The sequence below is a fragment of the Tachypleus tridentatus genome, chromosome 1, assembly GCF_004210375.1.
Source record: "Tachypleus tridentatus isolate NWPU-2018 chromosome 1, ASM421037v1, whole genome shotgun sequence".
NCBI classification, from domain to species: domain Eukaryota; kingdom Metazoa; phylum Arthropoda; class Merostomata; order Xiphosura; family Limulidae; genus Tachypleus; species Tachypleus tridentatus.
This window is the reverse complement of record NC_134825.1, coordinates 92856339-92928427: the sequence shown is the minus strand read 5'-3', so window position 1 is coordinate 92928427 and position 72089 is coordinate 92856339. Positions and strand designations below refer to the sequence as shown.

At 35.0% G+C, this 72089-nt stretch overlaps 1 protein-coding gene and 1 pseudogene across 1 annotated transcript; both read left to right on the top strand.

The window, feature by feature from the left end:
- The first annotated feature begins 23108 nt into the window (after nucleotides 1-23108).
- LOC143232731 (amine sulfotransferase-like) lies at nucleotides 23109-42678 on the top strand (annotated as a pseudogene).
- A 15945-nt stretch (nucleotides 42679-58623) lies between these two features.
- LOC143255560 (sulfotransferase 1C2-like) lies at nucleotides 58624-66351 on the top strand. The gene is made up of 2 exons (XM_076511399.1): nucleotides 58624-58752; nucleotides 65267-66351. Exon 2 carries the CDS (start codon nucleotides 65305-65307, stop codon nucleotides 66268-66270), a length of 966 nt encoding a protein of 321 aa, XP_076367514.1. The 5' UTR covers nucleotides 58624-58752; nucleotides 65267-65304; the 3' UTR covers nucleotides 66271-66351.
- Nucleotides 66352-72089: the final 5738 nt, after the last annotated feature.

Genomic DNA, 72089 nt, shown 5'->3' with positions numbered 1-72089 from the left:
CTAGTTCATTCTATTCACAAAACCCTGACAATGAACCTTTATCAACTCTCAATCATGCTTCATGATATTGTAAACTGTACCAAGAGGTATACCCCTTTGTATTGCAATAACTATTTTGGAGATATTTTTTTCTTAAACTTTGTGATTTATAGCCTCTTACAGCAATAGGTTTCAAAACAATGCACTAAATTAATTATTCAAGACGCTAAGAACTTCGGTGATAATCAAATATATAAGTCTTAAATAAGTTTGCCCACGGTAACATGGCTTGTACTTGCTGCGTCACGTCATTTTATTAGCATATACCACTTTTTTTTGTAAAATGCAAATAACCCTTTATATAGTTCTCGCGTAAAATGAGCAAGTAAGATGAGAAAAATATAGGAGTAACCCTTATGTTGAACAACAGTTGTATTCCAGAATATTTTATTAATAAATTAAGAACGTTGATATTGGAGTGTTGTTTATAGGAAACCTTTGCGGATTTGTTATAATATTTTTGACCCAAAGAAAACTTTTTAACATCAGGAGTGTTAAAACTAACATTGACTAAAAACTAAAAATAACAGTTGAATGTAACAGGTTTTCAGCCCAACACGTCAATATCATGGAACTGACACGATAAAACTAAAAAAAAAAAACAAGAAGGATAGTTATCATTCTGAACGTGGACTGTGGCCAGAAGTGCGCTGGTTGACTGCATCAAGAGAGGGGAGAAGAATAATGTCGTCAAAGATGACGATATCACAGTTTCAAAAGTACGTCGTTAAGAACGCGTTGCTAGGCCGCCATTGGTGTGACACGGACCATCTCTAGGATGGTCAAAAGGAACGGATGTAAAATCGTCGTTTCAAAAGTTGTAAACAGAGGTACGTCGTCAATGACGCGTTGCTAAGCCGCCATGATATTTAAAGTTGTCATCAGAGGGCATATCGTAAGAAATACTTGTTTAGATACTCCTTAACAGATGGCCATAACGGATAATTACGTCACGTGTTTATAGTTCTCCAGGACAGGCGACTATGACTCGTATCTGTATCATCATGTCGAAAATTATTAATTAAGTCGTCATAAAAAGAATGTTTAACTTAATTAATTATAATTAGTTAATTAAATCTTTTAAAATTAAAACACCTTAAAAAGTACGAAAATTGATTAGTTAATCCTAAAAAGGAGAGTAAACACTAATTAATTAATTAATTCATAATTAAATCATCCTACTAGAAAGTAGAGGACTTGTTTCTAGGCAACTGTGACTCTCTCAGTACATGTCTCAACAAGAATATAATTAATCACTAATTCAATAGCTAATTAAATAATTTATAAATAAATCACCCTAAAGACGGTGGTTAATAACAATTCATTTATAAAAAAATATGCTTAACGGTAAATCAATTACAAACAATTTTTCCTAGAAAGAACGTTTCATATTAATTCATCAGTAAATTAAATTTCCTGTTCTAAGAGTACTATATCTTATTCAAATCATTAAAGATTTTCAGAAATATAATAAATTATCAAAAACAATATTTAACATAACATAATTATACACGTTTTTACGACGCACACAATACATGTCTGTATGTTTAAATAGCCCTAAAAAGCATTATCATGCAATAATTAAAACTTATATTTTATAGAACAGTTTACTTCGTCAATAAAATGGTTATTATACAATAACACTATTGTATAATTACTAATTCGTGACAAAATAATTTCCACGTTTTACAAAAGGCGCAGTTTCACATATACTTATTTTATATTATAACGATAGGATTTTAACAAATACACAGCGACAATATGAGACGTCAACGTATATATTTCATTATATTAAAATCATTATTTGTAATAAAATTAATAAATTACCTCCAAATGTATATAAAACTTGTGAAAGTATGGAATACATTTCTGAACTGTTCATAACTTCTTTCAATGTTCTGTAAAACACACAAATCATACATAACCAATAATCATCCCTACAAATAAATGAAAGAGTTACTGATTACAAATATATAACACCACAGCTTTCAGACTATATATAACGAAACACAAACATCAGAATTTCTATACGTCGTTTCTAAGTTCATAAAACTAACGAACCCATATCTGATGTTTACGATATACATAGTTATTTGTGACAAAACGTGATTAAAGGTAAAGCTTGGAGATATTAACCTCACCTACAGGCACACAGGTTATCAAGGCTATTATTTAGAATTTCCAAATTATCTAAAGTTAAGGTAATAATAGCAAATAGCGTGCATACAATTTGGAAACAGAAGTTTAAGAATTGCAGAGGCCTTCTAGAATCAGTCTGGACAATGATGTCAAGACATCAATCGATGACCTTTGCTCATTAGTCTCTTTGAAAAGAACATTACGTGTTTCTTTCTACATCTTTTAGAACTTTATATACATTCACACATTTCTAGACTAACACTATATAAGTACTGTATTGCAATGTAGCAGTAGAGCAGAGATCTTCGAAATAAAGCGTGATAGTCCAAAGTGCCACAACTCATATTGGTTTAGGAAATATATAAAATTACCAAGTATATTTCTCAAAGACTGACTGTTTAGTAATTATAATAATTAATGTTCACTTTTACAAATTGCTAAATATAACCATTATACTGTAATTAAAAAAATACATATATTTAATAATAAACTTAATAATAAATTTAATAATAAAATTAAAGTTCTGTGAAAACGTACGACATTTGTATTTTTCAGTGAATCACATTAAACATTGATTATAACATACTGTTGCTCTCTATGTATTTGCGCTAAACATGCTCGCCCTTTCAGCCGTGGGAGCATTATAATGTGACGGTCAATCCCACTATTCGTTGGTAAAAGAGTAGCCCAAGAGTTGGCGGTGGGTGGTGATGACTAGCTGCCTTTCCTCTAGTCTTACACAGCTAAATTACGGACGACTAGCAAAGATAGCCCTCGAGTAGCTTTGTTAGAAATTAAAAAAAACCAATCAAGATTAATTACCTCTTTGCTGACGTTGTTTATAGATGCAGTTTGGAATTCGGTAGTGAATGTTGTAAATGTGGACAGACGAATTTTAAGCGCTTCAGCAATCGGCTGTCCCGTTCTGTGAGCTTGTGTGGCCTACCGCTTCGTGGCGACGTTTCTACTATACAATAACAGCACTTACAATTGAATGGGACAGCTCTAGAAGGGCAGACATTTGACGAGTTAACTTGTTAGAAAGGTAGCATCCTATGACAGTGCCACGTTGAAAGTCACTGAGCTCGTCAGCACGACCCATTTTCGAATGTTCAGTAATGTCCGAATACACACTAGTATTTTTGAAAACCATATATTGTTAATTCATGCTCTCGAGAATAGTTTACAAATTTAGAGATCAAGTGGGACTTGCGCAATACACACCCGATAATAAATGTCTCACGAATTAAACTGAAACAGACGCAGATATCAAAATAAACGTAAAACAGTGAGTCTATTACAGTCTTGGTTTTGTTGCACTCATGTTCCAAGTTATCATTTATAGTCGCGATATACACTACATGGCCAAAGAATATGAATATGGATATCACAAAAGTGATATTTGTTCTATAAACATCATTCTGAACGGGTATTACGACCAGAAATGATTCCTGTTTTATACACCCCATTCTGAACGGGAACTATGACCTTGATGAGCATTTGTTAGTATTATTATGACACGGCTTGTTTTGATAAATAAAATTCCGCCCTTTGTGAACGTCTCTTATTTTAAATTAAACTTCAATTCTTTAAATTAAAATAAATTCTTTACTGATGACCTCTTATCCTCGTTCTTCCAGTATAATATTTTACTAAAAGAAAGAGGACTTAACTAAATTGCACGAAATGGCCTAAGTAACGATAATTTATTACAAAGAGCACAGCTATACTTTGGTCTATAATAAATTATAGGTAAAAAATTAATGTACGTTTTTCCATTCTCAATGATTATTAGGTGCAGATGGGAGTGGGGATTTAAGAACAAAGTTTTAGGCTTGCAGTATAGATGGACGAATATTTAATAAATTATAAATGAATTTATAAAACAAAGTTTTAGGCTTGCAGTATAGATGGACGAATATTTAATAAATTATAAATGAATATAATTTGCATAGCATGGATAACAATGAAATCTTTATCTATTACATAGAATAACTCTCTCTTTGCGAAGGCAAACCATTAGTCTCTAGAATATACAAAAAAATGTGTGTTACATGAGAGGAACACATTATAATACAGACACTGATAAATGTGCCCAAAACAAGTGTTATTGTGAAAACAATTTTTGTCTGTTGTTTTGTTTATAGGACGTAAATTATTTATAACAATCACTGTTTATTTTGTTCTCGTATCTCAGTCGCGCCAAACATGCTTGCCCTTTTAGCTGTGGGGTGTTTTAATCCCAGTATTCGTTGGTAAAAGAGTAGTCCAAGAGTTGGCGGTGGGTGGTGATGACTAGTTGCCTTCCCTCTAGTCTCACACTGCTAAATTAGGGACGGCTAGCGCAGATAGCCCTGGAGTAGCTTTGCGCGAAATTCAAAACAAACAAACAAACAATATTTTGTTCTAAAACGTGTTTCTTATTTTATTTAGTTCTCATGTTATGTTAAAGTTATTGTGACAAAAAAAATCACCGTGACTTGGTCAGTTGAATATTGTGATGTTATAGTGTTCAACGCAGAGAATCGAATTCAGGTTATAGTGTTTTAAGTTCATAAATTTACTACTGCCTCACCTATGAACATTGATATTGTGAAAATCATATTGTCGATATGTTAAATATTACGCAAGAAATCAAAACGTTGTACTATTTTAAATTTCATTTTTAATGTCTTGTTTAATGCATAGTCATGAAAATGTTAAAAAGACCCGCAGTATATATTTTTATTGTGCATTTCAACTGAGATTTAAATCTTACTCTAGTACTTCTGTAAAAATAAACTACAGAAAAATGTTTATTTATGCAATTACATTAAAAAAAATATGACTTTTAAACCTCATTTTACCTAATAAGTTTAAATCTTCTGGAAATATGCTTGGGAGGCTTTTCGAAAGACGATATGAGTATTTTTACAGAACAGTGGAGCAGCTATTTAAGTATTTGTAAGGAAAATCCCTTGACTAAGGTTTTCTGCGTCAATAATTCCTACTTTAATCCGAGATGACGAGAAATCCCACTTGTAGAGAAAATTATATGTTTAAAAACGGCTGGTATGAGTAGAGAAAACACTAGTAGAGGAGAGAAGAATGTCGAAACGTTGTTCGCTCCTCTACGATGTGCTTTCGCCATCCATACCAGCCGTTTTTAAATATATAATTCTTACTTGAGTCAGATTCTTCGGCTTGAAGAAATAGAAATTTCGTACAGTTGATTTTAACAAATGAGACCACTTAATTCATAATATGTATGTACGTACGTACCGTAGAGGAAATATTGTTTCGTTTATGACTGTACAAAAATGAAGAAATTCGTAGATATTTTAAACCAAATATTATCTATTAACGAAGTATTAGTTTTGAAATACTTTATATGCAATAAATGAAATAAATATCTGGTAAACTTATTCAGACAGAGTCTGGTGCTTGCAGGTTGATACAAGTAACAAAACTGTGAACCTCATGAATATGTTTTCAAAAACTCGCTCTTTGCAGCAGTAGCCCATGAGGTTGATATACCATAAGAGACATGACGAAGTTCAGAGTAACTCAAGAGTTGACGTTGGATGCTATTTACTGAATGCTTTCCCTGGAGTTTATCAAATAATAATGCTTGAGTATTTTCGCTCAAAATTCTCAAGCAAACAATCAACGTATTTAAATATGATTATTTTCGAGTTTATGGTAGTATCAAACAAACCAAAGTGGAATGTATTCTACAGTCAGACAACAATATTTATAAAGCCTTTATAACATATACAAACAACAACAAAAACTACCTATAAATACCATACCTTCATTGAAATCACTACATCTGAAAACTAAAAGTAGAAACTCCTTCATGGTTTGTACCTTTTATAACAGATAAAGTATTTGGGTATTTTCAATATCGCTAGGTCAAAAGATTAGAGCCAAAATGTTTATTAACAATGCCAGTACGACATGACATCTGAATTTGTCTTATTAAATAGGGCCCGGCACGGCCAGGTGAGTTAAGGCGTTCGACTCGTAATCCGATGGTCGCGGGTTCGAATCCCGGTCACACCAAATGTGACCACCCTTTCAGCATTGGAAGCGTTATAATGTTACAGTCAATCCCACTATTCGTTGGTAAAAGAGTAGCCCAAGAATGGGTGGTGATGATCAGTTGCCTTCTCTCTAGTCTTACACTGCTAAATTAGGGATGGCTAGCGTAGATAGACCTTGAGTCGCTTTGCGCGAAATTTAAAAAACAAACAAACAGACTTATTAAATGGTTATTAACAATGTCAGTACGGTGTGATACATGACTTTGTCTTATTAAATGGTTACACTGCACAACAATTTTTTTGAAAAGTTTTGCTTCCTGAGAAGTTTTTGGTAATTGTGACAGGTATTTGTGGGTATACACAAATATAGTTTTGGTTTTGCTTCATCAATTATGAACTCTGAGAAATAGACAGTAAACTGTTTACTGGCAACAACGTATTTAATTGCATTTATGTTTCTGATACGCTATTAAGTTCAACGTAATTAAAAGTGTTTTGTTCCTGATTTTCGTTTGTATTCAATGTCCGGTGCATCATGTTGCAGTGTCCAACAGTAGTCAGCAAGCATTGACAGATTCCAGTTGCACTGATATCGTTTTCCCATCGTAGCAATGTCTTGGTAAAACTGAATATTTCGATGAAACGGTACGTGATGGGCAAATTTGGATGTGATTTTCGTGATCAGCAGCCATAAATCTATAAGAAACACCCAACAGTGTTCAAGAAGCAAAAACTTTGTTGTGGAGTGTTATTAAGAATGCCAGTACGTTGTGACACCTGACTTTGTCTACTGTATTTTGTACATCTGATTCTACTCCAAATATCGTTTCAAAATTTAAATAAAAGTTTTTGATTAAGATATATATTACTATTTAAATATTATTGTTTGGATTTTTTGTTCTAGCTTACAAAGTAAACCATATCTTGTATAAGCTTTAATAGCGAAAGTAATTACCTGTTGAATGTTAATTTCATGGCTTTAAAACAATTCATGTGAGTGGTAAGAAAATGTATGGCGATTAGGGGCGAGTCAGGAGTAGAGGGGATGCACTTCGAATACGTTTCTGAACTATTACTGTCCGCCTGAAATAAGAGGAAACAGCGAATAAAGTAATATTTCCAAGGTTATGACTAACATATTTTAAAAATGCCTTTATGTTTCGAAATGGGTGTGGTATGGGAATAAATCACAGGTTTCTATCTTTCCAATATTAATGTTAATTCCAAATTTATTATTTAATTCTGAATATGTATGTATATATGACACATAATACACGATTCAGAAAAAAATGTTAATGCTTTCTTTGAATCTGTCTGACGTCTCTTTACCAGGTTGAGTGCCACCATCTTGGATAGGGATGAAAACGTTAACGATCCTTTCGCTTATCCATTGGTTAAAACCTGACGAATATGGAGAAAGGGTATTTACGTATGTGTTTTCTTCTAACAAACTCACACCGAGATATCTGCTGTGTCGATCGAGGGGTATCAAACCCTTGATTTTAGCGTTGTAAATTCTAAGATCTATCGCTGTCCCAGGCAGGGACGTCAAGAGAGAGAAAGAGTGCCCAGTCAAGTGATAACGACACAGGGAAAAGGAAAGCGATGTTTCCTTTCAGATAAGAGGGTACTTTTATAACATTTCTTGTTGAACTCTCGAATCGAACAGTTTAACAGTATTCTATTTATTTTTATAGCTAACATCATTTGTAAAGATTCTTGTTCTTTTGTATCTACATTTAATGAATTTCTTGTAATTGTACATTACATACTGTGTCCAGTTTGTCAGTCATTTTCTTGACTCAAACTTAGTTTTTACTGATCCAGTATTGTTCTATAATAATAGCATCTTGAATAACGTGCTATTATGAACAGACTTCTTAGTTGGCAAGGGTGTAGGGTTCTTCATGAATTATGGAAACATTTGAGTAGTCAAACCATCTTACACATGCGTGCATAGCTTGTGATCGTACAGTTGAAAACTCTGTCTGTCTTCTTGGAAATTTAGTTAAAATGTGAAGATCTGAAAGTGCAAACAGCTTTTAAAATTATTACTTCTGAGAGAATTACATTACATACCCAGTGTTAAAAATAAAATAAAATAACTATGTTGTGTTGTTAATTTCTACCCTAAAATACGATTAGAAAACGCTTAAATAATAATAATAAAAAATACAATTAATTTGCTTTATCCGGTTCACGACATAACAACTGTTCATGGCAATTGCTGATATGCACCGTTAATATGATTGTCGTATCCAAGTCAACATGATGAACTCTGGTATTAGGCTAAAGTTTTCGACGGTGCTGAATATAGAAATTGTACTATGGTTGATATATGAAAAAATAGTAATGAAAACATTATGATAGCAATGTAAAAAATAACAGAAACAGGTAGGTAAAAATACACAAAAACCATTCAAACGCTACTACATAAGTAGAGAAATCTTTTCAGGAATAACTTTTATTATCTACAACAAATTACCCAATTCGTGAATTCAGTTTTGAATAAAAGCATTTAAACAGAATATTAGTATACAGTTTTAGAGTGACTAATAACCATTGTCACACTGACACAGTACTTATTAGTTACTTATGTAGTGATATGTGTATGATTTGTCTATTCATTCTTGCCTTTTCTATGCACTTTTAGGAATCGCCATTCTTACATCAAAATTAATTTTTGAAAATATGTTTTACTAATTTTTCTTCTTTTTTTAAACAATTTCACTATAGTCGTTTGATAAGTTACCATTTCTTATTTATATGCAAAAACGGCTCGTTTGGGTTGAGAAAACATTTTACATAGAAGAGCGAACAACGTTTCGACCTTCTTCGGTCATCGTCAGGTTCACAAAGAAAGAAGTAACTGACCGGAAGCTGACCACATGTTTGAAAGGGGTTGTGTATCTGTGTGTCGAAATGTAGAGGGCGGTATTAGATGTTTGAATATATAATTTTATTTTTTTTTATTATATTAATATAGGTATAAAGGCGTTCCTTTATATTGGTTTATTTTGGGTCTAAGTTGTTGTATAAGTAAGGCTTCTTTGATTTTGCGTTTGTTTATGTTTGTTTCTTTATTTAGTATTTGAGTGTTTTCTATAGTTATGTTGTGTTTATTTGACTTGCAGTGTTCGAAAATAATAATATATAATATTATATAATATTTTTTTTATATAATTATATAATTTTTTATTATATAATAAAAAAAATTAAAATAAAATTATATATTCAAAAATCTAATACCGCCCTCTACATTTCGACACACAGTTACACAACACCTTTCAAACATGTGGTCAGCTTCCGGTCAGTTACCTCTTTCTTTGTGAACCTGACGATGACCGAAGAAGGTCGAAACGTTGTTCGCTCTTCTATGTAAAATGTTTTCTCAACCCAAACGAGCCGTTTTTGCATATAAATTTCTCAACAAGTGGGTTTCTCGACATCACTGATTACCATTTCTTATGTTTTTATAATACATATTGTCAATTCATACCAGTCTTGTCAGTTTCTCTAATTATGGGGCCAGTAAAGTTGGAATGATTGCTCCATGGTGGTAAAAGTATCTCCGAGCGCTAGACCGACGTTAAGATCGTCCTTACACCAACAGATGGCACTAATGTATGAATATGTTATATAGCAAATATATATATAAAGGAGGAGCCTATGTATAGTACAATCATTTTCGTATTGATAAATTCTCAAATGACATGTGTGTGGGTATTTCTTCCAATTAGAATTCCTACGTTGTTAGGAATTTTTCTTAAAAGTTGGTAAAGGTAATATTCTACACGGTGATGTCGAGAAAACCCACTTGTAGAGAAATACATATGCAAAAACGGCTCGTTTGGGTTGAGAAAATATTTTACATAAAAGAGCGAACAACGTTTCGACCTTCTTCGGTCATCGTCAGGTTCACCTGTGAAATAAGCACAAAACTACACAATAGGCTATCTGTGTTCTGCCCACCACGGGTATCGAAAACCGGTTTTTAGCGGCGTAAGTCCGAAGACATACCGCTGAACCACTGGGGGGCATTCTGCACGGAAACATATAACTAGTAACAGTAAAAACGGTTTGCTGCAAGTAAACAGTTTGGTTCTTTTGTTTTAATTGTGCGCAAAGGTACTTGAGGACTATCTACGCTTGTCGTACCTAATTTAGCAGCGTAAGACTGGAGGGAAGGCAGCTCGTTATCACCACCCACCGCCGATTCTTGGGATACTCTTTTACCAACGAAAAGTGGGATTGACTGAAACGTTATAACGCCCCTACGGCTAAAAGGGAGATCCTCCGTGTTGTGACGGGGATTCGAACCAGCGACCCTTGAATTACTAATCGAGCGCTTTAACCGCCATACCCCCTCACCGAATAATACAATATTTCCAGACCTTCTTATACATATACAAAACTCTTCAGAAAAATATAAAATATAATATGAATGAAAGATATTGCCTAGTAAGTCATCACAAACACAGGTTGTTGCGTTATAATACAGAAAACAAAGCATTGAATCAAAGCTCCTTTTTAGCAGAGTTTATGTGTGCCACTCACTAAATTCATGGTTCACGTAAAATTGAAATAACCAGATTCATATGTATATACATATAATGAGCAAATTATCACCACTAAGACTGAGTGCTAATTGGAAATGTCCCATTATCTACAAAGTCTGGTCTAGTAACCTGAGCAAAGTTACAGCTACATTGTCCAATTAATAGATATTGGCAACCTACACGATTATAGATAAACGGAAGAAAAATATCAATTACCAAGAACCATATAAAACTGCACTTCTTGAGAACTAATAAAACTTGGCAAATAACAAAAAATTACAATTACATAAAACGTAACGAAAATTCTAAGACTTATTTATTACTATGATTTCAAAATGCAAGAAGATTCATAACTACACGATAAGCTGTCTTATAAAACCACTTGTCTAGTTTTCACAAATATTTGTGTTAGTAAAACACTATAATACAGTGTGTTTGTGTTTTTCTTTTAGCAAAGCCACAAAGGGCTATCTGCTCAGCCCACCGAGGGGAATCGAACCCCTGATTTTAGCGTTGTAAATCCGGAGACATACCGCTGTACTAGCGGGGGGCCTATAATACAGTAAATATGAACTGAGAAACAAACAACTTATCTGTGTTACATAAACTGTGTAAATTCAATTTATAAAACCTGGAACTTTAATACAGCTAATCAATGTTGTACTTGTGTTTGTGTGATGATTTCATTAGTAATAATTTTTGGAAAATAAATAACATTTATGAACTAAAGATAAAGAAATTTAAAATTATCAAAACGTGTAAAACAATTACACATAAAAGGTTTTATGATTATGTGTAAAAAAATCAAAACTTTGCATTTATAGTTCACAATACGTCGGAATTTGAAATAAATTTTGAATTTTTATAGTAAAATTAAAAAACAGGTGGTTTACAAGACGTCAGAAGAGACAGAATATTATTTGTCAGCCACATTCAGTATACTATAAGCCTCAAAACTATAACTGTGATAAACGATTATGAATCGGAAAACTACAGATATTCGACCAGGGACATGTGTAGATTTTGAACATCGCATACAGTTCAACTTAAGTGCAATACCTTCTGACATTAGTATGATAGAGTAAAGTCAACTTGTAAACAGCGTGAAGCTAGCCATTAAGCAAAGTGTAACAATATCAATATATAATTCGCTCCTCACAAACCGCCGATAAAATATTAAATTACCGACAAGATAGAAGACTAAGTATAGTTTGTATGTTTGTAAAACTTTTGTATATAACTTATTATTCTAATAACCGTTATTATAAGTCGTATTGTTATTTGTGTACGTGTGTTAAGAAAGAAAATTTCAAGTATCAGTTCTGTTGGCAATTATCATAAATTTGATATATATTGGCATTCATTTGACTTCTATAATAAAATTAAAATTTCCGGCTATATAAAACTGCGCGATATAACGAACATAACATAATAAATCACAGACATGTGCGAGATAAATTATAATACGAAACAACTATCAGGAGGACAATTATTCACAAAAACGCTGTTGGATCAAAAACATGTCTGAGACAAATTTATAATATCGTCCTTTGTAAAACTGTCTATAGTTTGTTTGTGGCTTAATCCCTTACCCTGAGCTCAAGCCATAGCACACGAGGGAAATACGCCTGGATTCTCCTCAACAATAACATTATTCTTAAATGACACATTGATCAGCTCGCTAACTGTCTTGGATTCGGTAACAACTTTTCTCACAGTCAAATCGTTTCCTTGCAATAATGATTCACCCTCTACTGGCACAGCAGGGTTTACTTTAATCACAACTGGTCCTGAAACTAGGTCTGATCTTAACTACATATTATATAGAGGACTGTTAAAAAAACACCCTCAATACCCTGAATAATAACAGACACTCATCAGTGGCACCACTCGAGTCTAAAGGCAATATACCGTCCAAAAACAATGATTGAGTCGCCATTGTATGACGTAAGATACGTATAGCTATGGGTTAAGCTGTGGTTTTATCTGTAATAATCGGAAATAGCAGTCGCTTCCTGTACTGTTTCAACTTCCTTTTCAACCACGTAAGTTTTTTGTGTCGTCACTTGTAGAGCTTTTACACTTTTCGATTAGACGTAAATGTCTAAATTTGGGGAAACTGTTGCTAATATGCACAGAATAACACAATCGATCAAAATAAACCTCTTTCTCGTTGGCGAATTCAAATTTCAGACACGACCCTCCAATTTATTATGTTACGTGTTAAAATTTATCTCGGACGAGTCTCTGATTTATTTTGCTATGTACGTTACGCATTACGATTTTAAATAACCGAAATTTTTAATTCATAAATCAATTAAATACAAAATATAATTTATAATAACGGTTATTACAAATATTGGTTTATATACAAGGATTTCACCAACTTACAAACTACACTGAGTCTTATACCTGGTTTGGAATAGAATAAACCACATTTTATTCTGATCGTAATAAAATTACAATTACATAAAACGTAACGAAAATTCTAAGACTTATTTATTACTATGATTTCAAAATGTAAGAATTTTCATAACTACACGATAAGCTGTCTTATAAAACCACTTGTCTGGTTTTTACAAGTAGAAAACTTGTGTTGGAGCATAAAATCAACAAATTAATGTTGCACTATTAAATCTCAATAGTCTCAATCCTGCTTCATTATCGATGAAGATATTTAGTATCATCGAAGAAATACTGACGTCCGAAGTTAATTCACTGCAGTTAGTAATTTTCGAAATCTATAAACTACCCTGGTCAAATATCTGCACTTTACCTATTAGTTAGAGTTTATCACACAGTTATTGCTTCCGAAGCTTATCGTATGCTGATTGTAGGAACCAGATATATTCTATTCTGTTTACTACGTCGATATATAAATTTTAAGGAAAAATTTTCGAATGTTCAGTAATGTCCGAATACACACTAGTATTTTTGAAAACCATATATTGTTAATTCATGCTCTCGAGAATAGTTTACAAATTTAAAGATCAAGTGGAACTTGCGCAATACACATCCGATAATAAATGTCTCACGAATTAAACTGAAACAGACGCAGATATCAAAATAAACGTAAAACAGTGAGTCTATTACAGTCTTAGTTTTGTTGCACTCATGTTCCAAGTTATCATTTATAGTCGCGATATAGACTACATGGCCAAAGAATATGGACACCCCTTTTAGTTAGTGTGTTTGGCTATTTCAGCCACACCCAGTGCTAACAGATGCATAAAATCAAGCATTCAGCAGTGCAATCTCCGTGGATAAACATTAGCAGTAGAATGGGTCGTGCTGACGAGCTCAGTGACTTTCAACGTGGCACTGTCATAGGATGCTACCTTTCTAACAAGTTAACTCGTCAAATGTCTGCCCTTCTAGAGCTGTCCCATTCAACTGTAAGTGCTGTTATTGTATAGTAGAAACGTCGCCACGAAGCGGTAGGCCATACAAGCTCACAGAACGCGACAGCCGAGTGCTGAAGCGCGTAAAAATCGTCTGTCCACAGTTACAACATTCACTACCGAGTTGCAAACTGCATCTATAAACAACGTCAGTAAAAGAACTGCTCGTCGAGAGCTTCATTAAATGGGTTTCCATGGCCAAGAAGCTGCACACAATGCCAAGCGTCGACTGGAGTGGTGTAAAGCACAACACCATTCGACTCTGGAGCAGTGGAAACGTGTTTTCTGGAGTGAGGAATCATGCTTCATTATATGAGTCTCAAAGATAAATCTGGTTTTGGCAGAAGCCTGACAAACTCTACCTGCTTTAATGCAGAGTGCCAACTTCAAAGTTTAGTGGAGCAGGAACAACGGTCTTGGGCTGTTTTTCATGGTTTGGGCTAGGCTCTTTAGCTCCAGTGAAATGAGATCTTAATATTGTGGCATACAAGAACGTTCTAGGGAATTGTGTGCTTTCAACTTTGTGGCAACAGTTTGTTTTAGCATGTCAATGCCCCCGTACACAAAACGAGGCCCATAAAGACATGATTTGCCGAGGTTGGTGGGAAAGAACTTGACTGACCTCCACAGTTCCATGACCTCATCTCAACCCATCCGAGTTCTTTGATATCAATTGGAACATCGACTGCGAGCCAGGACTTCTCGCCTAAATCAGTGCCGGACCTCCCAAATGCTCTTGTGGCTGAATAGGCGCGAATCTCCAAAGTCATGTTCCAAAATGTAGTATGAAGCCTTCTCAGAAGAGTAGAGACTGTATAACAGCAAAGTGGGGACCAACTCCATTCTAATAACTATGGTTTTGGAATGATATGTTCCACAAGCACAAATGGGTGTGATGATAGGGTGTCCACATAGTTTTGGCCATGTATTGTATATATATATATTCCCGTCAATAGAAGTGTGCTTGTGTATCAACAAAGAATTAATTCACTCATTCTGAACCGTTTATAAGATATTCAATATATTTGTGTTAAGAAAGACAATTGTGTGTATCAATTTTATTAACAAAATGCATAGAGTTCATACATATCGACATTTAATTATCTTCTACATTCAAACGTGACATAACAGACTGGAGACCCACCTATTCATTAAAGATGTAGAAAATTCTTGAGTGTCAATTAACAATGCACTATGTGTGTTTGTGAACGTTAGTAACCATGATTATTTTTGTGCCTCATGCTTATAAAATTAAAAAACACAAAGTGACAAAAAATATTATATATTATTGGTTTACTACAGCTGGTATTATTTAAATCTCGAAATCTATAACTGTAATGAAACCTTATTTATCGGGAAACTGTAGATATTTGATCAGGAACGTTTATGAATTACGAACAGTACAAATCGTTTAATTTTAGCCGATTAACTTTAAAACGTCAGTACTATTACAATGACATCATATAACTTCTGCTGTGAATTACACGCATGTGTTCAGCGAAGAACTCGCTGGCTCGTCGTTAAATGAATTGTACCTAGGTGACCTCGAAATTAATTCGTTCATCGTGAACCCTTGATAGGATATTAAGAAAGTTTCTGATTCAATAGAAAGCTCAATATTGTTTGTTAGTTTTTAATAACTATTTATAATAGCCATTATTATAAGTTGTATTATTGTTTGTATCATAAAATAAATTTGTATCAATAAAGAAAACAGCGTGTTTCATTCTTGTTGATATCATAAATTAGGTAAACATATCAACATTTAATGAACTTCTAAATCTTAATTACAATATAACTCAGTTTTGAAAACGTCGTCGAAATGAAGACAGACCCTTGGAAGAAACGAAGCTTAACAAGAAGGGTTCTTAACCGGAATTTATCCTTAGATTTTAATTTCTTTTCGTTTAAATTTACATTGTAGTTCTCGTAAACTAAATTTAGTTTGAAAGTATTCGATAAGTACTCTTACTAACCTATTAAAAGACATTAATTTTAAAAAAGCCTACGACAGATTGTTCGTATTTCAGTGTATAATTATATTTGACACTAATTTTCAATAATATTGGTTAGATTTACTTAGGAGTTTAATCTAGTTTTAGATTATTTAAAAGTTAAGCCGTTATATATAACACACTCATATATGTTTCTATGTTTGTATGTTTTTCATTTATTTAGTGATAAAGTTCTGTTGATATTTATTTAGCTGTATAATTTCACTATGCTCATAGTTCATTAACGACTATATTTGAAGATGTTTAGAAGTAAATATTTAACCTGCTTAAATTAAATGTATAAGCTAATTTTAAAAGTGATCATTTCTAACTTACTAATGAAAACACACCACCATTTGAAATTTTTCTGAATAAATTAAACATTTTTAAAAATCACATAAAAAACTATTTTATATACAAATCTAAGAATTACACAGTTTCCAGTCTCAAAATTATAATAAAGTAACTTACTGTGCAGGATTAAAATCAGCAAAAACCTGATGAGACGAGAAAACAGTCGGATACACTACAGATGTTTCGATGTGAATGAAAGTCATCTTCAGGACCTTAATATATTGCGAGAATAACCCTCCTTTATACAATTATTACATAACCAATTTACATATTAAAGAAACTCAACTCACGCTATCTACTGACAAGATTTCCATAAGATCCATCATCCATATTCAATAATTTAAAGTTATTTTTCTTCATTCAGTTATCTCAATAGATTTACGTATATTCATAGAAATAAGATTCAGAGGTTGTGCTAAAAAAGTTCTTCCTATTGAGCTTAATGCTTAGTTTCATTGAAATATCTTTTTGAACATGAATCAGTAATATTTTTGCATTTAAAATTACTATTATATTCATTGATTCTGAAATTTAAATTTCTTCTAATTTTTCCTATGTAAGCTAGTTTACGGTCACATGATTTTATATATATAAAATTCTTCCTTTAAATAAATTTTATCTTTAAGTCTGTTAAGAATTTGGCTATCTTTAGTTCTCGCAAAAAACATTTATTTGTTTTTTAATGTTTTTCAATACAGGATTATTTTCCTTGTTTACTTGTTTTAACAACTCTTTAAAACAGAAAAATTAAAACCTTTTTAAACTACTTTGTGTTTAAATAATAATGACTCATTGTTAATATTGTCCTGTTTACATCATTTTAGCATCCTATCCACATAAAAATAAAAACACAAGTTTTTGAGATTAGGTATAACAATATTTTCGATGTAATATAAAGATAACAGTGAAAGGTTTAAATAGCTTTCAATTTATCCACACTTTACTCACTAAAATATCTAAAATGGTAAACAACCATTTGTCTCAATTTCATAATTAAATCTTGTAGAATTATCAATGCTATTAAGGTAATTAGCAAAATTAACTAATTTGTCTTTACCATACCGCCATACCTCGGTGTGTGTACCTGTACTTGTTGAGGGGACCCCCAGGGAAGGTTCCGTTCTTCCAGTTTACCTCCTTTGTGATCTAAACATCAATCCACGTATTTGCCATGCGTGGTAATCCATGAAGGGGAAGAGAATGTCCTAGTGTTTGAGGGGATCAGCCCTAACACACCGCTTTGGCCTTGAATTCCTGATGATGGGTGGCCTTGGAGTGGCCCCCTTGGGTCATTTGGTTATTCCACTTGGGCTAGAGTCAACAAAGTACCAGTATTGGATCTTCTCAACAGGTGTTTTGGTTATTGTATCTGATGCTGGTGTTTGGGTATGGTGCTCACAAAATACTGGCTTTGCTGCTGTGTATTCGTTTGGCACTGTAGTGCCTCCCCTCGAAGGGAACCATGGTTGGCGTGGTCAGTGGCACTGAAATGTAGCTTCTTTGTTATAGATATTCCTCTTTCAAACAAAATAAATAAAAATAAAAGAAATTTGAAAAACGACCACGCACAGACGACTCTGTTGTACAGTCAATATTACAGCCAGATTGTACGCCTCGATTTCTGATTCTCCATTTCTTATCTGGAAATCATTGGGGCAGATGTCTCCATTTCTCATTCAGTAGGGATTAAAGAGACTTGCTGGCTACCCAAAGTCCGTAAAGATGTTGCGCTCTGGAGACCACAACGTAGCAATCTCCTCTTCAAATCAAAAGCCATTAAGGCTATATCCATTGAGGTCACTCACCATGCGACTTTGAATTATTCCAGAAAAGTTATAGTTGAAAGGGATTTAAAGAACATTCCCGAGTCAGAAATCCACGCTGGTGTCTCCAGCTGAGGCGTTACTACGGTAAGCCGAATATTCATCCGTAAAGACTGTATTATGGACCCTACTAATGTTCTGATATTAACCTTTAAATCACCTCATTCTCCTGCTACTGTCAAATCAGGTTAACTGAACTGGAAGGTAAACAACCATTTGTCTCAATTTCACAATTAAATCTAATAAAATTATCAATGCTATTAAAATAATTAAGAAAATTAACTGGTTTGTCTTTCTTATACCGTCAGCCCTCTCAGATGCTTCAAGTGCCAGCAGTATGGTCGTTGAAAAAAGTCATGTTGTTGTTCTGTGGTATCTGCTCGTTCTATTGGTAAAGGCCACAACGCTTACAAGTGCAACCTAGAATCACGCTGTTCTTCCTATTTAGGGCAAGAAATGGGTGCAACCCTTAAAGACTGTTAATAATATCACCTAATTAGAGGCTCGGAAATTATTGTCCCCAGCTCTGTCTTGGATATATGCTGCTGCACTCCATTCCACTACCACAGTGGGAGTACAAACAGATCTTTCCGTGACTCCAACAGAGTTGTTTGCAAAACATGTTAAGAATCTTGTGCCCTCCATAATTCAAAAAGTTGACGCATCTATGTCTGTTTCCATCTCTGTCTGTTTTACTCCTTCCAGTGACTACTCAGTTTTACTTCCTTAAGGTTGAAATGTTTCCTCGAGTCAATTCTCTTCTATAGCCCCGAAATGTAAATCAACCATTTGTTAACGCCTTCAGTCATTAGAATCTTTGTCCACAAATCCTCGATTCATGGAGATTGATAGATCTTCGTCCAATAACGAAAAAAAACGTGGTCGCAAACAGTTTCCCCGCCTCATTCTTCTCCACATAAATAGCACTTGCCACTCTGATCCAATGGATTTGTCGAAGTTTTTGATCAAATTTCGATGACATTAAGAATATCATAAATTCTTACCATCCAGTGTGCCTCTTCTTACAGTTACCTTCAGCAAATTTCTTTGTATACCGACGACAGGTCATGTGATGGACGAGTGCATGGTGTGGTGACATTGTTCGTTGATCAGAGTGTGCCCACTCTGCCCTTGTCACTTGATACACCCTTGAAGGCTGTAGCCATCCATGTGTCGTACCACCACTATTTGCTCTCTCTATCTGCATCCAGAAGAGATCTAGAATCAGTCAGACTTCATGCCCTCATTGAGCAGTCACTATTCCCCTTTTTACTACTGGGGATATTAATTACCATAATCCACTTTGGGTAGAGTTAATATTAATGGGATGAGCCATGCTCTTGAATCATAACCTGTCTCTCTTTAGTACTGGTTCTTATACTTATTTTCAAGCACCTATTCTGTCTTTTACTGCTATAGATCTTTCTATCTCTTCCCATTCAGTTTTTCACTTACTTTTCTTGGAGAGTCGACGGTAAACCACAAGGCAGTAATCATTTTCTAATCATATTGAGAGAGACTGGCTGTGTTCGATGCCATCCGACCCGTGTGGTTCGATGGAAATTGGACCAGGTTTACACTAGTCTTTCACTACTACCTTAGGACTTGATTCTGCCACGGTGTATAAGCCATCGAGAGATGAATGTCTGGCAGCAGTAACTGACTATATACTCAGCGTATTCCTAAAACCTCGACATATTTCCAACAGTATCCTCGTCTTTGGTGGAATTCTGCCAGCCACATGACAAGAAAAAAAACGGGCTTGGGATACTTTTTGTTGATATCCCACACTTTTAAACCGCATCGCATTTCAGCAGAACCGTGTACATGCTTGGCAAGTCAGACGTGAAAGCCAGAAAGAATCTTGGATTAAATACACCTGTAGCATTTCTTATACCACCAGTTCTAAAGTCATAGAGGAAAAATTTGAAAAGGTAGTGGCCTGTATTTTTCTGCCTCCCTTTAAATCTTGTTCTTTGATGGGCAGGTAGTTGCTCACACCCAGAGCATGGCCATTAGTCTCGGCGAAATATTTTCTCAGACATCTAGCACTTCTGCTTCATACCCCATCTTCTTTGCCATCAAAATATGGGCAGAACAATCGCCTCTTTCATTTCAGCTAATCGTCTCTATGACTATAATCATCCGTTACACTGATGGAATTTAATCTTGCTCTTCATTGGTCTGGTGATATTCATTATGAGCTGGTGCACTACCTTTCTCCTGCCTCTCTTGATATTTTTCAGATAGTTTTTAACCATCTCTAGCAGGTGAATGTTTTCCCAATTCTTGGCGCCATGCTATTGTACTTCCTTTTGCAATCCTGGAAAGTCTAATTGACTTCACGAGCTGTCTTTGTAACATCTTAGAGGGGTGATTAATGCTCGTCTTGTTTGGTCCCTCGAATCAAACAACCTCCTCTCACCCACTCAGTGTGGGTTTCGAAGAGAGTGTTCCACCATGGACAACCTGATTCAACTTGAAATATCAATCAGTGAAACCTTTCTCAAATGAAAACATCTTTCTGTATTTTTTACCTTGAGAAAACTTATGATACAACGTAGAGGAATGGTATCTTGCAAGACCTCCACTCGTATGGGTTGTGTGGGAATTTACCGCTTTTTATTAAACATTTTTTAATGAATCGCAATTGCAGGACGTGTGGGTTCGAAATTTTCCCATTCTTTCCCTCAGTAATTTGGAGTCCTTCCGGGCTGTGTCTTGAGTTTTACACCTTTCGATGTAAAGATTAATGGTGTGATTGAACAACTAAACCTACAGTTGCAAATGGATACATTGCCGATGACTTCCACATCACATGTCAGTCGTCAAATAGGAGGTATATTGAGCGGCAGGTACAGACTGTTCTCCATCATTTATTGGCGTTGACTAGAGCAAATTGTTTCAACCTTTCTCTCTCCAAAATTATTTGCATGAACTTTTGCAGTCAACGTGGTATTCACCATGATCCTGAACTCCGTATTGGTGAAGCTATTCTTCTCGTGGTCCCTGCGGTAAAGTTCTCGGGGCTTATATTTGACCGTAAGTTTATATTTATCCTACACATCACGCAGCTACATGTCAAATGTTCAAGCGCAGTAAACATCCTCCGTGTCCTCTCTTCCACCTCTTCAGGGGCGGATCGATGTTTCGTGCTAGAAATGTATGGTACCCTTATTGGATCAAAACTAGACTATGAATCTCTGGTCTATGGGTCTACCAAGTCTTCAGTTGAAAGTGTTTAACCCTGTTCAACATCGGGGCTTCGGCTCTGCACAGGAGCCTTCCACATTTCTTCTGCCAGAGTTTGTACACAGAGTTCTATGAACTCTCTCTTCACCTTTGTAGTGTGCAACTGTTTTTAATGTATGCTTCAAAACTTCGATCTTCACCACAGCATCTCACATAGGGTTGTTTTCCTTCCATAGTGGGCCACATTTGCACATGATATAGAGTTTGTCACTCTTCCTTTTAGTCTTCATCTCCGGGTGTATTTGGATGAATTTGGTCTATCTTTGGATGACATAGCGGTATCCACAGATCAGCTTATCCAACCAAGACGTATCACCTTCTATTTGCCGAACATCTTTCGAATCATCTGCATAAATGGGAATGGAAGGATGGTTCTGTTGCCTCTGCCATTGTTTGCAGTGATTCGGTTGTTGCACACAGAATCCCTCTAAAGTTTCTGTGTTAACTGCCGAATTTTACACCATTTCTCTTGCTCTGAATCCCGTAGAAGCTATGTAGTACATGAACTGTACTATTTATACCGATACACTTAGCTGTCTGTTTAGCACTGGAATCGCTTTATGTCAGTTCTCACCTTATTCTTGCTGATATTCAAAACCGATTTGCCCATTTCACTTTAACATTTACTTCTATCCAGTTCTTCTGAATACCAAGCCATATTGGTATTCTTAGGAAAGAGCTCGTCAACACTGTAGCTATTTCTATTTGCAGTTATGGTTCTGTATTCAAGGCTCGGCTCCGTGTTAGTTGGCAGTCGACTTGGAGCGAGCAACGTGAAATCAAGCTCTTTCAAATAAAACCCTGTATTGGACTCTGGGCGTCTTGTTTCCATAAGAATCGGATAAAGGAAGTTCTCATAACAAGACTACGCATTGGTCACAATTTTTAACTCAGACATTTCAGACATGTTTTGTCCCAAAGCCTACTCATAACGTTGGACAGTGTTTTCGGCGATGGTGACAAAACACACCTTACAAATGTTTTTAGTTTTGTAAAGGCAATTGACCATTTAAACACCATTTAAGTTTTTAATTTATAAATTAGAACTTTTTTATGATTCCTTTTTGAGGTACAACTAGTTTGACATTAAACTAGAAAATGGCCATAATTCTAAAAAATATCCCAACTTTCAATGTCATGCATTCTAAAAGTTTCAATATATATCAATGCGTCACCTTCACGAATGTGATGTTTTGCAAAAATAACCGTTGTTTATACAATTAAAAATTGACTAATAAGCACATTAAAGAATTTATGTCATTTACCGGTAATATTTCCGTCAGGCCAACACTCTCATTTAAATTTATTTTTTTATATTAAATGATCTCAATATGTTCGTGGTTGTAATGAATGGCTTATTTGTAAAACGTACAATAATTTTGATTTTCCTCAATCTGTAATAAGGAGTTTGATCAAAGTTCCGACAGTGTTTAGTGTCAATTATAAAATAATATATTAAAAAAAAATGCCAAACACAAAGCTGAATAACTATATATATATTGTTTTGCAATCTTTCAGCTAACAACATTGTTCAAAATTTTACAACACAAGAAAGTATGACTCCCAGCTATCAACTTGTCGTTGGCTTCAGGATTGCTAAAGCTTTTTCACCAGACACATTTCGTAAAGCCCTTTCTCATAAACCGCGTAACGATGATATATTCATCGTAACCTTTCCTAAGTGTGGAACAACATGAACACAGCATATCGTATTGAACATTCTTAAAAAGGGAATCCCACCAGAAACTTTTGAAGAATTTCAAAAGCTTAGTCCTTTCCTTGAAATTACAGGGCCTGGTTTTGTAGAAACCATAACTCGTCCCGGAGCAATTAAAATTCACCTGCGTTTCAGTCTTCAACCTTACTCTCCCCAGGCCAGGTACATCTTCGTGGCCAGAAATCCCTTTGATTGTTGTGTATCTTTTTATCATCACACCAAGGAGTTTCCGCTCTACCAGTTTTCGGATTGGACATTTGATGAATATTTTGAGATTTTTATAAACGGCCTAACGGATTTTGGGGATTATTTTGACCATCTTCTGTCTTGGTATGAGCACCGAAAATATACAAACGTATAAATTAGGAGTACAATCGCATGTTACTTGAGGATGACAATCTAACGGAGAGAATTATCCGTCAGACTATTGTGAAGAACATGAAAAGCTCTGTTAATAAACATTTTGGAATTTTTTTCGGATTGAATCCCAACGACGATCAAATAAAAGATCCGAATCTTCCTGAAGGATTAAAATACATCTTAAAATTTATGGAAAACCTTGAATTTAATCCAAAGTCAGAAATCAAAATAGTAAGGAAAGGTATTGTCGGTGACTGGAAAGAACACTTTTATCCATCACAATCACAACGACTCATGGCAAAGTTTTGCCAAAACATTCAAGAAACTGACATTGATCAGTTGTGGCCAGAGTCTTTTCTTGCGAAAGATCAGATTTGACGATACAATGTACGGAATGAATGTCAAAATTAAGTTGTACTTAGCTTAAATTAGGGTAAAAACAAATACTTGAAAGCTTAACCTTGTGTTATTTTTTACTGGTTTTTTGATTTTTTTTGTGACAGTAGCAACTTAAATTTGTAAATGAAATAAAGAAAAATTTCTTGAAACTGCTTTGAAACGTTTTTATTTTTAGATATCATGTTTTAAGTAACAGAAAAATAAAGATCAAATATAAAAAAAAAATTCAAACTAAGATAATTTTATACACCTAAAATGTCTTATCGTTTCACGTTTTATTTATATTGTATTTTATCCTGTAGGAATAGCTGTCTCGGTTATTTGATATTATTAAATATTTTGCAAAATTGTTTTAATATATTATGTAAAGTTAATCATTCAATCTTTTCTTATGATATTTCGCATGTAACTGTTCATAAGACAGGGTTCATAAGACAAGCTGCAATATGACAGACATGGTAATCTAAGTACTAAAGAATTTACTAGTTGGTTAAGAAGAAAACTGTAGATCAACTAAATTAGAACAACTTACAATCAGTAATGCTACACTCTAACAATTTTACTAACACAAAACTTACTGATGAGTTTAATCAAAGAGTATTTTGACATAATAATTAGTTAAATGAAATTCAACAACAACAAATGATTCCAACTACAAGAAACTAAGATATGGTTACTCCTGTAAATTGTAGTTTGAATTTACATTATGTTGAAAACGATTTTCTCTTTTGACATGGAACAAACGTCATTCAGCATGAGTGGAACGTATTGAAAACAAAATCGTTTCACCTTATATTGCTCCTTAGTAGATTATTATTTTTAACTATCTAAACTTTCAACAAATTTTGTTTATAGGCGATTTCGAAACGTGATGCAATAAACATAAAATTGATTGAGAAATGTAAAAATGTATTGTCGTAATTTTAACTGTTTCGGACAGTAAATATTGGAACCTTATTCGTGGTCTAAAACTACTAAATATTAAACACACATCAAAGAACACTCAACAGGAGTGAAAAAACTAATGTAGCTGTGGATCAGCAATAAACAACCGACAGTTTATGATAATTGATGCAGTAAGAATAAAGACACATTTCAAGGAGTATTTACATTTCAGTCAAGACTGTACGGCATGTTTACCTTATGTTACGTAAAAAGGTATAAATAGTTATTTAAATTAATTTATATGTGTATAATTGTAATGTAAATTTCAAATAAAAAATAATAGCTGTTATCCAGTGTACTTTTCAAATTGCAGGAATATTTATTTTAACGTAGTTTGTTCATATATGAGATCTCGCCATTACACATGCAGTTGCAGAAGTGCATATATATATATATATATATATATCATATTAAAAATGGTGTATTAGTCACTGAAGTTTTTCCCCATTAAAAGCAAACGCCTAGCAATACCAATTATGACATTTTATATTTATAAGTTCTAAATGAAATCGTAATCCCTTCACTTCGGCAGTAATGTTTATACCAGTACAGTAGTTTATGATAATTGTGTAAATTTTTGCTATAAATATATATTCGAAGCGACTGAAACATATCGGATTCCTTGCGATATCACTTTACAGTTCTTTATTTTGTGACGTAATATTAACCCATCATTTAGCAGTAGTCAATAATTGTTTGCGTATTTTAGGTCCAATATTCTCAACTACGTAATTCATGTAATCGTGATTTTCGTATATGCAGTGACAACTTTACAAAAATCCAATACTGAAAAACATATTTGGAATAAGCTTTGGAGCTTCTCTGGTATTCACCCTTGGGTTTTTCTAAATTGCTAGGAAATAAATTATCTTATAAAAGTTATACCGTATTTCATCCCCTTTACCAAGTTTATCATGGATAAACAACCACAGAAGTAAAGCTGTGAACGTTAAAAAACCGGGAGGTATTCCAAAAATTCTGTGAAAACTGCTTATAAACTTGGGGATGACATTGGATTGGCTTATATACGTAGTCAGAGCAAATATATTATTCCGAAGATACACTGCTGAGCAAACTCTTAAGGGCAATGAACATAAAGAAAAAATATCCATTTTTTGTTGTTAGACTCAACCACTTATTTGAGTAGAGCTTCGAAAGATGAAAGTAAGAAAATAGAAAATAAAAATATAAACCTTTTTTAGCATTTACTGGGGAAAATGTGAACATTATGAAATTAGCCTAAATACTAGCTGGTTAAAAGCTTAAGACATACCAAAAAGAAGTGTTAAACAGGATAGGAAATAACCAACAAGAGGTCTCAGTAGTATGTTGCATGACCGTCATTCCAAATAACTTCAAACATTCGCTTTGGCATGGGCGATATAAGCGTATGCAGAAGGATGGTTGGAATATTATTCGAAGTGGTGAAGATGGCTTCACAAAGATCATGCAATGTTTAGAATTGGCGTCCATTTCTCTAGACTTCCCTTGCCACTCACCCCCACACATTTTCAATGGGGTTCAGTTTGGGCGAACACGCTAGATGGTCCAAAAGAATCACGTTACTCGCCATTAAATGTAACTTGTCCTTCGAACATTGTGGATTGCAGCGTTGTCCTGCTGAAAGATCCAGTCATTTCTATACAAGCGAGAATCTTCATCCAATAAGGATGCTCTCTAACACATGCCAATGTTGCCAACTGCTGTTTGACGCCCCTGTATAACTTGAAGCTCCATTGTTCAATGGAAGGAGAAAGCACCCCAGTTGATGATGGAAACTTCTCCACTGTATCGTGTAGAAAATGTCTCCGGTGGAATACTCCTATCCTGCCGGTATCTTTGGAAGCCATCTAGACCATTCAGGTTAAATTTTTTCTCCGAAGAGAACAATACCTGCGTCCACTTTTTACGTCCCATGCTTCTCAGCAAAATTTAACCGAGCTGTGTCGTGGTGTGAAAGGAGGTGTGGTCTTTAAAGATGTTTGCGGTTATTAAAACCTTTCTCTCGTAGATGCCGTCTTATTATTCCTGAGATAGATTCTGCGTACGTAAGGGCCTTAATCTAATTCGACGATCGGCTGGTGTCTTGCCGGACAACCCGTTGAATCCTCCTGCTCAACGCCGAAGAAATTTTCTTGGGCCGACCACTTGAAATTCTCCTTCCGTATCCCTCTTTTAAGAAATTTGCAACACCAGTTTTACTACGCCCAATCTTACCAGCAATGGCACATTGAGAGAGACCTTGCTCGACAATTATGCCACGTTAAAACTCTGTCAACTTTTTAGCCTTTGCCATGCTTATGTAACACAAGAGATGTCAGTGGGAGATGTTGACAACGTTAAGGCTTGAACACAAACGACTAAATTTCGCTACGTGTTTAACGATTAGCGTTTCGTTTCCGTTTGGTCTTAAACTTTTGACCAGCTAGTATTTAGGCTAATTTACGATTGCTTACACTTTGAGATTAACGTAGATATTTTAACAGTTACAGGCTATTTACTTTAAAAAATGGTATCTTATATTACTAATGTTTTTCTTCGTTGTCTTCAAGCAACTGCGTCTGTTCCAGAAATATATAGGATTCGAATGATATTATGTTCCTGTCTAGTTTAGATAACTTTTATGGTTTTTCTCTTATTGTATTTTTTCCCTTAGATCATTTTCAAATGAAATGTGCTATTTTGAACAAAAAAAACCGCGTTCTTGTTGATCCGGAATTTAGTCTGACATTTAATTTTCGGATTTTTGTATATCCCATGATGGAGTCCCATTTAGTGTCTCAACTTCCTGAATGCCGTTTTTGTTCGGGTTGGAGTGATACAAATCTTTCAACGATGTATCATAAGTACTCGTTTTCTGCTCAACAACATGTTCTTCTGCTAAAGAAATAACAAGTCTATCTAATGGATTGTTTACTTTATGGTAACCCCTGTTCTAGTGGCACATCGGTATGTTTGGGGATATACAGTGCTAGAAACAGGATTCGATACCTGTGGCGGGCATAACTCAGTGTGTAGCTTTATGCTGAACTTTAAAATAAATCCAACAGATCACTACTGGGTCACTAGAAGAACACTAGAATTATTATATTTAAACATGCTGCAACTGATGGCTATCGACTTTTAAACTAAAACGGTTAATTAAGAAAGAATTATATCATAATATCATCCTGATTCTACATTAAAACTACAAATAAATTCCAAACAGCCACCTACTTCAAAAATTATAAATTTTTGGGAAATAATAAAAACGACTAGAAGATGTAATTAAACAAATGCTTCCGAAGACTTTGCTTTTCAGGAACAGAATAGGAAAAGGAGAGTCGCATAGAGATTGTTTTTTTGAAATCGTGTAAAAAACTAACTAATACGGTGTGAAGAAGGTTGTAAAGTTCAACAACAGAAATGTCAAAGGTTGAATAGAAAAAAACGAAAAGCGACACATTATGAAAGAATAGCAAAATGATCAATATAGTCATCCAATGAATATGTCGAATTTGTAAAGATAACCTGAAAGAAGTTTTATAACAGACAGAGCAACGACCAACGGTTATTCCAGGAATTGTAATATATATATATATGCGAAATGTTCTACATTATGTTCAAATATCTAGTTACCACATATTATATTTAAACTTGTCTCCACACCAAGTCAAGTAACGCCGTGCATGAAGTCACCTCACTTTCATGGGAGTATCACATGTTCCCATCAATTTCAAGCTACAATCACGTTCAACTTCCTTGAGGTACTCTCGTTTCTCTCCACAGAAAATTCAAAGGCAGATAGATTTAGAGATCCCAGCCACTCCGTGACTCTGATTATGGAAAGTTTATTCATTACTTTGTTGAACATTAGTGGCTTTGCTTCTTTTCTACAAATTCACGTCAACTGCCTTTGTCGTCCATCTTCTCTGCCCTATGCCAAGTATTATAATTTATCTCGGACGAGTCTCCTATTTGAACTGATTTAAATTGTAAATTGTCTTCCTCTGTATCTTCAGTTTTCCCATTTAAAAAGCTATGCATATGATCATTTACGCATTTTTTCATATATATAGTACTTGTTTGAAATATTATTTTTTTCCATTAGCTCCTCATTACTTAGTGACATGTATTCGTACTTTTTATCAAGAAAACTGTCTATAGTTATAGTACAGTATACTATAAGCCTCAAAACTATAATTCTGATAAACGATTATGAACGAATAACTATAGATATTTGATCAGGGACATGTGTAGCTTTTGAACATCGCATACATTTCAACTTCAGTGCAATACCTTGTGACATGTATGTCTATGAGGACATCAGGCATCGTCGACAGAGAAAAGTCAACTTGAAAACAGCGGGAAGATAAGATAGAAGACTCGGTATAGTTTGTATGTTTGTAACACTTTTGTATATAACTCATTATTATAAGTTTTATTGTTATTTGTATATGTGTGTAAAAAAAGAAAATTTGAAGTATCAGTTCTGTTAGCAATTATCATAAATTTGATATATATTGGCATTCATTTGACTTCTATATTAAAGTAAAAAATTTCCGGCTATATGAAACTTTGCGATATAACGAACATACAATAATAAATAACAGACATGTGCGAGATAAATTACAATACGTAACAATTATCAGGAGGACAATTATTCACAAGATTGCTGTTGGATCAAAAACATGTTTGAGACAAATCTATAATATCGTCCTTTGAAAAACTATCGTTTGTTTGTGGCTTAATCCCTTACCCTGAGCTCAAGCCACAGTGGGATAAGCAGTGGTTTTATGTGTTATAATCGGAAATAGCAGCCGCTTCCTGTACTGTTTCAACTTCCTTTTCAACCACGTAAGTTTTTTGGGTCGTCCCTTGTAGAGCGTTTACACTTTTCTATTAGACGTAAATGTCTTAATTTGTCAAAACTGTTGCTAATATGCATAGAATTACACAATCAATCAAAATAAACCTCTTTCTCGTTGGCGAATTCAAATTTCGGACACGACACAATCATTTATTATGTTACGTATTATAATTTATTTCGGACGAGTCTGATTTATTTTGCTACGTACGTAACGTATTACGATTTTAAATAACCGAAATTTTTGATTTAGAAATGAATTAAATATCAATATATGTCACATTTATGACATATACCAACAAAATCAATACACACAAGTTTCTTCCATAATACAAATATATCTAACATACAAACAAAAATACAATTATACATAATAACGGCTATTACAAATATTGGTTTATATACAAGGGATTCACCAACTTACAAACTATACTGAGTCTCCTATCTGGTTTGGAATAGAATATTTTATCGAAGAGCGAATTAATTCTGAATAGACATTATTACACCTCACCTTAGCTAGTTACCCGTCTTTTCTTGGCTGGCCTCACGTTTTATCGATGAAGATATTCAGTGTTATCGTAGAAATAGTGATGTCCGAAGTTAATTCACCGAAGTCAGTGATGTTCGAAAACTATAAACTACCCTGGTGAAATATCTACAGTTTTCTTGTTAGTAAGAGTTTATCACACAGTTATAGCTTCCGAAGCTTATAGTATGCTGACTGTGGAAACCAGATATATTCCGTTCTGTTTACTGCTTTGATATATAAATTTTAAGGCGAAATTCTCGAATGTTCAGTAATATCCGAATACACGCTAGTATTTTTGAAAACCATATATTGTTAATTCATGCTCTCGAGAATAGTTTACAAATTTAGAGAACAAGTTGGACTTGCGCAATACACATCCAACAATAACTGTCTCACAAATTAGACTGAAACAGACGCAGATATCAAAATGAACGTATAACAGTAAGTCTGTTATAGTCTGAGTTTTGTTGCACTCATGTTCCATAGTTATCATTTATAGTCGCGATATACACTACATGGCCAAAGAATATGGACACCCCTTTTAGTTAGTGTGTTTATCTATTTCAGCCACACCCACTGCTAACAGATGCATAAAATCAAGCATTCAGCCGTGCAATCTCCGTGCATAAACATTAGCAGTAGAATGGGTCGTGCTGAAGAGCTCAGTGACTTTCAACGTGGCACTGTCATAGGATGCAACCTTTCTAACAAGTTAGCTTCTCAAATCTCTGCCCTGCTAGAGCTAACCCGGTCAACTGTAAGTGCTGTTATTGTATAATAGAAAAGTCTAGAAGCAACAACAGCTCAGCCACGAAGCGGTAGGCTACACAAGCTCACAGAACGGGACAGTTGAGTGCTCAAGCGCGTAAAAATCGTCTGTCCACAGTTGCAACATTCACTACCGAGTTGCAAACTGCATCTATAAGCAACGTCAGCATAAGAACTGCTCGTCGGGAGCTTCGTAAAATGGGTTTCCATGGCCAAGAAGCTGCACTCAATGCCAACCATCGACTGCAGTGGTGTAAAGCACATTGCCATTGGACTCTGGAGCAGTGAAATCGCGTTTTCTGGAGTGATGAATCACGCTTCACTATCTGAGAGTCTTAAGGAAGAATCTAGTTTTGGCAGATGCCAGACAAACGCTACCTGTCTTAATGCAGTGTGCAAACTGTAAAGTTTTGTGAAGGAGAAATAATGGTCTGGGGCTGTATTTCATGGTTTGGGGTAGGTTCATTAGTTCCAGTAAAAGGAAATCTTAATAATATGGCATACAAGGACGTTCTAGATAATTGTGTGCTTCCAACTTTGTAGCAACAATTTGGTAAAGGCCTTTTTTTTGTTTCGGTATAACAATGTCACCGTGTACAAAGCGAGGCCCATAAAGACATGACTTGTTGAAGTTGGTGTGGAAGAACGTGACTGGCCTGCATAGTTCCCTGACCTCACCTTAACCTATCAGAGCTCTTTGGTATCAAATGGAACATCGACTGAGAGCCAGGCCTTCTCGCCTGACATCAGTGTCGGATCTCACCAATGCTCTTGTGGTTGAATAGGCGCGAATCCCCGCAGTCATGTTCCAAAATCTAGTATAAAGTCTTCACAGAAGAGTGAAGACTGTAAAAACAGCAAAGTGGGGACCATCTCCATAGTAATACCCATGGTTTTGGAATGATATGTTCCACACGTTCATACCGGTGTGATGATCGGGTGTCCACATAGTTTTGCCATGTAGTGTATATATATATATATATATATATTCCCGTCAATAGAAGTGTACTTGTGTATCAACAAAGAATTAATTCGCTCATTTTGAACCGTTTATAAGATATTCAGTATATTTCTGTTAAGAAAGACAATTGTGTGTATCAGTTTTATTGGCAAAAAGCATAAAGATGTAGAAAATTCTTGAGTGTCAATTAACAATGCACTATGAGAACGTTAGTAACCATCAGTATTTTTGTGCCTCATGCTTATAAAATTAACGAACGCGTGGTGACAAAAATTATTATATATTATTGGTTTGCTACAGCTGCTATTATTTGAATCTCGAAATTTATAAGTGTAATTAAAGCTTATTAATCAGGAAACTATAGATATTTCATCAGGAACGTTTATGGATTTCGAACAGTACCAATCGTTTATTTACAGCCGATTAACTTTGGGATGTTAGTACTTTTACGATGACATAATATAACTTCTGCTGTGAATAACACGTATGTATTCAGCGAAGAGCTCGCTGGCTCGTCCTTAAATGAATTGTACCTAGGTGACCTCGAAATTAATTCGTTTATCGTGAACCCTTGATAGGATATTAAGAAAGTTTCTGATTAAATAAAAGACTTAATATTGTTTGTTAGAGAGTTTGACCGTCATATTACAACGCCTCCAGGACTAGCAAGGCGAGCATGTATAATACGACCCGGATTCGAATCCGCGACTTTCGGATTACGAGTCTAACGCATTAACACGCTTGGCCATGCCGGGCTTTTGTAAGATTTTAATAACTATTGAAATAGCCATTATTATTAATTGTATTATTGTTTGCATCATAAAATAAATTTGTGTCAATAAAGTATACCGCGTGTTTCATTCTTGTTGATATCGTAAATAAGGTAAACATGTCAACATTTAATGAACTTCTAAATCTTAATTACAATATAACTCAGTTTTGAAATTGTAATACGTAAGAGTGTGTATCATAAGTATCGTAGTATTTATGATTTATTGTAGGAGTGAGCCAGATGTACCATGCCCGTGAACAGGCAGCAATGCTTACGTAGGGATGGCCCGCATTGTTCATCGAAATCTGTTTAATGTTCATGTAGCTATTTTGCAAGGTGTGGATGGATCTTCACCAGAATTGGTAAGCAGGTTTATTAGGCCAATGCGGGAGTACATAAAGAAAGTTTCAATTTTTTTTAAGAGCATTTTTGCGTATTTTTATGTCTACTATATCGTCCTCACTTCATGAAACTCCCCCGAATTTGGTATGAAGTTTTGTTGGGGTCATGCAAATTTGCGATTTCACATTTTCTGTTTTGCAGTTTTTATGGACATTTTTTTCCAATTACATATAAGTGAAGGAACTTTCCATGTCCTAAAATGACCTTGAATTAAATCACGAATTTGTATAACTTCCATCTGAGGGATGGGTACCCAGTTAGTTTTAAATATCTCTTCAATACTTCATCAAACTTTACAATACAAATCAGTGCTTTCTTTTATTGTTTTCTGAGTTAAGCACAAAGCTACACAATGGACTATCTGTGCTCTGCCCACCACGAGTATCGAACCCCGGAATCTAGCGTTGTAAGTCCGCAGACATACCGCTGAGCCACTGTGGGTAATTTCCTTTTATAACAACATATCTGTTATGACTGACCCACTTCTGGCATTGTTTGTAAATATCATAGCACACAGTCTGAATTTCTGGTTCTTCTTTCCGCTGCTTCTTTGAACACAAACTAAAACAATGGTGTCAACCAATATCAGTGAGACGACATAGTTTCACACGGAGTATTCGCTCTTATAAGTGTTATATTGCCTACTTAACTATTTTATAAGTTATGTTGCGTTGCTTTGGGTTTGTACTTAGATTTAAGAGTAGGTTACTAGAGATTCTTATGAGTAATAAGTTTTGTTTTTTGTAGCAAAAACACATCGGAAGATCTGTTGAGTTCACGGAGAGATGAGGAGTTCCTAATTTTGGCGTTATAATTCCGAAGACTTGCTGCTGTCCCAGAGAACAATGACTAATAAAATCGAATTGGGAATACATACGTTCATGTATTAATTCTGAACAGGCAGCAATGCTTAGGTAGGGATGGCCCGCATTGTTCATCGAAATCTATTTTATGTTCATGTAGCTATTTTGCAAGGTGTAGATGAATCTTCACCTTGGTTTATTTTTAAATAAACTTACTCATTGTTTGAGTTATAAGAATAACTATGTAAGCTAGTTATATATATCACACTGATATATGTTTGTGCGTTTGCATGTTTTTATTTATGTAGTGATAAAGTTCTGTTGATATTTATTTAGCTTTATAATTTGACTATGCTCATAATTCATTAACGACTATATTTGTAGATGTTTAGAAGTGAATAGTAATCTGCATAAATTAAATGTACAGGGTGGCCCGCAAGTCCCTACTCATCCACATTTGGAACAATAACCCCTGCTGTGTTGAGACAAGTGTATCACAGAACATGGCGTCGCATAATATTATGCACCGAGAAGGAGGAACACCACAGATACACTGGATGCATAAGATATATGGATCGGTAGAGACTTACGGGCCACCCTGTATAAACTAATTTTAAAAGTGATCATTTCAAACTTGACGCAACCATAGTGAAGTGTCTGAAATCATAAAATCTGTTTCACTATCGTCGATTCTCCAGTGATTGATATTTATCGATGTGGTGGTGAGAATAGTTATTCTAACTTACTAATGAAAACACACTACCATTTTAAAATTTCTTTGAATAAATTAAACATTTTTAAAAATCACATAAAAACTATTTTATACACAAATCTAAGAATTAGACAGTTTCCAATCTCAAAATTATAATAAAGTAACTTACTGTGCAGGACTAAAATCAGTAAAAACCCAATGAGACTAGAAAAGAGTCTGATACACTTCACACGTTTGGACGTATTTGAAGGTCACTTTCAGGACCTCAATATATTCCGTAAATAACCGTCTTTTATACAATTATTACATCACCAATTTGCATATTAAAAAACTCAACTCACGCTAACTACTAACAAGATTTCCATAAGATTCATCATCCATATTCAATAATTTAAAGTTATTTTTCTTCATTCAGTTATCTCAATAGATTTACGTATATTCACACTAATTAGATTCACAGGTTGTGCTAAAAATATCTTCCAATTGAACTTTGTGCTTAGTTTCAACGATATGTCTTTCTAAACATGAAAAATAATATTTTTGCATTTAAAATTACTTTTATGTTCATTCATTCTGAATTTTAAAATTCTTCTACTTTTTCCTATGTAAGCTAGTTTACATTCACATGATTTTATATATACATATATATATATATATATATATATGTGTAATTATTTCTTTAAATAAATTTTATCTTTAAATCTATTAAGAATTTGGCTATTTTTAGTTATCGCAGAAAAATATTTGTTGTTTAATTTTTTTCACTATAGGATTATTTTTCTTGTTCACTTGTTTTAATATAATACTTAGCCCTGTTTTTGACAGCTCTTTCAAAACAGCTGGATTAAAACCTTTTCATACGACGTTGGGTTTAATTAATAAATTGATAAATTAATAATGACTCATTGTTAATATCGTCCTGTTTACAACATCATTTTAGGCTCCTATCCACATAAGAATAAAAACACTAGTTTTTTGACATTAGATGTAACAAAATTTTTGATGTAATATAAAGATTACAGAGAAAATTTCACAATAGTTTTCAATTTATCCACACGTTACACACTAAAATATCTAAAATGGTAAACAACAATTTTTCTCAATTTCATAATTAAATCTTATAGAATTATCAATGCTATTAAGGTAATTAGCAAAATTAACTAGTTTGTTTTTACCATACCACCAACCCTTGTTGTGTATGTCTCTACGTGGTGAGGGGACCTCCCAGGGAAGGTTCTGGTCTTTCAGTTTACCTCCTCTGGGATCTAAACATCCATCCACGTGTTTGCAGTGCATGGTGATCCATGAAGGGAGCAAAATGTTCTGGTGTTTGAAAGAATCAGCCCTAACACACCGCTTTGGCCTTGAATTCCTGTAGATGGGTGGCCTTGGTGTGGCCCCCTTGGGTCAATCGGTAGGTCCACTTGGGCTAGAGTCAACAAAGTACCCGTTTTGGATATTTTCAACAGGTGTTTTGGACATTGTATCTAATGGTTGTGTTTGGGTATGGTGCTCACGAAACACTGGTGTTGTTGCAGTGTCCTAGTTTGGCATGTAGTGCGTCCCCTAGTAGGGATCCATGGTTGGTGTGGTCAGTGGCACTGAAATGTAGCTTCTTTGCTATGGATATCCCTCTTTCTAACAAAATAAATAAAAGAATTGGAAAAAACGACCACGCACGGACGACTCTGTTGTACAGTCAATATTACCGCCAGATTCTACACCTCAATTTCCGATTCTCCATTCCTTATCTGAGAAATCATTGGGGCAGATGTCTCCATTTTTCATTCAGAAGAGAATAGAGATACTTGCTTGCTCCCCAAAGTCAGTAAAGATGTTACGCATTGGAGACCACAACATTCCAATCTTCTTTTGAAATTAAAAGCCATTAGGGCTATACCCATTGAGGTTACTCCCCATGCGACTTTGAATTATTCCACAAGAGCTATAGTAGAAAGAGATTTAAAGAACATTCTCGAGTCAAATCCACACTGGTGTCTCATGCCAAGGCATCACTACGATAAGTCGAATCTTCACCCGTAAAGACTGAATTATAGACCCTACTAATGTTCTGATATTAACGTTTGAATCACCTTGTTCTCCTGCCACTGTCAAATCAGGTTAACTGAACTTCAAGGTAAACATCCATTTGTCACAACTTCATAATTAAATCTTATAGAATTATCAGTGCTATTAAAATAATTAACAAAATTAACTATTTTGTCTTTACCATACCACCAACCCTCTCAGATGATTCAAGTGCCAGCGGTTTGGTTCTTTGGTATGTGCTCGTTCTGGTGGAAAAGGCCCCAACACTTACAAGTGCAACATGGACCCAGCTGTTCTTCCTATTTAGGGTACGAAATAGGTGCAACGCTTAAAAGCTGTTAATAATATCACCTAATTAGAGGCTCGGAAATTATTGTCCCTACCTCTGTCTTAGATATATGCTGCTGCACTCCATTCAACTACCACAGTGAGAGTGCAAACAGATCTTTCCGTGACTCCAACAGAGTCGTTTACAAAACATGTTAAAAATCTTGTGCACTCCATAATTAAAAAATGTTGACACATATATGTCTACTTCCATCTCTGTCTACTACTCATTCAACTTACTGCTCAGTTTCATTTCCTTCAGTTTCAAATGTTTCCTCGGGTCCATTCTCTTCTGCAGCCCCGAAAAATAAATCAACCATTTGTTCACGCCCTCAGTCATTGAAGTCTTTGTCCACAGATACTCTATTCATGGCAGGATTCATGGAGGTTGATAGATCTTCGTCCAATGACGAAAAAAACGTGATCGCAAATAATAGGTTACCCCGGCACATTCTTCTCCACACAAATAGCACTTGCTATTCTGATCCAATGAATCTGTCGAAGTTTTTGATCAAATTTCGATGACATTAAGAATGTGATAAATTCTTATCATCCAGTGTGCTTCTTCTTACAGTTACCTTCAGCAAATTTCTATGTATACCGACGACAGGTCATGTGATGGACGAGTGCATGGTGTGGTGACATTGCTGGTTGATCAACGTGTGCCCACTCTGCCCTTGTCACTTGATACACCCTTAAAGGCTGTAGCTATCCACGTGTTCTTGTGTCATACCACCACTATTTGCTCTCTCTACCTGCCTCCAGGAGAGATCTAGAATCATTCAGACCTTGATGCCCTAATTGAACAGTCACTATTCCCCTTTCTACTACTGGAGATATTAATTGACGTAATCCCCTTTGGTGGTGTTAATATTGATGGGATGGGTCATGCTCTTCAACCATAACCTGTCTGTCTTTAGTACTGGTTATTATACTTATTTTCATGCACCTATTCTGTCTTTTACTGCTAAAGATCTTTCTATCTCTTCCCATTCAGTTTTCACTTACTTTTCTTGGGGATTGGACGGTAATCCACAAGGCAGTGATCATTTTCTAATCATTTTGAGAGAGACTTACCATGGTCGATAACATCCGACCCGCGTGGCTCGATGGAAGCTTGACCAGTCTAACTGGCATTCTTTCACCACTATCTTAGAACTTGATCCTGCCATCGTATGTAAGCATCGATAGATGACTGTGTGGCAGCAGTAACTGCCTGTATTGTCCACGTAGGTACTCAGATTATTCCTAAAACCTAGACACATTTCCGACATTATCCTCGTCCTTGGTGGAATTTTGCCAGCCACTTTACAAGTAATGCTCAAAAACGGGCTTGGGATACTTTTCGTGGATATCCCACACTTTTCAACCGCATCGCATTTCAGCAAACCCGTGCACATGCTTAGCAGTTCAGACGTGAAAGCCAGGAAGAATCTTGGATTAAATACACCTCTAGCATTTCTTCTACCACCAGATCCAAGGTCATAGAGGAAAAATTTGAAAATATTAGTGGCCAGTATTTTTCTGCCCCCTTTCAATCTTGTTCTCTGATGGCCAGGAAGTTACTCACACCCAGAGCATGGCCAGTAGTTTCGCCGAACAATTTTCTCAGGCATCTCGCACTTCTGCTTCATACCCCATCTACTTTGCCATGAAAATATGGGCAGAAAAATCGCCTCTTTCATTTCAGCTGATCGTCTTTATGACTATAAGCATACCTTACACTGATGGAATTTAATCTTGCTTCTTCATTGGTCTGGCAGTTTATCAGTCGGACCTGGTGATATTCATTATGAGATGGTGCACTACTTTCTCCTGCCTCTCTTGCTATTCTTCTGATTGTTTTTAACCATCTTTAGCACGGGAATGTTTTCCCGATGCTTGGCGCCATGCTTTTGTACTTCCTTTTTCCAAACCTTGGAAAGATCACAAACGATTCCTTTGAACTACCGTATAATTGATTTGACGAGTTGTCTTTGCAAGGTCTTAGAGAAGATGATTAATGCTTGTCTTTTTTAGTTCCTCGAATCAAACAACCTCTTTTCACCCACTCAGTGTAGGTTCCGAAGAGAGTGTTCCACTATGGACAACCTGATTCGACTTGAAACATCAATCAGGGAACCTTTCCCAAACCACAACGTCTTGTTCTTGTATTTTTTTACCTTGAGAAAGCTTATGATACAACGTGGAGGAATGGTATCTTGAGAGACCTCCACTCGTATAGGTTGTGTGGGAATTTACCGCTTTTTATTAAACATTTTTTATGAATCGGCGATTGCATAACGTGTGGGTTCGAAATTCCCATTCTTTCCCTCAGGAATTTGGAGTCCTTCCGGGCTGTGTATTGAGTATCACACTTTTCATTATAAAGATTAATGGCGTGAGTGAACAACTAAACCTACAGTTGCAAATGGTCTCTTTACCGATGATTTCCACATCACATGTCAGTCGTCAAATGTGAGGTATATTGAGCGGCAGCTACAGACTGCTCTCCATCATTTACTAACGTTGACCAGAGCAAATTCTTTCAACCTTTTCCTCTCCAAAACTGTTTGCATGAACGTTTGCCGTCAACGTGGTATTTACCATGATCCTGAACTCTGTATTGGTGAAGCTATGCTTCCCGTGGTCCATGAGGCAAAGTTCCTGGGGCTTATATTTGACCGCAAGTTGACTTTTATTCTACACATCAAGCAGCTACATGTCATTATACAAGCGCATTAAACATCCTTTGTGTCCTCTCTTCCACCTCTTTAGGGGCGAATCGATGAATTGTGCTAAAAATGTAAGGTACACTTATTGGATCAAAGCTAGACTATGAATCTCTGGTCTATGGCTCTGCCAAACTTGAGCCTTGAAAGTATTGCACTCTGTTCAACATCAGGAGCCTTCCACATTTCTTCAGTCCAGAGTTTGTACACAGTCATATGAACCCCCTCTTCACCTTTGTCGTTTGCAACTATGTTTAATGTATGCTTCAAAACATCCATCTTTACCACAGCATCCCACATTGGGTTGCGTTTTTCTTCCTCAGTGGGCCACATTTGTACATAATAGAGAGCCTATCACTGTTCCTTTTAGTTTTCATCTACGGTTGTACTTAGATGAATTGGGTCTATCTTTGGATGACATAGCGGTATGCAGAGATCAGCTCATCCCACCATGACGTATCGCCTTCTATTTGCCCAACGTCATTCGAACCATCTGTATAAATGAGAATGGATGGATGGTTCTGTGGGCTCTGCCATTGTTTGCCGTGATTCGGTTGTTGCACAACCCCTCTACAGTTTCTAAGTTCACTGCCGAATTGTACACCATTTCTCTTGCCCCGAATTCCGTAGAAGCTATGCAGTACACGAACTGTACTATTTATACCGATACACTTAGCTGTCTGTTTAGCTCTGGAATCGCTTCATGTTAGTTCTCACCCTATTCTCACTGATATTCAAAACCGACTGGCCCATTTTTCTTTAACACTTACTTCTTTCTATCCAGTTCTTCTGAATACCAGGCCATGTTGGTATTCTTAGGAACAAGCTCTTCAACACCGTAGCTAAATCTGTCTGCAGCTATGGTCCTGTATTTAAGGCTCGGCTCCGTGCCAGTTGGCAGTCGACGTGGAGTGAGCGACGTGAAAACAAACGTTTTCAAATAAAACCTTTTATTTTTCTTTGTGCATTTTGTTTCCATAAGAATCGGAAAAAGGAACTTGTCCTAACTAGACTACGTGTTGGTCACAATTTTTAACTCATCGTTTTCTTTTGTCTGGAACTGATGCACCAAAGTGTTGTCTGTGTGACACTCAAATTACAATAAACCATCTTTAATTGTGTTTCTGTCGTTACGAGTTTCAACGACGGCACCATTTCAGACATGTTTTGTCCCAAAGCTTATCCATAACGTTGGACAGTGTTATCGGCGATGGTGACACTGTTCATTTTGCAAATGTTTTTTAGTTTGTAAAGGCCATTGACCTTTTAAACACTATTTAAGTTTTTAATTCATAAATTAGACTTTTTTTATGATTCCTTTTTGAGGTACAACTAGTTCCATATTAAATTAGAAAATGGCCTTAATTCTAAAAAATATGACAACTTCCAATCTCACGCATTTAAAATGTTTCAATATATATCAATGGGTCACCTTCAGGAATGTAATGTTATTAAAAAAAACACCTCTATTTATACAATTAAAAATTGACCAATAAGCATATTAAAGAATTTTTTGTCAATTAGTGATAATATTTCCATCAGGCCAACACTCTTATTTAATTTTTTTTTTTTTTATATTAAATGATCTCGATAGATTCGTGGTTGTAATGAATGGGTTATTTGTAAAACGTACAATAATTTTGATTTTCCTCAAACAGTAATTAGCAGTTTCATCCAACTTCCGACGAGGTCTTGTGTCAATTATAAAATATATTCAGAAAATAAATGCCAAACACAAAGCTGAATAACTATATATATTTTGTTTTGCAATAATTTTGTTTTCAGCTAACAACATTGTTAAATATTTTATAACACAAGAACGTATGACTCCCAGCTATCAACTTGTCGATGGCATCAGGATTCCTAAAGTCTTTTTTCACCAGACACATTTCGTAAAGCCTTTCTTATGAACCGCGAAACGATGATATAATTCGTAGCTTTTCCTAAGTGTGGAACAACGTGGACACAGCATATCGTAATCAACATTCTTTAAAGGAGAATCCGACCAGAAACTTATGAAGAATTTCAAAAGCTTAGTCCTTTCCTTGAAATTACAGGGCCTGGTGTTGTAGAAACCATGCCTCGTCCCGGAGCAATTAAAACTTACTTCCTTTCAGTCTTCAACCTTACTCTCCCCAGGCCAGGTACATCTTCGTGGCCAGAAATTCCTTTGATTGTTGTGTATCTTTTTACCATCACACCAAGGAGTTTCCGCTCTATCAGTTTCCGGATGGGATATTTGGTGAATATTTTGATATTTTTTTTTATCAACGTCGAAACGGGTTTGAGGGATTACTTTGTCCATCTTTTGTCTTGGTATGAGCACCGAAACGATCCAAACGTGTTATTTCTCGTCTACGAAAACATGAAGGCTGACACACAAGCGGATGTTTTAAAAATAGCTAAGTTTCTAAATCAGGAGCACAAACGCATGTTACTTGAGGATGACAATCTAATGGAGAGAATTATTCGTCAGACTAATGTGGAGAACATGAAGAACTCTGTTAATAAGAATTTTGGAAATTTTTTCGGATTGAATCCCAACGACGATCAAATAAAAGATCCGAATCTTTCTGAAGGATTAAAATACATCCTAAAATTTATGAAAAACATTGAATTTAATCCAAAGTCAGAAATCAAAATAGTAAGGAAAGGTATTGTCGGTGACTGGAAAGAACACTTTTCTCCAACACAATCACAACGAGTCATGGCAAAGTTTTGCCAAAAAATTCAAGAAACTGACATTGACCAGTTGTGGCTAGAGTCTTTTCTTGCGAAAGATCAGATTTGATGATACAATGTACGGAATGAATGTCAAAATAAGTTGTACTTAGCTTAAATTAGGTTAAAAGAAATACTTGAAAGCTTAACCTTGTGTTATTTTTTACTGGTCCTTTGATTTTTTTGTGACAGTAGCAACTTAAATTTGTAAATGGAATAAAAAACATTTCTTGAAACTGCTTTGAAACGTTTTTCTTTTTAGATATCATGTTTTAAGTAACAGAAAAATAAAGATCGTATATAAAAAAATTCAAACTAAACTAATTTTATTCACCTAAAATGTCTTACCGTTTCATGATTTATTTATATTGTATTTTATTCTGTAGGAATAGCGGTCTCCTTCATTTGATATTATTAAATATTTTGCAAAATTGTTTTAAGATATTATGTAAAGTTAATAATTCAATCTTTTCTCGTGATATTTCGCATGTAACTGTTCATTTTTTGTTTAACGTGGAGTTATAACTTACGAAACGAAAGAAGATTATGTTGGAGTAAATTAAAATACACGACATTTGTCCTATCTAGTGCAAGCAAGGCCGTTCTTTCAATTTCAGGGTTCATAAGAAAAGGTGGAATATTGCAGATATGGTAATCTAAGTTCTATAAAGTTTACTAGCTGGTTGAGAAAACACTGAAGATCAACCAAATAAGAACAACTTACAATCCGTAATGCTACACTCTAACAATTTTACTTAAAGTATATATTTGAAGCGTTGTTCACTGAATCACGTTTTACCTTATATTACTCCTTAGTAGATTATTATTTTTAACTATCTGAGCTTTAAAAAAAATTTGTTTATATGCGGCTTTGAAACGTGATGCAATAAACACAAAATTGAATATCAAATGCAAAAAAATGCATTGTCGTAATTTTAACTGTTTCGGGCAGTAAGTATGGGAACCTTATTTCTGTTCTAAAACTACTAAATGTTAAACACACGTCAAAGAACACTCAACAGGAGTGAAAAAACTAATGTAGCTGTGGATCAGCAATAAACAACCGACAGTTTATGATAATTGATGCAGTAAGAATAAAGACACATTTCAAGGAGTATTTACATTTCAGTCAAGACTGTACGGCATGTCTACCTATATAACGTAAAAGGTATAAAATAGTTATTTAAATAAGTTTATATGCGTATAATTGTAATGTAAATTTCAAATAAAAAAAATAATAGCTGTTATCCAGTGTACTTTTCAAATTGCAGGAATACTTATTTTAACGTAGTTTGTTCATATATGAGATCTCGCCATAACACATGCAGTTGCAGAAGTGCATACATATATATGAATATATATCATATTAAAAATGGTGTATTAGTCACTGAAGTATAACCCCCTTAAAAACAAACACCTGGCAATACCAACTATGACATTTTATATTTATAAGCTCTGAATGAAATCGTAATCTCTTCACTTCGGCAGTGATGTTTATATCAGTACAGTAGTTTATGATAATTGTGTAAATATTCGCTATAAATATATATTCGAAGCGACTGAAACATATCGGATTCCTTGCGATATCACTTTACAGTTCTTTATTTTGTGACGTAATAGTAACCCATCATTTAGCAGTAGTCAATAATTGTTTGCGTATTTTAGGTCCAATATTCTCAACTACGTAATTCATGTAATCGTGATTTTCGTATATGCAGTGACAACTTTACAAAAATCCAATACTGAAAAACGTATTTGGAATAAACCTTGCAGCCTCCCTGGTATTCACTCTGGGGTTTTTCTAAAATGATAGGAAAGAAAATATATTGTACAAGTTATACCGTATTTGATCCCCTTTTCCAAGTTTATCATGGATAAACAGCCACAGAAGTGAAACTGTGAACGTTGAAAACACGTAGTGTATTTCACTAATTCTGTGAAAACTTCTTGTAAACTTGGGGATGACATTGGATTGGCTTAGATACGTAGTCAAAGCAAATATGTTATTCCGAAAATACACTGCTGACTAAACTCTTCAGGCCAATGAACATAAAGAAAAAAATATCCGTTCTGCGTTGTTAGACTCAACCACTTATTTGAGTAGAGCTTCGAAAGATGAAAGTAAGAAAATAAAAATATAAACATTTTTTAGCATTTAATATGGAAAATGTGAACACTATGAAATTAGCCTAAATTCTAGCTGGTCAAACGTTTAAGACCATATCAAAAAGAAGTTCTAAATAGGACAGGAAATGACCAACAAGAGGTCTCAGTAGTGAGTTGCACAGCCGTCAAGTGAATAACTTCAAACATTCTCTTTGGCATGGGCGATATAAGCGTTTGCAAAAGGCTAGCTGGTATGTTATTCCAAGTGGTGAAGATGGCTTCACGAAGATCATGCACTGTTTGGAATTGACGTACATTTCTATAGACTTTCTTTGCCATCTACCCCGAAACATTTTCAATGGAGTTCAGTTCGGACGAACATGCTGGATGGTTAAAAAAAAAAATCACGTTAGTCGCCATGAAAAATATCCTTTGCCCTGAACGCATTGTAGATTGCAGCATCGTCCTGCTGAAAGATCCAGTCATTTCTACACAAGCGAGGGTCTTCAGTCAATAAGGATGCTCTCTCAAACATGTCCTGTATAACCTGAAGCTCCATTGTTCCGTGGAAGGAGAAAGCACCCCAGATCATGATGGAACCCCCCTCCACTGTATCGTGTAAATAACGTCTCCGGTGGGATACTCTTATCGTGCCAGTATCGTTGGGAACCATCTGGACGATCCAGGTTAAATTTCTTCTCATCAGAGAACAAAACTTTCGTCCACTTCTCTATGTCCCATGTTTGGTGCTTCTCAGCAAAGTTTAATCGAGCTATTTTGTGGTATGGAAGGAGGCGTGGCCTTTAAAGATGTTTGCTGGTTATTAAAGCCTTTCTCTTATTGTTCTCTTATTGATGGCGTCTTATTGTTCTTGAGCCGCATTCTGCGTCCGTAAGTGCCTTAATCTGGTTCGACGATCAGCTGGTGTCTTGTCGGACAACCCGTCGAATCCTGTTCAACGCCGGCGAAATTATCCTGGGCCGACCTCTTGAAATTCTCCTTCCGTATCCCTCTTTTAAGAAATTTGCAACCCCAGTTTTACTACACCCAATCTCACCAGCGAAGGAACGTTGAGAGAGACTTTGCTCGAAATTGCTGCCACGTTCAAATTCTGTCAATTTTTTTAGTCTTTGCCATGTTAATGTAACACAAGAGATGTCAGTGGGAGATGTTGACAACGCTAATGCTTGAACACAAACGACTAAATATTGTTACGTGTTTACCGATTAACACTTCGTTTCAGTATGGTCTTAAACTTTTGACCAGCTAGTATTTAGGCTAATTTCGTAGTGTTTACATTTTCTCTATCAAATGCTAAAAAAAGTTTCTTTATTTTTTGTTTTCATCTTTCGAAGCTTTACTCAAATAAGTGCTTGAGTTTAACAACGCAAAATGTATATGTTTTCTTTATGTTTATTAACCTTAAGATTTTTACAACGCTGTACAGAGACAAAATCTTTGAAAGAGATTAAAATCGAATTTTTTTCAATTTTTCTATTAACTAATATAGATTTCACAAAAGGAAAATATAATATGGAGAATCGTTTGTGCACACTAACACACTTCGTGTAAGCGATGATACAAACTATGGTGATGCAACCAATTTAAAAATAACTAATATTTTCAGTCATTTTCTGGTTTTTATTTATAAACATACGATTGCTTACCCTTTGAGATTAACGTAGATATTTTAAAAATTAAAGGCTATTTACTTAAAAAACGGTATCTTATTTCACTAAAGTTTTTCTTCGTTGTTTTCAAGCAACTGCGTCTGTTCCAGAAATATATATGATTCGGTTTGGATTGATACAAATCTTTCAACGATGTATCATAAGTATTCGTTTTCTGCTCTACAACATGTTCTTCTGCTAAAGAAATAACAAGTCTATCTAACGGATTGTTTACTTTATGGTAACCCCTCTCCTAGTGGCAGATCGGCAAGTTTTCGGATATACAGTGCTAGAAACCGGATTCGATACCTGTGACGGGCATAGCTCAGTGTGTTGCTTTATGCTGAACTTTGAAAAAAAATCCAACAGACCACTACTGGGTCACTATAACAACACTGGAATTATTAAATTTAAAATGCTACAATTGATGGCTATCGACTTACAAACTAAAACGGTTAATTAAAAAAGAATTTCATCATAATAATATCCTGATTCTACATGAAAACTACAAATATATTCCAAACAGCCACCTACTTCAAAAATTATAATTTTTTGAGAAATAATAAAAACGACTAGAAGATGTAAGGAGAGTCGCACAGAGATTGTTTTTTCCGAAATCGCTGTAAAAAAACTAACTAATACGGTGTGAAGAAGGTTAAGTTCAACAACAGAAAGGCCAAAGGTTGAATAGAAAACAACGAAAGGCGATATATTATCAAAGAATAGCAAAATAATCAACATAGAGATTAGCCTAAACGTACACGAGAAAAACACAGACACACAGACTGAGTGCATTTACTAAAAGTTTCAATCTTGATAATGGCTTCTAATAGAAACTGAGTAACTCAATAAATAATAAGTATATAAACACAGTGCTTTACCTTTGGTTCAGTTGACTTCCATACATTTTTCCTTGGCGTGCTTGCACTGTAAAATAGTGGGTTTATGGTTTGCGTCCCGTTGAGTGCAAAAATACACTGCGCATCTCATGGTTGTAGATGCATCATAAGAATAACGGGTAACGGTCAAATAAGACAGTCCAAGAAGTAATACGATCTCTCCCTCCCTCTCTCTCTCTCTCTCATAGTGCAAAGCAACACAATAAATTGTGGACACTTGCCTTCCTCATAACATAGATAACTACTTTTTACACCAAGATTGGATTTCACTTATCTGGTCATAAATAACGTCATTAAAGTGGTATTGTTTAATTTGTGGAGAGGGCACGAGGTTCGAAGAATTTTTTTGAGGAAATTTTTTACGTTTTTTTATTTCATGCTAACCAACCCGAGGGCTATCTGGGTCGACCCTAACTAAGTAGTGCAAGAATAGAGGAAAGGGAGCCAGTCGTCACTACCGTTGATAAAATTATTAAAGAATTCATCAAACGTGCCATCTGTAAATTCGTATGCCAGAATCATTTTCGTGTGATAATAAAATGACACACAAGTGTCCTTCGGGTTCCTGGCTACATAGATGTATTTTGCTTCAGGGGAATATGGATTTAAATAAAAGGGCAGATGAGTTTTGATTGCTCCAGGACGAGACATTCGAGCAACTGTTTCCGGGCCAGTCATTTCCATAAAAGGAGAATATTTCTGAAAATCTTAGAAACTTTCATATGATTTCCCTTTGTGTAAAATATTATGAACAATATGTTGGGTCTAAGTAGCTTCACATTTTGGAAACGTGACGATACATATGTCGTCGTTTCTCGCTTTATACGAGATAGCTTTTCGAAAGCAGTTGGATGAAAAACACTTTGGTAATTTAAAATCATCTACTTCCTGGTAAGCAGGTCTTAAATTCACATTTTGGACCATTCTTCAGGAATATCTGTGAAAGAATAATGATATTATCTTAGCTACTGAGGAATGCACAATTGTTTCAGGGCAGAGTATTGTTATATCAGTTAAAAAATAATAGTATGGAAGTAAACAAATGCTATAAAACAAGATAAACATCTGATTATTGAGTTTACATTTCTTAAGCACTGATAATAAAACTAATTGTAAATGTATTTGTATAATATCTTGCATTGAAAGACTATGGAAATTGAGTATCCAACATGCAAAGTAATTTTCATATTAAGAATAAAAAATACTTTTATCCATCAAAATATTTTCACATTTTACGTGAAAAATCTTTATAACGTCTAGATAGTTATTTAGCGGTTCCCAAGAGAAAAAAATATATTTTGTTTATTATTTTCACTTACGAATCTCTGTATGGGTTTGATAGATTTAATCATTCTTGTAACCACCATAAAAATTAGAAAGCATAAATCATGCTTCTTTCGTTCTACAATGGCTTCAAATTATAACATGAAAACATAAATGTTTAGATTAAATATACTTTAAATTTCTATTATACTGACCTTACAGACGTGCTGGCTTACAAACAAAATAGAAGTTACAAAGACTTGGCACCAATCTTATCGTATCCAGTAATATAAATTTGACCTTTAGTCTTTCTAAAGTGACGCTGACTTTGTTGTATTTTAAGAGACTAGTATTTTGTAAGATATAATCACATTTCATATATTACACATTACATATGTACACAGATTTTTACTGTTCAGAAATAAGTTATTAAATTAATTTTTCTTAAAAACAGAGCAATTTATAAAGAAGAATTTATATTTTATAAATTTATATTTTTTATACATGAATGGAATCAGGGTTTTGAAATTAATACCTAACTAAGTGGGTAGAGCACCAGCTAATCGTGTTGCCATTTATGCATCCAAGGAAAGCTATTAAGAGTTCGGTGAAACTAAGATGAAAGGATAAGAAAAACTTGTCTTGATTGAAGCTTGAACTTGAAGTTTCGAGGCACGTAGAGCAGGAGCAATTGGAACACGCGTGCAGATGAAATTATTAAAACGATTTCAAAATACCGGAAATTTGAATTTAAACGTAGAAGATAATTAAATGTCAATATGTATCACGTTTACGATATTTGGCAACAAGAGTGTTGTCTTTCTTAACACAAATATATTTTAATACATTAACAAACAATATAATTCATAATAACGGTTATTACAAATAATTATTTATAGACGAATTTGCAAACTCGCAAACAATATTCCGTCTTTTATCTGGTCTAGTCCACGATAAGCAAATTATTTTTATGTTGATACACCGATGCACTTCACTTGGCAGGGATGCTAGCTAGCTCTATTCTTCACACATGAGTTTTCCCGACGACAACATCTAACGTCTTCGAAGAAATATTAAATGAAAACGCTTTTAGCATAGAATCAATAAGTGATTCTATTAAGACAGAAGATACAAAAAATAAAATAAAATAAAATAAAATATCAAAAATTATGACATATAGTGAACTGTAAATATAAAGTTTTGTTTTAGTTTTACACATGATCGTACACGTGTCGATAGTTTTATATTTTTTACCTTCAGTTGAAATTATTTTCCAAATATTGTGATTATTGAAATTTTCACAGAAACCTATATACAACACAAATTAGCTGTATTAAAATTTAAGTTTTGTAAACTGTATTTACACAGATTATGAAATACAAATCCGTGGTTTGTTTCTCAGTTCATGGAGTATTTATTGTATTATACTGTTTTAGAAGTACGAATATTTGTAAGTAACACGGCAAGTGGTTTTATAAAACAGCTTATTGTGTAGTCATAAAGGATACAAGACAATGTCTTACCTCCATGATCACTGTATAAATAGAGTTTTGCAAAAATTTGGCGCTTCTTTGTCAAAGCATACGATTCATACTTTGTGAAAAATTATAACTATAAAAGTTGAATACGGTAATTAAATGAAGTAGATCACCAAAATTTTTATAAATATTCAAGAACTTTTTAACGATGTTTCAATTGTAGGTAATTGTTTTAACTTTTCTTTACATTAATTAAATTTTCATATTTTTATTTTTTTGTATTCAGACAAAATTGTTTTTTTTAATATCAATGTATTTTGTATTTTCTGGTCATTTTATGAAAAATTTTAGTCTCTTGTATTGAGACCAGCATATCCAGATGGTTAAGGCACGCAACTACTAATCTAAGGGGTCGTGGGTTTCAATCCCCGTTACACCATATATGTTCGCTCTTTCAGTCATAGGGGCGTTATTATGTGACGTTTAATCCCACTATTCGTCAGTAAAAGAGTTGTCCAAGGGTTGGCGGTGGGTGGTGATGAGTGGATGCCTTTTTTCTCGTCTTACAATGCTAAATTAGGGACGGCTAGCGCAGATAGCCCTCGTGTAACTTTGCGCGAAATTAAAAACAACAAGTAAACAATTACCAGCTCTTTTATTCTACAGAAAAATGTGTTTCGCAATTGTTTCATTGAAATAGAACCATTTATTTCTAACAAGACAATGTGTAATTTCTCATCTTGAAAAATATAAGCTATAATTAGCAAATTACCTACCTAGTTATATTCTCACTTGAGAACAAACACTCTTTTGAAGTAATTTTCCTGACGTAATTCAAGTTCTTACCTTGAAACAAAGAAAGAGATATTCAAGATATATGTAAAAAAGTAATAAAAAATAAATAAAATGGTAGACTATATAACAAAAAATATTTGGGTGAGAGATTGTTCTGGATCTCAGTTATCAATATTTCTGCATTTTGAAATCATAGTTGTAAACAATTCTTAGGATTTTAATCACTTTTTATATAATTGTAATTATTTGTTATTTACCAAGTTTTATTCGTTCTCAAAAAATACGTTTTTTATAATTTTCTTGGAAATTGATATCTTATGTCATTTATCGGCAACAGTGTTGGTTTCCAGTTTCCAGTTGTCAGACAATGTAGCTGAAACTGCCCTCAGGTATTCGACCTTACGGTGTGAAGAAAGGGACATCTCCACTTAGAAATCAGTGGCAAGGGTGATAGCTTTCCAGTAATAAGTAAAATGAAACCGATATCAGAAATCCTGATCTCACTATACAAAGTTAGCATTTTTACATAGAGAATTATATACGTGTTATAAACGAAAATGGTATTTTTTTTGTACTAAAGCATTAAATGTTATGAGTGGCGTACCTAAACACTTCTTAGAAGTTTTGTTTGTTTGTTTGTTTGTTTTGAATTTCGCACAAAGCTACTCGAGGGCTATCTGTGCTAGCCGTCCCTAATTTAGCAGTGTAAGACTAGAGGGAAGCAAATAGTCATCACCACCCACCGCTAACTCTTGAGCTACTCTTTTACCAACGAAGAGTGGGATTGACCGACATTACAACGCCCCCACGCCTGGGAGGGTGAGCATGTTTGGCGCGACGGGGATGCCAGGCCCCGACATTTGACGGACCTTTAAACGTTTTGAATTATGATCATTACAAGAAAGTTCTGAAAGAAAACCGAACGAACCCAAACGGCTGTCTTATAAAAGCAACGTTTTTCTGTCATGAATACTCTAGTTATTTCTATCCTCAAAATTAATTAAATCGTTATAAAAAGAATGTTTAACTAAAGAAATTATAATGAGTCAGCTAAATTTAAAAAAAAAGAACCTTAAAAAGTACACAAATTGATTAGTTAATCCTAAAAAGGAGAGTGAACACTAATTAATTAATAATTAAATCATCCTACGAGAAAGTAGAGGACATATTTCTATACAACTACGACTCGCACAGTACATGTCTCAACAAGAATATAATTAATCACAAATTCAATAGTTAATTAAATCATTTATAAGTAAATCATCCTAAAGACGGTGGTTAAGACCAATTCATTCATAAAAAAGATGCTTAACGGTAAATCAATCAGAAACAATTAGTTCTAGAAAGAACGTTTCATATTAATTCATCAGCTAATCAAATTTCCTGTTCTAAGAGAACTATATCTTATTCAAATCATTAAAGATTTTCAGAAATATAATAAATTTTAAAAAACAATATTTATCATAACACAATTATATACGATTTTACGACGCACAGAATACTTGTCTGTGTGTTTAAATTGCCCTAAAAAAGCTCTAACATACAATAATTAAAACTTATATTTTATACAACAGTTTACTTCGTTAATAAAATGGTTACTATACGACAACACTATTACTAATTTGTGACAAAATAATTTCCACGTTTTACAAAAGGCGCAGTTTCACATATACTTAATTTCTATTATAACGACAGCATTTTAAGAAATACACAGCGACAATATACGACGTCAACGTATATATTTCATTATATTAAAACCATTATTTGTAATAAAATTAATAAATTACCTCCAAATGTATATAAAACTTGTGAAAGTATGGAATACATTTCTGAACTGTTCATAACTTCAGTCAATTTTCTGTAGGACACTGTTTCACAAATTATTCATAACCAATAATCATCCATACAACTAAATGAAAGAGCTACTGATTACTAATACTACAGCTTTCACACTATCTATAACGAAACAAAAACATAGAAATCTCTATACGTTGTTTTTAATTCATAAAACTAACGAACCCATATCTAGCAACGTGTGCTTAACTTTCACAACATTTGTAACTTTTAACGTCGTCACCTTTGATTACTTAACACTCCATCCCCGTCGCGCCAAACATGCTCGCCCTTTCAGCCGTGGGGCGTTATAATGTGACGGTCAATCCCACTATTCGTTGGTAAAGGAGTAGCCCAAGAGTTGGCGGTGGGTGGTGATGACTAGCTGCCTTCCCTTTGGTGTTACACTGCTGAATTAGGGACGGCTAGTACAGATAGCCCTGGAGTAGCTTTGTGCGAAATTCAAAAACAAACAAACTACTTAACCCCCGAGAGACGGGTTTTACTACTTACATTATTCTGAATGAGGATTCAAGCCAGAAGTGATGTTTGTTCTATAAACATCATTCTGACCGGGTATTACGACCAGAAATGATGCCTGTTTTATACACAACATTCTGAACGGGAACTGTGACCGAAAGTGATGCCTGCTATATACACATTATTTTAAACTGGAACTGTGGAAAGAAGCGATGCTTATTTTCGGCCACATAATCAAACCTTGATGAGTATTTGTTAGTATTATAATGAAACGGCTTGTTTTGATAAATAAAATTCCGTCTCTTATTTTAAATTAAACCACTCTTTCTTTATTGATGACCTCTTATCCTTATTCTTTCAGTATAATATTTTACTGAAAGAAAGAGGACTTAACTAAATGACACGAAATGGCTTAAGTAACGATAATTTATTACAAAGAGCACAGCTATACTTTTCTCTATAATAAATTCTAGGTAGATAAATAAGTTCAACGTAATTAAAAGTGTTTTACTCCTGATTTTCGTTTGTATTCAATGTCCGGTGAATCACATTGCAGTGTCCAACAGTAGTCAACAAGCCAGATTCCAGTTGCCCTGATATCGTTTTTCCATTATAGCAATGTCTTGGTAAAACTGAATATTTTGATGAAACGGTAAGTGATGGGCAAATTTGGATGTGGTTTTCGTGATCAGCAGCCATAAATCTATGAGGAACACCCAACAGTGTTCAAGAAGCAAAAACTTTGTTGTGCAGTTCTTTTAAGAATGCCAGTACGTTGTAAAACCTGACTGTCTTCTGTATTTTGTACATCTGACTCTACTCCAAATATCGTTTCAAAATTTAAACAAAAGTTTTTGATCAAGATATATATTACTTTTTAAGTGTTATTGTTTGGAATTTCTGTTCTAGCTTACTAAGTAAACCATATCTTGTATAAGCTTTAAAAGCGAAACTAATTACTTGTTGAATGTTAATTTTATGGCTTTAAAAACAATTCATGTGAGTGGTAAGAAAATGTATGGCGATTAGGGGCGATTCAGGGGTAGAGGGGATACACTTCGAATACGTTTCGGAACTGTACTGTCCATATAAAATAAGAGAAAACGAGGAATAAAGTAATATTCCCAAGGTTATGACTAGCATAGTTTAAAAATGCAAAGCCTTTATGTTTCGAAATTGATGTGATATAGGAATAAATCACAGGTTTCTTTCTTTCCGATATTAATGTTAATTCTAAATTTATTATTTAATTCTGAATATGTATGTATATATGACATATAATACACGATTCAGAAAAAAATGTTAACGCTTTCTTTGAATCAGTCTGACCTCTCTTTACCAGGTTGAGTGTCACCATTTTGGACAGGGATGAAAACGTTAACGCTTCTTCTGCTGATCCATTGGGTAAAACCTGACGTTATCGAGAAAGAGTATGTATGTGTGTGTTTTCTTATTACAAACTCACACCGAGATATCTGCTGTGTCGACCGAGGAGAGTCGAACGCCTGATTTTAGCGTTTTAAATCCTAAGATCTATCGCTGTCTCAGCAAGGGACGTCAAGAGAGAGAGAAAGTGTGTCCAGTCACGTGATGACGACACAGGGAAAAGGAAAGCGATGTTTCCTTTCAGATAAGAGGGTACTTTTATAACATTTCTTGTTGAACTCTCTAATCGAACAGTTTAACAGTGTGCTATTTCTTTTTATAGCTAACAATATAAGTACGTACACTGTGATTTTTGTCTAACTTCATTTGTCAAGATTCATGTTCTTTTGTATCTACATTAAATGAATTTCTTGTCGTTGTACATTACACACTCTGTCCAGTTTGTTTGCCATTTTCTAGATTCAAGCTCAGTTGTTACTAATCCAGTATTGTTCTACAATAATAGCATCTTGAATAACGTGCTATTATGAACAGACTTATCAGGTGGCAAGGTTGGAGGATTCTTCATGATTTATGGAAAACATTTGAGTAGTCAAACCATCTTACACATGCGTTCATAGCTTGTGATCGTACAGATGAAAATTCTGTCCGTCTTGTTGCAAATTTATTTAAAATGTAAAGATCTGAAAGTACAAACAGCTTCTAAAGTTAATTTCTTCTTAGCGAATTACATTACATACCCAGTGTTAAAAATAAAATAAAATAAATATCTTGTTCTTGATATCTACCCTAAAATCCGATTAGAAAACGATTAAATAATAATAATAAAAACTACAATTAATTTGCTTCATCTGGTTCACAACATAACAACTGTTTATGGGAATTGCTGATATACACCGTTAATATGATTGTCGTATCCAAGTCAAGATGATGAACTCTGGTATTAGGCTAAAGTTTTACTCGGTGCTGAATTTAGCAATTGTACTATGGTTGATAGCAATGTAAAAAATAACAGAAACAGGTAGGTATAAATACACAAAAACCATACAAACGTTACTACATAAGTAAAGATTCTTTTCAAAAATAACTTTTAAAAACAACAAATTATTAAATTCATGAATTCAGTTTTGAGTAAAAGCATTTAAACTGTATATTGATATACAGTTTCATAGTGACTAATAACCATTGTCACATTGACACAGTACTAATGTGTGTGATTTTTCTATTCATCCTTGCCTTTTCTATGTTCTTTTAGGCATCGCCATTCGTATTTCAAAATTAATTTTCCAAAATATGTTTTATAATTTTATATTTTTACAATTCAATGGTTATATATATTGTCAATTAATACCAGTCTCATCACTTTCTTTAATTTTGGGGCCAGTAAAGTTGGAATGATTGCTCCATGGTGGTACAAGTACCTCAGAGCGATAGACCGACATTAAGATAATCTTAACATCAAGAGATGACAATGTATGAAAACGTTATATTGCAAATATATATTTATATAAAGGCGAAGCCTATGTAGAGTGCAATCATTTTCGTATTGATAAATTCTCAAATGACAAGTATGTAAGTAATTCTTACAATTAGAAGTCCTACGTTGTTAGGAATTTTTCTTAAAAATTGGTAAAGGTGATATTTTACACTGTTGTTGTAGTTTTTGAATTAAGCACAAAACTACACAATGGACTATCTGTGCTCTGCCCACCACGGGTATCGAAACCCGGGTTTAGTGGTGTCAGTCCGCAGCCATACCGCTGAACCACTCGGGGGGCATTCTACACGAAAACATATAACTAGTAACAGTAAAAGTGGTTTGCTACCAGTAAACAGTTTGCTTGTTTTGTTTTAATTGTGCGCAAAGCTACGGGAGGGCTATCTAAGCTTGTCGTACCTAATTTAGCAGCGTAAGACTGGAGGGAAGGCAGCTCGTGATCACCACTCACCGCCAATTCTTGAGATACTCTTTTATTAACGAAAAGTGGGATTGACTGGAACATTATAACGCCCCTACGGCTGAGAGGGAGATCATCTTTCTTGTGACGGGGATTCGAACCAGCGATCCTCGACTTACTAATCGAGTGCTATAACCACCATACCCCCTTACCGAATAATACAATATTTCGAGACCTTTTCACACATATACAAAATTCTTCAACTTAGTAAAATGTAATACGAATGAAAGATATTGCCTAGTAAAAAAAGTTTGTTGCGTTATAATACAGAAAACAAAGCATTGAATCATAGCTCCTTTTTAGCAGAGTTCATGTGTGCCACTCACTAAATTCATGGTTCTCGTGAAATAGAAATAACCAGATTTATATATATAATGAGCAAATTATCACCACTAAGATTGAGTGCTAATTGTAAATGTCGCATTATCTACAGGGCCTGGCATGGCCTAGCGCGTTAAGGCGTGCGCTTCGTAATCTGAGGGTCGCGGGTTCGCGCCCGAGTCGCGCCAAACATGCTCGCCCTCCCAGCCGTGGGGGCGTTATAATGTCACGATCAATCCCACTTTTCGTTGGTAAAAGAGTAGCCCAAGAGTTGGCGGTGGGTGGTGATGACTAGCTGCCTTCCCTCTAGTCTTACACTGCTAAATTAGGGACGGCTAGCACAGATAGCCCTCGAGTAGCTTTGTGCGAAATTCCAAAAACACAAAAACACGCATTATCTACAACGTCTGGTCAAGTACCCTGAGGCAAGTTACAGCTGTATTGTCTAATCAATAGATACTGGAAACCTACACGATTATAGATAAACGGAAGAAAATATCAGTTGTCAAGAACCATATAAAACTGCACTTCTTGAGAACTAATAAAACTTAGCAAATAACAAAAAATTACAATTACATAAAATGTAACGAAAATTCTATGACTTACTTATAACTATGATTTCAAAATGTAAGAATGTTCATAACTATACGGTGAGCTGTCTGATTAAACCACTTGACTGGTTTTTACAAATATTTGTATTGGTTAAACAATGTAATACAATAAATATGAACTGAGAAACAAACAACTTATCTGTGTTGCATAAACTGTGTAATTCAATTGATAAAACCTGGAACTTTAATATAGCCAATTTGTGTTTGTGTGATCATTTCAGTAGTCATAATTTTTAGAAAATAAATAACATTTATGAACTAAAGATAAAGAAGCTTAAAATTATTAACACGTGTAAAACAATTACACATAAAAGGTTTTAATGATTATGTGTAAAAAAATCAAAACTTTGCATTTATAGTTCACAATATATGGTATTGTTGTTCTAAATTTGTAAACTATTCTCGAGAACAAGTGGGACTTGCGCAATGCACATCCAACAATGAATGTCTCACGAATTAAACTTAAACAGACGCAGATATTAAAATAAACGTATAACAGTAAGTCTGTTACAATCTTAGTTTTGTTGCACTTTTTTCCCTATGTTATCATTTATAGTCGCGATACACACTACGTGGCCAAAGAATGTGGACACCCCTTTCAGTTAGTGTGTTTGGCTATTTCATCCACACCCACTGCTAACAGATGCATAAAATTAAGCATACAGCCGTGAAATCTCCGTGGACAAACATTAGCAGTAGAATGGGTCGTGCTGAAGAACTCAGTGACTTTCAACGTGGCACTGTCATAGGATGCAACCTTTCTAACAAGTTAACTCGTCAAATCTCTGCCCTGCTATAGCTGACCCGGTCAGCTGTAAATACTGTTATTGTTTAGTAGAAACGTCTAGTAGCAACAACAGCTCAGCCACGAAGCGGTAGGCCACACAAGCTACCGAGTATGACTGCCGAGTGCTGAAGCGCGTAAAAATCGTCTGTTCACAGTTGCAACATTCGCTACAGAGTTGCAAACTGCATCTATAAGCAACGTTAGCATAATAACTGCTCGTCGAGCGCTACATGAAATGGGTTTCCATGGCCAAGCAGCTGCACACAATGCTAAGCGTCGACTGCATTGGACTCTGGAGCAGTAGAAACGCGTTTTCTAGAGTGATGAATCACGCATAACTATTTGATACATACAGTATCACGTGACCTCTTTATCATTGAGATGATTGGACATTTTCACCGAAATTCAATATCACTATCAGCCAATATATACCACTTAAAACATTAGAATGTTGTCCATGATACAAAGTTCAGTTGAAGTTCGTCGAAGTGAAGACAGGCTCTTGGAAGAAACGAAGCTTAACAACAAGAATTCTTAACAGAAGTTTTTCCTGAGAGGTTTCTAAAGATTTTAATTTCTTTACGTTTAAATTTACATTGTAGTTCTCGTAAACTAAATTTAGTTTGAAAGAATTCTATAAGTACTCTTATTAACCTATTAAAAAAGGCCTACAATAGATTGTTCGTATTTCTGTGTGTAATCACATTTGACATTAATTTTGTATAATATTGGTTAGATTTACTTAAGCGTTTAATCTAGTTTCATATTATTTAAAAGTTAAGCCGTTATATATATGTACATATAACACTCTCAAATATGTTTGTGTGTTTTTTATTTATTTAGTGATAAAGTTCTGTTGATATTTATTTAGCTTTATAATTTCACTATGCTCATAATTCATTAACAATTATATTTGTAGATGTTTAGAAGTGAATAGTAATCTGCTTAAATTAAATGTGAAGGGTGGCCCGTAAGTCCCTACCCATCCACATTCTGTTTAAACAACGTTATAATAGTAAAGATGAGTAGAAGGCAGCTGTTACCGCGGCATTTGGAACAATAACCCTGCTATGTTGAGAAAAATGTCTCGCAGAACATGGCGTCGCATAATATTATGCAGCGAGAAGGAGGGACACCACACATACACTGGATGCATAAGATATATGGATTGGTAGGGACTTACGAGCCACCATGTATTAGTTAATTTTAAAAGTGATCATTTCAAACTTGACGCAACCATAGTGAAGTGTCTGAAATCATAAATCTGTTTTACTGTCGTCGATTTTCCAGTGACTGATATTTATCGATGTGGTGGTGACAATAGTTATTCTAACTTACTAATGAAAACACACCACCATTTCAAATTTGCTTTGAAAAATTAAACATTTTTTAAAAATCACATAAAAACTATTTTATACACAAATCTAAGAATTACACAGTTTTTAGTCTCAAAATTATAATAAAATAACTTACTGTCCAGGACAAAAATCAGTAAAACCCCGATGAATCAATGAAAGAGTCTGATACACTTCATATGTTTCGATGTATATGAAGGTCATCTTCAGGACCGTAATATATTCCGTAAATAACCCTATTTTATACACTTATTACATCACCAATTTACATATTATAGAAACTCAACTCACGCTGTTTACTGATCAGATTTCCATAAGATTCATCATCCATATTCAATAATTTAAAGTTATTTTTCTTCATTCAGTTGTGTCAATACATTTACGTATATTCATACTAATTAAATTCACAGGTTGTGCTGAAAAAAGTTCTTCCTATTGAACTTTGTGCTTAGTATCACTGACATGTCTTTCTAAACATGAAACAGTAATATTTTTGCATTTAAAATTACTTTTATGCTCATTCATTCTGAATTTTAAATTTGTTCTTGTTTTTCATATGGAAGCTAGTTTACATTCACATGATTTTATATATATGAAATTCTTCCTTGAAATAAATTTTATCTTTAAATCTATTAATAAATTGGCTATCTCTAGTTATCGCAGAAAAATATTTATTTGTCTTTTAATTTTTTTCACTATAGCATTATTTTTATTGTTTACTTGATTTAACATAATACTTATAGCACTGTTTTTGACAGCTCTTTCAAAACAGCAGGATTAAAACATTTTTTATACTACTTTGTGTTTAATTAATAATGACTCATTGTTAATATCTTCCTGTTTTCAACATCATTTTAGCATCCTGTCCACATAAGAATAAAAACACCAGTTTTTTTTAGATTTAGGTGTAACAAAATTTTCGATGTAATATAAAGATTACAGAGAGATGTTTACAATAGTTTTCAATTTATCCTCATTCTACTCACTAAAAGATCTAAAATGGTAAACAACCATTTGTCTCAATTTCATAAGTAAATCTGATAGAATTTTCAATGCTATTAATGTAATTAGCAAAATTAACTAGCTTGTCTTTACCATACCGCCACCCGTCGGTGTGGATTCCTGTACGTCGTGAGGGGAACTCTCAGGGAAGGTTCTGTTCTTTCAGTTTACCTCCTCTGTGATCTAAACACCCATCAACGTGTTTGCCGTGCATGGTGATCCATGAAGTGGAGGAGAATGTCCTGGTGTTTAAGGGGACCAGCCCTAAAACACCGCTTTGGCCTTGAATTCCTGAATATGGGTGGCCTTGGAGTGGCCCCCTTGGGTCATTCGGTTGGTCCACTTGGGTTAGAGTCAACAAAGTACCAGTTTTGGATATTCTCAACAGGTGTTTTGGACATTGTATCTAATGGTTGTGTTTGGGTATGGTGCTCACGAAACACTGGTGTTGCTGCAGTGTCCTAGTTTGGCATGTAATTCGTCCCTTAGCAGGGATCCATGGTTGGTGTGGTCAGAGGCACTGAAATGTAGCTTCTTTGCTATGGATATCCCTCTTTCTAACAAAATAAATAAAAGAATTGGAAAAAACGACCACACACGGACGACTCTGTTGTACAGTCAATATTACAGCCAGATTCTACACCTCGATTTCTGATTCTCATTCCTTATCTGAAAAATCATTGGGTTAGATGTCTCCATTTTTCATTCAGAAGAGAATAGAGATACTTGCTGGCTCCCCAAAGTCAGTAAAGATGTTGCGCATTGGTGACCACAATATACCAAACTCCTCTTAAAATCAAAAGTCATTGGGGTTATACACATTGAGGTCAATCCCCATGCGACTTTGAATTATTCCAGAAGACTTATATTTGAAAGGGATTAAAAGAACATTCCCGAGTCCAAAATCCACGCTGGTGTCTCTAGCCAAGGTACTACTACCATACGCCGAATCTTCACCCGTAAAGACCCTATGGACCCTACAAATATTCTGATATTAACTTTAAAAATACCTCATTCTCCTGCTACTGTCAAATCAGGTTAACTGATCTGGAAAGTAAACAACCATTTGTCTCAATTTCACAATTAAATTTAATAAAATTATCAATGCTATTAAAATAATTAAGAAAATTAACTCGTTTGTCTTTCTTATACCGTCAGCCCTCTCTGATGCTTCAAGTACCAGCGGTTTGGTCGTTCAAAAACGTCATGTTGTTGTTCTTTGGTATGAGTTCGTTCTGGTAGTAAAGGCCACAACGCTTACAAGTGCAACATAGAATCACGCTGTTCTTCTAATTTAGAGCAAGAAATAGGTACAATGCTTAAAGGGTTGTTGATAATATCACCTAATTAGAGGCTCGGAAATTATTGTCCCCAGCTCTGTCTTGGATATATGCTGCTGCACTCCATTCCACTACCATAGTGGGAGTACAAACAGATCTTTCCGTGACTCCAACAGAGTTGTTTGCAAAACATGTTGAGAATCTTGTGCCCTCCATAATTTAACTAGTTGATGCATCTATGTCTACTACGATCTGTGTCTCTACCACTCCTTCCAGTGACTGCTCAGTTTCACTTCCTTCAGGTTCAAATGTTTCCTCCGGTCCATTCTTTTCTGCAGCCCCTAAAAGTAAATCAACCATTTGTTCACGCCCTCAATCATTGGAATCTTCCTCCACAGATACTCGATTCATGGCAGGATTCATGGAGGTTGATAGATCTTCGTCATTTTACGAAAAAACGTGGTCGCAAACAGTCGTTTTCACCGCCACATTCTTTTCCCCATAAATAGCTCTTGCCACACTGATCCAATGGAAATGTCGAAGTTTTCGATCAAATTTCGATGACATTAAGGATGTGATTTATTTTTACTACCCAGTGTGTCTCTTCTTACAGTCACCCTTGGAGGCTGTAGCCATCCATGTTTCCTTGGGTCGTACCACCACTATTTGTTCTCTCTACCTGCCTCCAGAAGAGATCTAGAATCAGTTAGACTGATATAATTGGCAGTCACCATTCCCCTTTTACCTGTCGGGGGATATTAATTACCATAATCCCCTTTGGGTGGTGTTAATATTGATAGGGTGGGTCATGCTTTTAAATCATAACCTGTCTCTCTTTAGTACTGGTTCTTATACTTATTTTCATGCACCTATTGTGACTTTTACTGCTAAAGATCTTTCTATCTGTTTCCATTCACTTTTCACTTACTTTTCTTGGAGAGTTGACAATAATCCACAAGACAGTGATGTTTTTCTAATCATTTTGAGAGAGACTGGCCGTGGTCGATGCCATCCGACCCGCGTGGCTCGATGGAAGTTAGACCAGGCTAACTAGCCTTCTTTCACCACTCTCATAGAACTTGATCTCTCCATCGTGTGTAAGCCATCGATAGATGACTGTGTGGCAGCAGTAACTGCCTGTATTGTCCAGGGAGGTATTCAACTTATTCCTAAAACCTCGACACATTTCCGACAGTATCCTCGTTCTTGGTGGGTTTCTGCCAGCCACATGACAAGAAAAGCTCAAAAACAAGCATGGGATACTTTTCGTCGATATCCCACACTTTTAAACTGCATCGCATTTCATCAGACCCGTGCAAATGCTTGGCAGGTCAGACGTCAAAGCCAAAAAGAATCTTGAATTAAATACGCTTCTAGAATTTTTTCTACCACCAATTCTCAGGTATCTAGCACTTCTGCTTCATGCCATATCTTCTATGATAAAATATGGGTAGAACGATCGCCTCTTTCATTTCATCTGATCGTCTCTATGACTATAATCATCCCTTACATTGGTGGAATTTAGTCTTGTTCTTCATTGGTATGGCAGTACGTTAGTCGGACCTAATATTCTTCTGATTGTTTTTAACCATCTCTTCTAGGAGAATGTTTTCCCATGCTTTTGGCATGGGCCATGCTTTGTACTTCCTTTTTTACAAACCTGGGAAGGATCACAAAAGATTCCTTTGAACTACCGTCTAATTGATTTGACGAGCTTTCGTTGTAAGACCTTAGAGGCGATGATTAATGCTCGTCTTGTTTAGTTCCTCGAATCAAACAACCTCCTCTCACCCACTCAGTGTAGGTTTCGAAGAGAGCGTTCCACCATGGACAACCTGATTTGACTTGAAACATCAATCAGGGAAACCTTTCTCAAACGAAAACGTTTGTTTCTCTATTTTTTACCTTGAGAAAGCTTATAATATAACGTAGAGAAATGGTATCTTGGAAGACCTCAATTCGTATGAATTGTGTGGCAATTTACCGATTTTTATTAAACATTTTTTAATGAATCGGCGATTGCAGTTTGTGAGGGTTCGAAACTTTCCCATTCTTTCCCACATAAATTTGGAGTCCTTCAGGGCTGTGTCTTGAGTATCACACTTTTCATTATAAAGATTAATGGCGTCAGTGAACAACTACACCTACAGTTGCAAATGGTCTCTTTGTCGATGACTTTCACATCACGAGTTAGTCGCCAAATAAAAGGTATATTGAGCGGCAGCTACAGACAGCTCTCCATCATTCACTGACGTTGTCAAGAGCAAATTGTTTCAAACTTTCCCTCTCCAAAATAGTTTGCATGAACTTTTGCCGTCAACGTGGTATTCACCCTGATCTTTAACTCTGTATTAGTAAAGCTATGTTTTCCGTGGTCCATGAGGCAAAGTTTCTGGAGCTTATATTTAACCGTAAGTTGACTTTTATTCTACACATCAAGCCTTGAAAGTGATGAACCTTGTTCAACATCAGGGGCTTCGGCTCTGCACAGCAGCCTTCCACATTTCTTCAGTCCAGAGTACGTACACAGAGTCCTATGAACCCCCGCTGCACCTTTGTCGTTTGCACCTATCTTTCATGTATGCTTCAAAACTTCGATCTCTACCACAGCATCCCACATGGGGTTATGTTTTCCTTCCATGGTGAGCCACATTTCTACATAATAGAGAGTCTGCTACTGTTCCTTTTAGTCTTCATGTCCGGGTGTATTTAGATAAATTTGGTCTATCTTTGGATGATATAGCGGTATCCACAGATCAGCTCATCCCACCAAGATGTATTTGCCGAACATCTTTCGAATTATCTGTAGAAATTGGAATGGAAGGATGGTTCTGTTGGCTCTGCTATTGTTTGCCGTGATTCGGTTGTTGCACACAGAATCCCCTCTACAATTTCTGTGTTCACTGCCGAATTGAACACCAATTCTCTTGCCCTGAATCACGTAAAAGCTATGAAGTACCATTTTTATGATTCCTTTTTGAAGTACAACCAGATCGATATGAAATTGGAAAATGACCGTAATTCTAAAAAATGTGACAACTTCCAATCTCATGCATTCTAAATGTTTTATTGTATATCAATGTGTCAACTTCACGAATGTAATGTTTTGCAAAAATAACCCTCATTTATACAATTGAAAATTGACCAGTAGGCATATTAAAGAATTTTATGTCATTTACTGATAATAATTGCATCAGACCCACACTCTCATTTAAATGTATGTTTTATATTAAATGAATTCAATATATTCGTGTTCGTAATGAATGGCTTATTTGTAAAACGTACAATAATTTATGATTTTCCTCAATCTGTAATTAGGAGTTTCATCCAACTTCCGACGGTGTCTAGTATCAATTATAAAATAATATATTCAAAAAATAAATGCTACACAAAAATCTGAATAACTATATGTATTTTGTTTTGCAATCTTTCAGCTAACAACATTGTTCAATATTTTATAACACAAGGAAGTATGACTCCCAGCTATCAACTTGTCGATGGCTTCAGGATTGCTAAAGCTTTTTCACCAGACACATTTCGTAAAGCCCTTTCTTATAAACCGCGAAACGATGATATATTCATCGTAACTTTTCCCAAGTGTGGAACAACGTGGACACAGCATATCGTAATCAACATTCTTAAAAGGGGAATTCCACCAGAAACTTATGAAGAATTTCAAAAGCTTAGTCCTTTCCTTGAAATTACAGGGCCTGGTTTAGTAGAAACCATGCCTCGTCCCGGAGCAATTAAAACTCACCTTCCTTTTAGTCTTCAACCTTACTCGCCCCAGGCCAAGTACATCTACGTGGCCAGAAATCCCTTTGATTGTTGTGTATCTTTTTACCATCACACAAAGGAGTTTCCGTTCTATCAGTTTCCAGAGGGGACATTTGATGAATATTTTGAGATTTTTATAAACGGCCAAACGGATTTTGGGGATTACTTTGACCATCTTTTGTCTTGGTATGAGCACCGAAACGATCCAAACGTATTATTTCTCGTCTACGAAAACATGAAGGCTGACACACAAGCGGCTGTTTTAAAAATAGCTAAATTTCTAAATCAGGAGTACGAACGCATATTACTTGAGGATGATAATCTAATGGAGAGAATTATTCGTCAGACTAATGTGGAGAACATGAAGAACTCTGTTAATAAGAATTTTGGAAATTTTTTCGGATTGAATCCCAACGACGATCAAATAAATGATCCGAATCTTCCTGAAGGATTAAAATACATCCTAAAATTTATGAAAAACATTGAATTTAATCCAAAGTCAGAAATCAAAATAGTAAGGAAAGGTATTGTCGGTGACTGGAAAGAACACTTTTCTCCAGCACAATCACAACAACTCATGGCAAAGTTTTGCCAAAAAATTCAAGGAACTGACATTGATCAGTTGTGGCCAGAGTTTTTTGTTGCGAAAAATCAGATTTGACGATACAATGTACGGAATGAATGTCAAAATTAAGTTGTACTTAGCTTAAATTAGAGTAAAAACTAATACTTGAAAGCTTAACCTTTTTGTGTTATTTTTTACTGGTCCTTTGATTTTTTTGTGACAGTAGCAACTTAAATTTGTAAATGGAATAAAAAACATTTCTTGAAACTGCTTTGAAAGTAACAGAAAAATAAAGATCAAATATTAAAAAATCTAATTAAGCTAATTTTATACACGTAAAATATCTTACCGTTTCACATTTTATTTATATTGTTATCATTCTGTAAGAATAGCTGTCTCTTTCATTTAATATCATTAAATATTTTTTCAAAATTATTTAAAGATATTATGTAAAGTTAATAATTTTAATATTTTCTCGTAATATTTCGCATGTAACTGTTCATTTTTTGTTTAACGTAGAGAAAAGACCATAACTTACGAAAAGCAAAGATTATGTTGGAGTAAATTAAAATACACTAAATTTGTCATATCTAGTGCAAGCAAGGCAGTTTTTTGAATACCAGGGTTCATAAAACAAGCTGGAATATCGCAGACATGGTAATCTAAGTTCTATAAAGTTTACTAGCTGGTTAAGAAAACACTGAAGATCAACCAAATAAGAACAACTTACAATCCGTAATGCTACACTCTAACAATTTTACTTAAAGTATATATTTAAAGCGTTGTTCACTGAATCTCGTTTTACCTTATATTACTCCTTAATAGATTATTATTTTTAACTGTCTAAGCTTTCAAAAAAATTTGTTTATATGCGGTTTTATAATGTGATGCAAGAAACATAAAACTGATTAACAAATCTAAAAAGTGTATTATCGTAATTTTAACTGTTTCGGGAAGTAAATACTGGAACTTTTTTCCTGGCCTAAAACTACTAAATATTAAACACACATCAAAGAACACTCAACAGGAGTGAGAAAACTAATCTAGCTGTGAATCAGCAATAAACAACCGACAGTTTATGATAATTGATGCAGTAAGAATGAAGACACATTTCAAGGAGTACTTGCATATAAGCGTTTGCAAAAGGCTGGCTGGAATGTTAATCCAAGTGGTGAAGATGGCTTCACGAAGATCATGCACTGATTGGAATTGACGTCCATTTCTATAGACTTTCCTTGCCATTAGCCCCCAAACATTTTCAATGGGGTGCTGTTCGGGTGAACATGCTGGATGATCCAAACGAATACTTTATTCGCCATGAAAAAGTTCTTTGTTTTGCGCACATTGTGGATTGCAACGTTTTCCTGCTGAAAGATCCAGTCATTTCTGCACAAGCGAGAGCCTTCAGTCAATAAGGATGCTCTCTCCAACATGCTAATGCAGCTGCTGTTTGACGCCCCTGTACAACCTGAAGCTCCATTGTTCCATGGAAGGAGAAAGCACCCCAGATCATGATGGAACCCCCTCCAATGTATCATGTAGAAAATGTCTCCGGTGGGATATACTTATAATGCCAGTAACGTTGGAAGCCATCTGGACTATCCAGATTAATTTTTCTCATCAGAGAAAAAACCTTCGTCCACTTTTGTACATCCCATGTTTGGTGCTTCTCAGCGAAATTTAACCAAGCTGTTTCGTAGTGTGGTAGGAGGCGTGGCCTTTAAATATGTTTATATGCAAAAACGGCTCGTTTGGGTTGAGAAAATATTTTACATAGCCGTTTTCGCATATATATTTCTCTACAAGTGGGTTTTATCGACATCACTGTTTAAAGGTGTTTGCGGTTATTAAAGCCTTTCTCTCGTAAATGCCGTCTTATTGTTCTTGAGCTGCATTCTACGTTCGTAAGGGTCTGGTTCGACGATCAACTGGTGTTTTGCCGGACAACCCGTCGAATTCTCCTGCTCACGCCAAAGACGTTTTCTTGGGCTGACTACTTAAAATTCTCGTTCCGTATCTCTCTTTTAAGAAATTTGCATCACCAGTTTTATTACGTCGAACCTCACCAGCGATGTCACATTGAGAGAGACCTTGCTCGACAATTCTGCCACGTTCAAACTCTGTTTGAAAAAGTCTTTGCCATGTTTATGTAACACGAGAGATGTCAGTGGGAGATGTTGACAACGTTAATGCTTGAATACAAACGACCAAATTTCGTTATGTATTTACCGATTAACGTTTCATTTCAGTATGGTCTTAAACTTTTGACCAGCTAGTATTTAGGCTAATTTCATAGTGTTCACATTTTCTCTATCAAATGCTAAAAAAAGTTTTTCTTTATTCTCTATTTTCTTATTTTCATCTTTCGAAGCTCTACTAAAATAAGTGCTCGAGTCTAACAACGCAAAATGTATATGTTTTCTTTATGTTCATTGGCCTTAAGATTTTCATAACACTGTATAAAGACAAAATCTTTGAGAGAGATTAAAATCGAATTTTTTTCTATTAACTAATATATATTTCACAAAAGCAAAATATAATATGGAGAATCGTTTGTGCACACTAACACACTTTGTGTCAGCGATGATACAAACTATGGAGATGCAACCACTTTCAAATACAACTAATATTTTCAGTCATTTTCTGGTTTTTATTTATAAACATACGATTGCTTACCCTTTGAGATTAACGTAGATATTTTAAAAATTAAAGGATATTTACTTTAAAAAAATGGTATCTTATATCACTAAAGTTTTCTTCACTGTTTTGAAGCAACTGCGTCTGTTCCAGAAATATATATGATTCGAATGATATTATGTTCCTGTCTAGTTTAGATCACTTTTATGGTTTTTCTCTTATTGTATTTTTTCCCTTAGATCATTTTCAAATGAAATGTGCTATTTTGAACAAAAAAAACCGCGTTCTTGTTGATCCGGAACTTAGTCTCACGTTTATTTTTCGGATTTTTGTATATCCCATGATGGAGTCCCATTTAGTGTCTCAACTTCCTGAATGCTGTTTTTGTTCGGGTTGAAGTGATACAAATCTTTCAACGATATATCATAAGTACTCGTTTTCTGCTCTACAACATGTTCTTCTGCTAAAGAAATAACAAGTCTATCTAACGGATTGTTTACTTTATGGTAACCCCTCTTCTAGTGGCACATCGGTATGTTTGGGGATATACAGTATTATAAACCGGATTCGATATCTGTGTCGGGCATAGTTCAGTGTGTTGATCTATGCTGAACTTCAAAATAAAACCAACAGATTACTACTGGGTCACTATAACAACACTGGAATTATTATATTTAAACAGGCTACAATTGATGGCTATCGACTAACAAACTAAAACGGTTAATTACGAAAGAATTACATCATAGTAATCCTGATTCTACATTAAAACTACAAATAAATTCGAAACAGCCATCTACAGATTCTTGGGAAATAATAAAAACGACCAGAGGGTGTAAATAAACAAAAGCTTGCGAAGACTTTGTTTCTCAGGAAAAGAAGAGTCGCATAGAGATTGTTTTTTTTTTTTCGAAATCGCTGCAAAAAACTAACTAATACGGTGTGAAGAAGGTTGAAAATGCAACAACCGAAAGGTCAAAGGTTGCACAGAAAAAAACGAAAAGCGACACATTATCAAAGAATAGAAAAATGATCAACATAGAGATTAGTCTAAACGTACCCGAGAAAAAGACAGACGCACAGACTGAGTGAATTTACTGAAAATTTCAATCTTCATAATAACTTCTAATAGAAACTGAGTAACTCAATAAATAATATGTATATAAACATGGTGCTTTACTTTTGGTTTAGTTGACTTCCATATATCCTTTGTTGTCGTGCTTACACTGTAAAATAGTGGGTTTATGGTTTGCGACCCGTTGACTGCAAAAATACACTCATGGTTGTAGATGCTTCATAAGAATAACGGGTAGCGATCAAATGAGATAGTCCAAGAAGTAATACGATCTCTCTCTCTCTCTGGTCTAGTATTTAAAAATTAGGGACGGCAACAGTGCAAAGCAACACAATAAATTTTGGCCACTTGCATTCCTGATAACATAACTTACTACCATTTACACCAAGCTTGAGTTTCACCTATCTGGTCATAAATGACGTTATTAAAGTAGTTGATTTGTTTGTTTTTGAATTTCGCACAAAGCTACTCGAGGGCTATCTGTGCTAGCCGTCCCTAATTAAGCAGTGCCAGACTAGAGGAAAGGCAGCTACTCATCACCACCCACCTCCAACTCTTGGGCTACTCTTTTTACCAACGAATAGTGGGATTGACCGTCACATTATAACGCCCTCACGGCTGAAAGTGCGAGCATGTTTGGCGCGACCGGGATGCGAACCCGCGACCCTCAGATTACGAGTCGCACGCCTTAACACGCTTGGCCATGCCGGACCCATTAATGTGGTATGGTTTAAATTTGTGGAGAGGGCAAGAGGTTCGAAGAATTTTTTAGAGGTAAATTTTTCGTTTTTTAATTTCGTGTTAACCTACGCGAGAGCTATCTGGGCTAGTAGTCCCTAACTAAGCAGAGTAAGACCAGAGGAAAGGGAGTTAGTTGTCACTTCCCTCCGCCAACTCTTGGGCTACTCTTTTACCAAAGATTAATGGGATAGTGTCACATTATAAACCCACCACGTCGGAAGGAATGAGCATGTCTGGTGCGATAAGGATTCGAATCCGCGGCCCTCGAATTATGAATGAGCGCCTGAACCACTTCGCCATGCCTTGCATTACAGGAGAAACCAAAATATTGCTCAGTTTCAGAAGTAAATATAGATGTCATGTCGGTAATTACATCTGGTTTAGAATATTGTTTAGCCTGCTCACATTTGGCGCGCTTTTAATTATCCAATGAAAATGTCGATTTTTTAAAGATAACCTGCAAGAAGTTTTATAACAGACGGAGCAACGACCACCGGGTATTCCAGGAATTGTAATATATATACATTCGGAATTTTCGACATTATGTTCAAATATCTGGTTATCATATATTATATTTAACCTTGTCTCCACACCCAGTCAAGTAACGCCGTGCATGAAGTCACCTCACCTTCATGCGAGCATCACATGTTCCCATCAATTTCAAGCCACGGCCACGATCAACTTCCTTAAGGTACTCTCATTTCTCTACACAGAATATTCAAAGGGAGTTAGATTTAAAGATCCCAGCCACTCCGTGACCCTGATCATAAAAAGTTTATTGATTACTTTGTTGAACATAAGTGGCTTTGCATCGTTTTTACAAATTCAGGTCAACTGCCTTTGTCGTCCATCTTCTCTGCCCTATGTCAAGTAATATAATGTATCTCGGACGAGTCTCCTATTTGAACTGACTTAAATTGTAAATAGAATTTGGAACTTAATTAAATATCGAAATATATCAAACTTATGATATTTGCCAACAACTGTGATATTCTTTGATAAAGAGTATTAATGATGAAACTTTGTAAAATGAACGGCAACTGCTTGTTGTGGAGACACAAGAGTAGAGGAGAACGTTTCGAAATGCGGAAGACTTTCTACAATTGTATCTCTTTAACAGGCAGTTGCCGTCCTTTCTACAAAGTTTCATCTTGACTGATATACTCAATTTTCTTTGTTAACACAAATATATATTTTAATGTATAAACAATATGGCAATTTATAATAACTGTTATTGCAAATATTTAGTACAAATAATAATTTGTATACAAATATTTTATAAACAATACTAAATCTTATAGATATAAGACGTAAATTACTGCCAAGGTAGTTAGTTTGGAAAGAGGAGTAGCGTCCTAATGTAAAAGTACATCATTTTTGCTTTATAAAGCAGCAGATCTGAACATAAGTTCAAAATTTACGAAGTCCAAATTCTAATCAAGAACACTTAATGGTTTTGATAAGA

Bases quoted from the DNA above. Each gene is read 5' to 3' on its own strand.
- LOC143255560 (XM_076511399.1), top strand. From the start codon at position 65,305: ATGACTCCCAGCTATCAACTTGTCGATGGCTTCAGGATTGCTAAAGCT.